This window comes from Vigna unguiculata, chromosome 6 (genome assembly GCF_037176805.1).
Source record: "Vigna unguiculata cultivar grain cowpea cultivar isolate G323 ecotype 2 chromosome 6, ASM3717680v1, whole genome shotgun sequence".
Taxonomy (NCBI): Eukaryota; Viridiplantae; Streptophyta; class Magnoliopsida; order Fabales; family Fabaceae; genus Vigna; species Vigna unguiculata.
The window spans coordinates 27,472,233-27,544,321 of record NC_140797.1 but is presented as its reverse complement, the minus strand read 5'-3'; the positions used below and the strand labels follow the sequence as shown (position 1 = coordinate 27,544,321).

The 72,089-nt window shown below is 34.8% G+C and overlaps 1 protein-coding gene, 1 long non-coding RNA gene, 3 other non-coding genes and 1 pseudogene across 7 annotated transcripts; 4 read left to right on the top strand and 2 right to left on the bottom strand.

Annotated features, from left to right (window-relative positions):
- The first annotated feature begins 25,240 nt into the window (after window positions 1–25,240).
- On the top strand, window positions 25,241–26,908 carry LOC114187679 (uncharacterized). 2 transcript variants are annotated; one of them, XR_014995462.1, is made up of 4 exons: window positions 25,241–25,433; window positions 25,605–25,796; window positions 25,950–26,154; window positions 26,449–26,908. It is a non-coding gene; the product is annotated as an uncharacterized LOC114187679 (long non-coding RNA). The 2 variants fall into 2 exon arrangements; XR_003605318.2 differs by having other exon boundaries at window positions 25,605–26,154.
- An 860-nt stretch (window positions 26,909–27,768) lies between these two features.
- Window positions 27,769–27,928, bottom strand: LOC114189349 (U1 spliceosomal RNA). Its single transcript, XR_003605652.2, has one exon. It is a non-coding gene; the product is annotated as a U1 spliceosomal RNA (small nuclear RNA).
- Window positions 27,929–38,246: 10,318 nt separating this feature from the next.
- Window positions 38,247–38,326, top strand: TRNAL-UAG (transfer RNA leucine (anticodon UAG)). Its single transcript has one exon. It is a non-coding gene; the product is annotated as a tRNA-Leu (tRNA).
- A 9,870-nt stretch (window positions 38,327–48,196) lies between these two features.
- Window positions 48,197–48,346, top strand: LOC114189373 (U1 spliceosomal RNA; annotated as a pseudogene).
- A 3,815-nt stretch (window positions 48,347–52,161) lies between these two features.
- Window positions 52,162–52,322, top strand: LOC114189363 (U1 spliceosomal RNA). Its single transcript, XR_003605666.1, has one exon. It is a non-coding gene; the product is annotated as a U1 spliceosomal RNA (small nuclear RNA).
- Window positions 52,323–58,054: 5,732 nt separating this feature from the next.
- Window positions 58,055–70,611, bottom strand: LOC114187383 (PH, RCC1 and FYVE domains-containing protein 1-like). 2 transcript variants are annotated; one of them, XM_028075627.2, is made up of 9 exons: window positions 69,949–70,608; window positions 66,952–67,038; window positions 64,941–65,030; window positions 64,185–64,265; window positions 63,593–63,787; window positions 61,359–63,497; window positions 60,003–60,149; window positions 58,830–59,245; window positions 58,055–58,498 (listed from the first exon to the last, which is right to left on the bottom strand). In XM_028075627.2, the coding sequence occupies exons 1-9, from the start codon at window positions 70,021–70,023 to the stop codon at window positions 58,363–58,365; spliced, it is 3,366 nt and encodes a 1,121-aa protein (XP_027931428.1). In that variant the 5' UTR covers window positions 70,024–70,608; the 3' UTR covers window positions 58,055–58,362. The 2 variants fall into 2 exon arrangements, 1 of the variants encoding a protein (XP_027931428.1); XR_003605244.2 differs by lacking the exon at window positions 58,055–58,498 and adding an exon at window positions 59,649–59,731 and having other exon boundaries at window positions 59,058–59,245; window positions 69,949–70,611.
- Between the last annotated feature and the right edge of the window lie 1,478 nt (window positions 70,612–72,089).

The following is a 72,089-nucleotide window of genomic DNA, read 5'->3' as shown; positions in this document are numbered from 1 at the left end:
ATATGACCAACATGCATATAGATTTAAAATCATTACTTCTTACGTGATTTAAAGATAAAAGACATAAATGAATGAAAACCTCAACAATAATAAAAAGAACAAAGAAATTAATTAATCTAACCTCAGAATCCAATTAAGAAATTACAATGGAATCAACCCAAGAAATTTAGAACTCCATGAATGCAAAATAAAGAGAGAAGAAAAGAGAGAGAGAGAGAAATTAGGTCCACTTAAGGGTTCCTCAATTCCGACGTGCCAAGCTTGTCAAGCTTGGTGTGATGGTTTCCGCTGATGTGTTGGTGCAGGTCTATTCCAGCGTCAATGGTTCGCGTTTCTAATGGTGGAGAATTAACATGCGCGAGATGGAAGATGATTCCATGGTGATTGTTCGAACAGATGGTGCGAATCTGGATCTGATATGGTTCAGAAACTTGGTGCTCAACTCCTTTCTTCTTCGACGACATAGTGAACGGCGGCGGCTGCCGGCATGGTGACGACTAGGGTTTGAGGAGAAATTAGGGTTTCTCATGGGAGAGATGAAGATGATGACGTGGCACCATTTGGTTGGCTGAATTTTGAGTGCTTGGATGCTGCCACATGTCATTCTCTAATTGGTTAGTTTAATAAGTGGAGGATTATGACATGTGTCATCATGGTTTATAAGTGGAAAGAGGGGTGAAAATAGACAAAGGCAGGGGTGTAGAAGTAGATTTTCTGTAGCCCATTTTGGAAGAGGGAAGTGTATAAGTAAAAACTGGGGTGCAGAAGTGATTTTTCTAGAACTTGCTGATTTTAGCCTTATTTAAAGGTGTTTTGTAATTTCAATCAATTTATTTTTCCACCTTTAAATAAGCTTAATCTTAACTTTAGCTGCATCAACAAACGTTAAAGTATCCAAATATAATTTATGCAGCTAAAAATCACTTTTTAAGACATTTTTATCACACAAGTTCAAACCGCCTAATTATCAGAATTATCAATTAAATCAATCTTTAAGCACATAAATTCAATTAAATACCTAGAATTAAACACCGAATGAGGGCAAAAATACGCACTCATCAGAAATATTTCGTAACTAACTTATCTACGAAAATCTTCATAGGTAAATTATCTACGAAGGTTTTCGTAGGTTAGTTACCTATGTAATATTTTGTAGGTAAACTTTGTAGGTAAGTTACCTATGAGTGCACATTTCATAGAAAAAGTTACCTACCAGCTGAATACCTACAAAATATGTTTCGTAAATAATTCATAGATAATATCAAATTACCTACGAAGATTGTCCATTACCTACGGATTCTAAGCGTATATAATAATCACATTTCTTATAGTGGAAGGAAGATTACATCAGTCGTGGGTTGAAAATAGCCCATTAGATGTGGAACACGTGGCAAGGGGTAGTTGAGAAGTCATGATGGCGCATAGAAAGTGGTGAGCAACAGTTACTGAAAGGACAACTTCGGAGTTTCCTCATCTCAAGAAGAGAAAACTAAAAAATTGGAGATTCATGTACCTTTCTAGATCCAACACGTCAACAATGTGCCGAGGTATTATGCAAGGATGTCTCCTAGGATTGACGCGCTCAAGGAAAGCTAGTTGATAGTTTAAGACCTACAAGGATGTCTCCCTAGGACTGACGTGCTCAAGGAAATCTAGTTGATAGTTCAAGACCTACAAGGATGTCTCCCTAAGACCGACGTGCTCAAGGAAACTAATTGATAGTTCAAGACCTATAAGGATGTCTCTCTAAGGCCGGTGCGCTTGAGAAGGATGTCGCTCTATGACTGACCTCCCTATAGGATGCTAAGATGTGGTAGAGAATGTTTGAGAATCTTGGATTATGTGAAATTAATTAGTTTCGAGGATATTTTAGTTGTTATTTTAGAAGACATTTTAGTTATTATTTTAGAGAATATTTTAGTTGTTATTTTAAGAGGATATTTTAGTTATTATTTATTGATTATCTTCTAGAGTGATTATTTTACAATATCTGATTATGTATATCTACAAAAATTGTACTAGACTTGCTTATAAATAAGAATGTTGCTCCCAAAATCAAGGATGGGAATGATTTTGGCCTAACTGAATCATTAGCTAAGGTTAAAATATTTCTTTCTATTTTGTCTTCGGTCTAGGGTTATTTCACACCTTTTTTACAAGAACAAAAAGTGTAATGAAATTGTAAAACAAAAAAAAAATTAAAGACATGGAATTCAAAACCACAATGAAATCCCTACTCTTCTATGATGATTTTTATATTGCTATGATAGCAATCAAAACAACAACTTCTTTTTTCTTTTCTTTTTTCAGCTAAACAATAATTAGATATGTATAAGTCATGAGAAGGAAAAATATGTACAAGAGGTGTTTGATGAAAAGTAAGTCACAGAGCTTTCTTATTTTTCATATTGATATATTAGAAATTTGTTCAATATATAGAATACAATATCCCATTGTATAAAGGAAAAACTAAAACTTAAGATATCATCATAATACATAATATTTGATGATGATAATAATAATAATAATAAAGAAAAATAAAATATGTTATATCTTAATAAATAGAATTGAAACTAGAAGATATATGAAATCTCTAAAAAATAGTCGTGTTGTTCGACCACATTGTACTGAGCACATACTCTTTCATAATTCTCGTCCCACCATTGTTGTGCTTTCTCGCTAAACAATTCCTGACTACATTTACCGTTGCAAGGTTAAACCCAAGTTATATATCATATGGGTAAAATTTGGAATGCAAAAACAATTATCTGAATCTGCTTGAAATTGGTACAAATTTCTAGAAAATATCACCGGAGTTGTAAGAAATAGAAAAATAAATCTAGAAAAGACTACATAGCATTATTAAATGTTATAATTCTAGAATTTTCATTCAAGAAAACTCACTTCACCTACTGACATGCCTATAAAAATGCAATTCACTCATACATTGTAACAAACCTCTACAATTTACAATATAAAGCTTGCTATATTTCACCTTACTAGAAATCCTTAACTTGTTCCCTTCCTATATTCTCTTTCTTTCTTTACTTAAATATTTTTCAACTAATTCAACCACATTATATTTTTCTTCTAAAAACCTATCAATCAGAGCTATGTTTGGTCATCTATTGCACATAGATAAACTTTTCAACTACTTCAAAAAAAAACCTATAATTTTATTCTACACCATTTCCAAAATATTTTCTCTACACATGGCCAGTTCCATTGTCATTTTTAGTGTGTCAAAATGATGACATTCTTTTGCTCTCAAGATTTATGGGACATTATAAAAGAGAGATTCATTATTCTAGAACTCTTACTATAGCTCACAAGAAGGAGTTGAAGGAAAACAAATAGAAGAAATTAAGTGCTTAATTTGCTCTTCAACAAGCAATTGATGACACAATCTTTCAAAATGCCACAAATGCAAAATAAGCTTCGAACACACCACAAGAGGAGTTTCAAGGTAGTGATGAGATATATAATGTTAAACTTCATAAGAGAAGAGTTTTAATTAATAACAACAAAAGAATATTAGACCATTAAAGACTACTATTCTAGAATAAAAGAAATAGGTAGTTAGCTAAGAGCCTATGGAGAAAATATTCTTGACAAAAAGATCGTTAAGAAAATTTTAATTTCTATTTCCCAGAAATATAATGCAACCGCAACCGCAATTGAAAAAAAAAAGAAGATTTGGCTACACTGTTAGTAACACAATTTATGGGCTATCTTGAAACTTATGAACAAAGATTTGAAAATTTATGGGCTACCCCGAAAATGCCTTCAATCAAAACAAAAATTGTTGTCTCAGAATAAAAAAATTTGAAGGAAATAAAATTAGAGGAGAAATTTCTAGAAATAAAGAAAATTCTAGAAGCTTATTTATGACCCGTCAAGGAAAATATCCTCCATGTTGCATTTTTCAAAAGACAAGTCACTTGGAAAACAATTGTCGGCACCTCAATGTCAATATTACAAGAAATTTGGACACATGGAGAAAATTTGTCGCAACAAAAATCAACAAGAAATTTTTTTTAAATAAGAAGATAAATAGCAAAATCTTTTTTATGCATGATACTCCAACAATCAAAAGGGAGATGATTCTTGAATAGTGGGTGCAGTAATCACATGATTAATGATCCAAGCATCTATAAAGAAATTAATAACTCTATCAGAGTTCAAGTATGATTGGGGAATGGCACAATGGTGGAGTCAAAAGGCAAAGGCACTATCATGGTGAAGACTAAGGAAGGAATGAGACTCATCAATGATGTCATACTAGTACCTAAGCTTAAAGAAAATCTCTTAAGCATTGGCTAACTGATGGAGAAAATCTACTACATACATGTTCCTAATCAAAGAAGGCACAAGCTTGAAGACAATTAAAACTATATGAAGAATGTTCTTGGGATATACTACACAGTCAAAAGGTTATCGAGTCTACAACCTACAAACAAAAATCTTATCATTAGTCGAGATGTTGAGGTTCATGAAAATGCTTCATGGAATTGGGAAGAAGAAAAAGTTGTTAAAAGTAACATTTTAGTTTGAGTGCAACAATCTTAAGAAAAAAAATCAAGAAAAGACTAAATATTTAGGTACACTTTCTACACCTCCATAACAACAACAACAACAACAAGATTCTTCACTACAGTCCACTCCAAGACTTCTAAGATCTTTGGTAGACATATACGAAACTTGCAATATAGTAATGATTAAACCTAATTGTTGTGAAATAGCATCAAAGCAAGATGTATGGGTTAAGGATATGGAATAAAAGATTAAAATAATTGAGAAGAATAACACTTAGGAGTTCGTAAATTGTCCTCATGGAAAAGACATTATTGGAGTGAAATGGATATATGAAAAAAAATGTTCAATCTTGATGGACCTATACAAAAGAACAAGGAAAGATTGATCGTTAAAGGCTACTCACAACAACAAAAAATCGACTACAATGAGACATTTTCTTTAATTGCTCGCTTAGATACAATTAGAGTTTTAATAGCTCTTATAACACAAAAAGGATGAACATGAATTGGATGTCAAATCAGTCTTTCTAAATTGAATGCTCGAAGAAGAGATTTATGTTGAACGACCACAAGGCTTCATCAACAAAGGAAATGATGAACGAGTTTAAAGAAGACATGGTGAAGACATTTGAGATGACCGACCTTGGCATGATAAACTATTTCCTCAGAGGTGAAGCAACAAAAAGAAGATATATTTATCTCTCAAAAGAAATATATTGAAGCTCTATTGAAAAAGTTCAAGATGTATGATTGTGTAAACGTGACACTACTCCATTGGTAGTAAATGAAAAGCTACACAAAGATGATGCAGCATAAGAAGCAGATGCATCACACTACATGAGTTTAATTGGAAGTCTCCTATATCTCAGCCACATGGCCAAACATTATGTATGCTACAACTCTGTCAAGATTCATGCAAAAGCCAAGTTAGATTCATTAGGAGTAGGAAATAGAATTTTAAGATATGTGCAAGGCACAAAGTAGTTTGGTTTATGATACAAAACTATGACTAACTCAAGAATGAGCGGCTACGCCAATATCGAGCATCAAAGAAGGAAGTAATTGTGGCACAATCAATAACAGAAGCAGAGTATGTAGTAGCTACTAAAACCACGAGTCAAACAATATGGTTACGAAGAATACTTGAAGAAATAGGTGAACCACAAGATGTACCGACTATTATCTATTGCAACAACAAATGACAATAGCAATAGCTAAAAATCCAATCCATTATCAAAGAACAAACACATAACCATTAAATATCACTTCATTTGAGATGAAGAGGCAACTCAACAAATTCAACTCTAGTATTGCACAATAGAAGATCAAGTTGCACACATATTTATGAAAGTGCTACCAAGAACAAAGTTTGAACAATTACAAACTATTTCTACTAGTAGTTCTATTTCTACAATGGTCCCATTAATTCCAACTAAATAGAGAATCTGATGGAAAAGAGGCATTGGAAAGTTCATTCCTAGCATTCCCCTGCTCAAAAAAATTCAAAAATATAATAGAGCATTCTATACTTGAAGCATAGTCTTTTAAGATATATTAGACCTACTAGGGAGGTCAGATAAATATGTACACCAGGTTCATCTTGCTCAATCCATTCAGTCTCATCGGAACCAAGAACATGTAACCTCATGGCCATATCCTTCAACTATTCAGTGCAAGAAACAAAAACATGTAAGATTAGCCAGACCAATTCTGATACATCCACACTATATACTCAAGAAATAACTAAAGAAAGCATCACTAGGGATAAAATGTATTTGAATAAGGTTTCTCTAGATATAGTTAGGTTATTTTGAAAAAACAAAAATAAATGTTACCAATCCTCTATCTGTGTACGTGAGAGCTTGTAGCTCTTGTAGGAATATAGTTTCTACCTGAGAAGTAAGTCACTTGATCACTTTCTCTACTGCTTTGCATTTGGCACTTTCTTCATTTGCAATTGCTTGAAGCTAGGCTTCCGTGTAAGGTTTTTCACCTGAAGGGGGACAAAACATTCATCAGCCTCACTACAAATGAATGAACACGAGATTTCATCAATCTGTTTATGGTGTTCCTTGATTCTTACCCATCCTTTACATTGGTTTCTGCATCTAGGAGGCAATTTTTCCAAAACATCTTCAACAATGTCCTTAAGTAATTCAGAGTCAGTCCTAGCATATGAAAAGGAAAACAAAGAATTACATCATGAAAACATAACTACACAACTATCATGAAAGGTGTTGCACCACAACAGTATGCTTAATCTAGAAAGGAATTAGGTAAACTTAATCCAACACAAAAATAATGTCCGACTAATTTGCACACTCTCAATTCATTTTGTTACCTATAATTTTGAAAGCTCCATCTAGCTAAGTTGGCTGCTTGAGTGAGAGCAGTTTTCCATTTTATGCAGTTGGGTTCTCCTTCATGTTTTACAAAGCTCTCCATAAACCTCCCAGTTTGGTTCCTGACATGGGATGGATCAGTGTTGTAGAACACTGGTATTACAATCTGTCCCAACTCTTTCTTGCAATCCATAATCTTTATGAGTTCATTCAAGCACCACTTTGAGGAAGCAAAATTCTCTGAAAACACAATAGATACACGAGAATCTTCAATGGCTTTCATCAGTGCTGTTGAGATTTCATCACCCTTTTCAATATCTTCATCTACATAGGTTTCCACTTTCTTTTGCACCAAAGCCTCATAAAGATGGGTGCTGAAGTTCCTGCGTGTGTCTTTATCTCGATAGTGTAAGACCCGTAGAATTTAATTAATTAAATAATTAGTTAATTAATAAATACGGGAGGGATAATAATTATGACATTAAATGATGAGTGGTATGACGTGGAAAAGTACTAGCTCAAATGGTTGAGAGTACTTAGTTGTGTGAGAGGACTTGGGTTCGAGTCCTATGTATGATACTTTTTGTGTTATTATTATTATTTCAATCTATGAAAGCATGTTCTGTTATGATATGATGCTTGAATTGTGATTTCTAGCATGAAATATGAATTGGCATAATGGTTTGATATTGATTTGGCAATTGCATGGTTATGGGTTCAAGGTGTGGAGAGCTCACATTTATTTTTATATTTTTGGGCATTTTTGGGTCTGATTTGAATATGAAAGGGTTGGGAAGAAGCCCTAATGGTAAGGCAGCCGAGAGGTGGCTGGAAGGGAACCATAATGGTGTGGTAAATGGTAATAAACCCCATTCAATAAGTAAATTTCGTTTTTAAAATATTAGCATAGTTTTAGGGCACCTTTAAAAGGTTCTAGAGAGGTAGAAAGAAGGGTTTTGCAATCTGAAAAATCTGACTTACATAGAGGGCACGGAGATTCTGGAAGCTTGTGAGGCTGAAAGGAGAGGCTGAAAGGAGAGGAACCAAGGAGGGCTAGTGAGCAAAGGAGAACTATTCAAGTTTCAAGGGTTAAAGCCTAAGAAGAGAACCAGGTTAGGGGAGCTTTCTACGTAAATTTTGATTGTTAGGTCTGAATTGTATGAAATACTATGTAATTTAAGCATGTACTGTGACTGGATCATGTTTTCGTTGAATTCTGGAAATTTTCCAGAAACCGCCTGGCGGGCTATACATAGCCGCCAGGCGGCTCATCCATTGTGTGCATTTCGCTGTGTTTTGAATTGCAGCGCCTGGCGGTGATTCCCTGTGCCGCCAGGCGACTCATAGTCTGGGCCATTCTGGGGGTTTTTGGGATGAACCGCCTGGCGGGATTGGTTATGATCGCCAGGCGGCGCGGGTGAACTACTCGTTTTAAGCTTTTCTTGAGTGTTTGGCGTGAATTGTTTGGGAGGAAATCAAGGGGTGAGTCTTATGAGTGGATCTGGCATGGAAGTGTTTTGGTTTCGAGTGAAATTGACATGGAACTTTAATGGAACAGTGACCAAGCAGTTAGGGTTGAATAATTGGGGTTTGATGTTGTGAGAGTGGTCAGTGATTGGAATGCTGGAATAATTTTAATAGGTGTGTGAGTGTAGGTAGTGAGGAAGACGATATATAAGGAAGATGGCGAGAGATATGATGGAGATAAATCGGGAATGAAAAGCAAGGGAGAGTGAGACTGCGAAGGTGTGGGAATTCTGGAATTTTTACCAGAATTCTGATGCACCGCCTGGCGGCACGAGACTAGCCGCCAGGCGCTAGCACAGTGACGTGGACGTTTGTGGTTATTCTGGCCTAGGAGGGTATTTTTAGGATAACTGGTGTTTGCTCTCTTGGTAAATTGGTGTGTAGAGATATCATTACGGTAACGATGATTTCCCTCTTGCTATACAAGCGAACTTGAGAAGTGTATAAATTGGTTGAGATAGTGGTAATAGGAAGCTTGGGGAGTATGTTAGGTCACGGGATAATCTAGTATTGTTAGGGTTTCAATAACCTGCGTGTCAGTATGGAATTGGGGAACATAAGGATGACACCTAGTGATGGGTGAGTTCCTTGACTTGAAATTATTTTAAAGAGAGTTGTAGTAGAGCGGGAGAGGGGTATAGTTTCGTCTAAGTGAATAGTACCATGCATTGAGTTAGGAGCATAATGGATTAAGGATGGGTGTGAGGGCAAGATGTGAAGGGAAACTGACCAAAACCAGTACTGCATAAGTACTGATACGGCGCCTGGCGACAGGATTAGGTCCGCCAGGCGGTAGAGAGGCAACAGTGGAGTTCTTGTGCAGGAGGCGCCTGGCGGCAAGGGGGTTCCGCCAGGCGATGGCGAAGAAATACGTGATCTCTGGATTAGCGTCCGCCTGGTGATGGAAACGATTCCGCCAGGCGGTAGTTGCAGAAATTGTGAATTATGGGGCGCTTGGCGCCTGGCGGTACGTGTCCCCCGCCAGGCGGTCTGGAAGCCATGGCGCCTAGCGGTACGTGTCCCCCGCTAGGCGATTTGGCTGCTGTAAGTCCTAGTTGTTGGATTTCGTAGGGTGTTCTACAAGGTTTCTGGTAGTGCTTCAGAGGTGAGGTTGCTGGAGTTCCTTGAGTTGTGGCTCGGAACGTATCCCTTGAGTTGTGGCTCGGGATAGGGGTTAAGCACGTGGTATTCCTTGAGTTGTGGCTCGGAATAGCATCTCTTGAGTTGTGGCTCGGGATGGCAGACGAACACGAGAAACCCTTGAGTTGTGGCTCGGGTTGGCGAGTGTGGCCGGTATGAGTGTGCTGGTTGTGGCCAGTACGGATGGGTCCAGATAGATTGCCCTCCTCAGTTGTTGGCTGATGAGTTTGGTAGTCTTGGGACGATACGGACTTTGTTCGTATGTGGGAACTCTACCTGGCGTTGCGGTGTATGATCCGTAGCATGTATTCCCGCACGTGCTCTATCGGTTGTGGCCGATAGGTATGGCAGCAAGTCACCTTGAAGTAACTAGCAGACGATGTAGAACACGAATAAACGTATTGGAGATTTAATTGAGGGAATAAAAATATAGGGCAATGTGGAAAGTTAATTTAAGTGATGTGATGTGTATGAATACTTATTTATATATATATATATATATGTTTATAGCTTTGTATATATATGTGTTTTATCTGCTAAGCTCACCCTATCTGCGTGTGTGTGGCGATGATCGTGTACGCGGTACACGGGAGCAGATGCTGGTGATGCAGGTGGCTCAGGTGCAGCTTAGGCGCGGAGGGGGGATTGTTTTTGGGAAACTTTTATTTGTATTACTTTGTGTTGGAAACATTTGTAAACCTGGATGGGTGATTTAACAACATTGTGGTTTTAATTATGTTATGGACGTTCTAGATTTTTTTATCCGTTCAATTAATAAAGCTTTAAATTTTCCCGCGTTTTTGGGAAAATGGGGTATTATTAAATGCGTTGTTTTAATTATTCTATTTATTTATTTATAAATTAGTAATATCCTGACGGGATGTTACAGATAGCTTATAAAAACATCATATTTTTTTGTACAAGAGTTAGAGGAAGAAGAAACAACACTCATAATTTTCTACTCAACCATCTTGCACTTGCAATGAGTATAACACTACAATTGAAGAGATAGCAAATGTTTTTATATTTCCCTTTGTTCTTGACACTTCTCTTCAACATGAGCATAGATAGAAGAGAAAACCAGAAGATACCAAATTAACCATATCCATTATTTCTATTCAGAGGTAAAATTGAAAACAGAGAGAATAACTAGACTCTTTTACAACAATTAAAGAACTAGAAAAATGAATGTAAATAAAATGTCCATGTGATGCAAATTTTTGAGAAGTATCGTAAAAGGGTTCCAAGTGGGGTCCATTGGTTCAACATTGCTTTGAGAAAGTGTTTCATGTCTCTTCACTTTTGACCAGCACAAGCTTGAGTATGCAATATTCCTGCTGCGAATAAAATTTAGGACTGTTTATACGAAGAGCTATTTATATCTAAATTATATATAAAATATACAAGATGATACATTTATTCTAACAAATAATATAGTAATATTTTATCTAAATTATTTATTTATTTATTTAATCACATTAAATATCTAATGTAATAATTAAATATTAACTTTTTTAACAAAAATTATACAACAATAAAAATTTTTCTTAATTCATTCATTCTACTCTAATAAACTCCTCTTAATTTTATTATAAAGCTCAAACTTGTTATTAACGCTGTGAAACGCCTTCTTAGTCGGTAAAATGTTTTGCATTGATAATACAAGGTAACATTAACAAATGAAATCAATTAATATTGATTTATTTCCTTATTATTCAATTTATGATAATCTTAGAATCATGAACAAATTGAACTAAAATTATAAAATACTTGTTTTTCATTATCTTTATCTCTTCCGTTTGCTTCGTACAAGAAATCCAACAATAATTGTGCTTTATGTAGAGTTGTACAACCGTCACAAAAAGACAGTAGTTGCACTAAAACAATGTGCATGAAAAGCAGTTCCTAACCATCAATAAAATTGTATTACATGCACTACACTATTTGTTTCTACACTTGGAGCATAAAAAATGTGCTTCTTGATGCAAATCTTGGTTTAATCACGAGGTTCACGACAACATTATCACTTATGGTGAAGTTCTCATCTCTTTGGTTGCAGAAAGAAGTTGTTCCCTCTCTCTTTCAGAGCCTCTGATTTCTTTACATTCCCATTCAACAATTTCTTTGCTACTACTATTAATCACCTTCAACCATGTTGTTGTTGTGTTGTGGCATAATATAGTGGAAACACACCCACCCTCTTTTATCATCCTTTCGGTGCCAAAAGTGCATTCATGTTCAAACACAAATGTTATGTCCCTAAGCAATTCAGGATCGGTCCTACCATATTAAAAGGGAAACAAAGGAAGACAATGATTCTTTACTTCACAAAACAGAATAGTTATACAACCATTGTAGTGTTCCTGTTTTTTGTCTTCAGAAATTCACACGTTTTCCTAGATAGTGTGATCCAAGTTTCATGTAACTATGCTTGTCGAACTTTTGACCATGCAAAAGGTTAGGGTATATGCTTTTTTTTATCCCGTTGGATATGTTTTTTCGTAAAAATCGATTCTTTTACAATATTAATCTCAACAAATTAAGGTATGAATTTAAAGTGGCAACTACAAAAACATCCCTATTGGAAAAGCATACAGCAAAATAAAATTGCCAACCAGATAAATTAACATCACAAGTACCTATTCAAGTAAGTATATTTTATAACTGTCACACTTTTATTTTGTACCACAACTTCCACATTTCTAACTACTCTTTCAAAGATGTGGGGCTTATATATCTTTGAAAACAGACGTCTCTGATAACTTAACCTCTGCCACCAAATACATTAACATAAGTTGCTTTCTAATCGGAATAATAAATATAGATAAAATTAACCTTGCACTTGGTAACATAGAATGATTATTCATTTAGGATACATCAGGTGCAAAGTGAAATCTTATCGTGGGATTACACACTTAAAAACTTCAATATTTGAAAGAGAAATCCCTCACTTTGTTGTAAAACAATTAATTACTTAACACAACACTATGTGAAATGAGAATATGAAACCAACATAGACAACAAACAAAGTGCAATGTCTTTCTTCTTTTTCCTGTATCCGAAGGTTAAATTTTTAATTAAATTCAGAATAACTAATTCAGATTTGGTTCAAAAAAATTAGATTTCCATGAGCTACATGAGATAAACAAAACACTTCTTCCACATTAAACTAGACTAATTTTGAAGAATAAGAAGTATTTCAAAGCTCAAAGCTAAATAATGAAAACACATAAATATAATACTTTAATATCTTCGTAACTTCTGGATTTGACATTTTCTTTAAAACTCATGATTGGCCCAAGGGTGTTCGGCCAGAGTGATTGGTCATGGTGTTCGGTCAAGGTGATCAGCCCAAGGATGTTCAACTAGGGTGATCAACCAAGGTGATGCCCCAAGTGTGTTCGGCCAAGGTGATCGGTCACGATGATTGGCCCAAAGGTGTTTGACAAGGGTGATCAGTAGGGTTATTTATGAGCGCAGCTTTGGCGTGTTTGCAAGCTCAAAATCTAAACCCATCCAATGCTTCTCACTATAGGCTTGTGGTCTGCCCACCTAACCCGTCCTGCTTTGCCACCCCTACGACAACATACACATGTTTACTAGTTAGACCAATGTAGTCTGTAGTGAGGATGTCATTAATTGGGGTTTGTTTAAGGAAGGTGTTTAGTCTATGGTAAGCAAGAGTTGTGAAGAGTCTTTCTTTTACTCTATGTTAATTGGTACAATTTATTTCTGGTTTGATTGGGTGGAGAACCAAAGACTTTATATAGGGCACGTACAAGTTTTAAACAAAATGTCAAGTCATGAGGTCCTATGGTCTAGTACAGAACGCAGCCCTTATATTTCAGTCTTGAGTTTTGTTTTGTCTGTGAAATGTGAAATTCATGTTTAGATGTTGTCCCAGTATTACAGTCTTAAGTTCTAGTGTAGTTTATTGTATGTATTACAGTCTTACATCATGTTTAGATGTTTTGTTTTGTTTTTTGTTTTTATTGTTACTTCTTAGTTGCTTATTGTTCCTGTAGTTGCCAATTATGACTTTTGACAGTATTTTCTAATTTAACTGTGCAAAATCTTTCTACAACGAACAAAAATGATGCCAGACAAATATTTTGACAATATCTAATTCTAAAATTTAGGATTGTTTATATGTAGGGTTATTTTATATCTAAATTATATAAAGAAATAGAAGATAATACATTAATTCTAACAAATAATGTACTAATATTTTATCTAAATTATTTTTATTTATTTAATCACATAAAATTATCTGATGTAACAATTAAATATTGATTTTTTTTTAACAAATATTATACAACAGTACAAATATTCAATCTACTATAATAAACTCCTTTTAATTTTATTATACAGCTCTAACTTGTTATTAGCGCTGAGAAACCCCTTCTTAAATAATAATTAATTTTACACAAGTATTACTTTTAATGTATGTAACAAAGTAGACGAGCTTCAACTTTTCCCTTCCAAGACATTCAATACATTTGTATTTTCTTCCTAAAATACTGTCTGGCATCAATTTCTTTCCCTTGTAGAAATTTTTTGCAATCCTCACTTCCAACATTATTGTAAGGTTTAATAAGTTTTGGACTTTAATAATTGAATAATTTTTACCAAATAAATTATAGAAACTAAATAAATACTATAAAAACACTTAATGTAAAGTCACAATAAAAGAAACATGAGAATTCCAAATACAAGAGCATACAACAATAAAAAATAAACATCATAAAAAATAGAATGGAAACATCATATAAAACCTTAACTTACACAAAGAAAACAGGACTGTGCAATTATGGGCTGCAATCAAACTTAAATTATACAACATAACAATACTAGAAGAGTTACACTTGAACAAGAACTATACAGACAAACAACTTACGACCGAAATGTAGGACGCGAGCGTAGGCCCCACTGTCCTAGATCATGGGCCTTCTTGATTATCCATTGATCTTGTCCACGTAAGTATGTTACATATTCATACACACTTTTGTTTTGTAGCACAACTTCCACACTACTCACTACTCTTTCACCCATGTGGAACTTGAAATATCTTTGAAAACAAACATCGATAACTTAATCACCTCTGCCACCAGTTACATTAACATACAATGCTTTCAGCTCAGAATAATAAATTATTTGAAAATATCAACTTATAATAGCAACATACAGAGAAAATTAACTACTATAATGGCTTGCACACAATGATTGTTAATTCAAGACACATCATCACCAAAGTGCAGTCCTATAGTAGGATTACAAACTCAAAAACTTAAATATCTAAAAGAAAAATGACTGAAGTTGTTGTCAATTAATCAATTAATATACCCATGTAGTGAAAACATGAAAGATATACCCATATAGTGTGTTGTGTGTTAAAGTTGTACATGTTAGTGTGTATAAATGTAATTTATTCTGTATTTAATAGATTATTCTATACTTTTAATACATAGCTTTTAGTGATTCTCAATTACTCCATGTAAATAGAAAATTTCCTATAATTCCTCCCCCTTTATTGAATATTAATGTACATATATTCTATAGTGCCTATTTAAGAAAAGGAGGCCGGAGAATCAAAGCAAGTTATTCTAAAATACACTCTTGAGTATTGGATTGGAGTATGTTTTCATATACCGTGATATTGTGACAATACAACCATCAACAGAAGACCGTATTTATGGTAAAAAAACTGTGCATGAAAGCAGTTCCTAACTATGATAATATTGTATTACATGCCCTATAGAATATTTGATTTTTCCACTTGGAGTATTGAAAATGTGGTGGTTGATGCAAGTTTTGGTTCAATCATGCGGTTCACAAGGTTATCACTTATGGTGAAGTTCTCATCTCTTTGGTTGTAGAGAGAAGTTGTTCCCCATCTTTCATTTTCATTATTAGAGCCTCCAACTCTGATTTCTCTACATTCCCATTCAATAATTTCTTTGCTATTGCTACTAATCAGCTTCAACCCTGTTGTTGTGGCATATTTGGAAACACCTCACACTCTTTTATCATCCTTTAGTGCCAAATTCATGTTTAGACACAAATGTTATGTTCTTGAAATCATCATACTCTTCATTTATTGTTGTCAAATTTTCTGATGTCATGATGCCAAAATAACGCATGATCTTAAATTCAATTTGTGAAAATTATCTTCTTGAAACTCGAACATGCCTCATCAATGGGTGTGTCCGTGTCTGACACGTATCGGACACCGACACTCGTATGACACTCGTACAACACGTATCAGTAAAATGTCCAATTTGAAAGACATTTTTTTTGTCTTTAAGATGATTTTGAAATGACTCCATACGATATTAATAACTACAAATTCAATGATTTTATAAAAAATCCATAAACTTGTAAATTTATCACATAAGTTTCTATTATGATTATAAAAATAAGGAAAAAGTATTATATGATCACTATTTTTCATTTTTTTATATTAGATAAATAAATTAGATTCATTTATATATTAGTTGACAATGTGTTAGTTGAAAGTTTGAAAATAATATGTATATACATGTCGTGTCCTATGTCCTACATTTTTCAATTTAGCCACCTTTATACCATCTAGATAGACATAAAATGAAACTTCATTGTCAAAAAGACATAATCCTATAGAAAGAATGATACAGTAAATGAAACCAAACAGGTTAGATTTTGGAAGGTAAGAAATACTTATTTCTAGTTGTAACAATGAGTCAATTTGCCTTCTGTCTTTCTTGCATTCCATAATCTTGATGAGTTCTCGCAACCACCACTTTGAGGAAGCATATTTTTCTAAGAAGACAACAATAGAAACATGAGAATCTTCAATGGTTTTGATGAGTGCTGGTGAGATTATTTCATCTCCCTTTTCAAGATGTTCATCAATGTAGTTTCAACTTTCTTTTTCATCAAAACTTCGTAACAATGGCTAGAGAAGTTCCTACGAGTGTTTTCACCTCAAAAGCTTAGAAAAATGTCATGTCTTTTAGATGAGTTAGAGGAAGAAGTAACATATATCATTCATTGCTCAACCATTACGCATTCCAATTATTGTTGCACCTCCAAACTGCAATAACTATAATGTAGAAAAGGTTTTATGTTTCAATGTCTTCTTCACACTTGCCCTTAACATTATTATTTGGGTGTCTAATATTAAAGAGTTCAAAACTAATATGATTATTGTTAGAAAATCTTTAATTAGTAGATTATTTTTACCAGATTTGTTTTATACAGTAGATTATTGCCTTTTATTTTGTGCGTTACACGTCATGTCTCGTCTTATTATTTTTCTAGTGTGCGTAAAGGTTTACTTCAACAAAATGGTATCAGAGCTCTTAAGCTCTGAGTGCCGAGTGAGAGAAAAAGAGAGAGTGAAACAGTGTGAAAAAAAAAGTGTGTGCTTGAGTGCCGAGTGAGAGAAAAAGAGAGAGTGAAACAGTGTGAAAAAAAAAGTGTGCGCTTGAGTGCTTTTTAAAAAGGAAGGGAGATAACAAAAGTCATTAATGGTATGATTGTACAACAATTGTCAAAGAAAACTAATTATTACAAATGAAGACTCTTTTGAGATCCCAAGACATATGGGATATAGTAGAGAGCGGGTACCAAGAACCTGCGGAGGACGCAAATCAGACGGTGGCCTAAATTACCACATTGAAAAAGACATGAGCGAAAGATAAATCAGCCTAGTACTTCTTGTACAATGCGCTATATAGAGGTATCAATTTGGCCCAGGCCATAGAGTTTAGCCCTAGCCCATGTGGGCTAGGGCCAAGAAAGCCAACATTGAAAAAAAAAACCGCATCAAAGAACCTAACAAGGCCAAAAACTCCACAAAAGCCCTGTGAGTCAACGCTAACCCATGGGCTTTCTTATTCAACATGAAAAATCTCTTATTTTCTAAAATATATTACTAAACTTTCTGGCGACCTAGACATGCCCGACGACCTAGATTGGCCAAGAAAACGCAACAACATGGATGGCTCGGGCGACCCGATGACCTAGACAGGCCCAACGACTAGAACGCGCCCAACGACCCAAACAAGCTGACGTGTCAGACAGACTCAACGACCCGGACGAGCTCAACGTCCCGAATGGGCCTAACAACTTAGACAAGCCCAATGACCCGAACGACTCCAACGACCCAGACGGGCCCAACGACTCGGATGATCTTGATGACCAGAATAGGCTCGACAATTCGGATGGGCCCAATGACTCAAACGATTTTGACAACCAAGACGAGCCTGATGACCAAGATGGTCCCAAAGATCGGGACGAGTCCGACGAGTCAAGCAGTCCCAACGACTCGGACAAGCCCGACGACCAGGACGAGCCTGAATACCAGGTTGGGCTCACTGACCAACACGTCAAGCCTTTCCGGGTCGTCATGCACATTTGGATCTTTCGAATAGTCTGGCTCGTTCGGTTCGTCAGCCTTGTCCAAGTTTTCAGGCTGGTTTAGGTCTTCGGGCCCATCCTAATCATCGACCTCGTCCTAGTCGTCAGACCAGTTTGGGTCTTTGGATCCATCCAGATCTTCGGGTCTGTTCGGGTTGTTAGGTCATTCAAGACGTCGGGCTACTCGGGTCGTCGAACCTGTCTGGATCGTCTGATTTGTCTAGGTCGTCAGGCTCGTCCAGGTCGTCAGGCTCGTCCAGGTCGTTAGGTTCGTCTAGTTCTTCGAACTTGTTCAGGTCCATCCGGCTCGTTGGGCCTGTCTTGGTCTTCGGACTTGTCCAGGTCACTCGACTTGATCTTTGACTCTAGCCTAATGTAGTATTTTTTGGGGAGCCTAACCCACCTTAGCCATGGTGCTAACCCACTAGAGAGGGGGCTTTGGGGGCTGGGGCTTTTGTTTGGCCCCTCATTTGGGGGCCTTCTAAAATGGGGCTTAATGAAGAGTTGTTCAGGGTTAGTCCATGGGCTACAAATTGATAATTCTAACGGTGGACGAGTCAGGCTTCGAGACATGACGTGCACCTTGATTTAGATGGAACTCGTAACACTCAGGGTTGAGTTCCTTGAGGTAGAGGACGAGGTAGCCAAAGACGAGGTGGACGTGACTAAGGTGATGTTGAAGATAACACGGATCAAACCAAGTTGCATAATTGACGTGGCCACGGTCAAGAAAGGGGCCGAGGAGGTCGGTCCAAGTCAAAAGTGAAATGCTTCATGTGTGGCAAGCACGACCACTATGCAAGAGAATGCAGATCGACAAGCTGTTACAACTATTGCAAGGTTGGTCATATAGTAAAGTTTTGTCGAACTGAAGAAATGGAGAAAAATCTTCTAACAAAGGAAGACGACGAGGAAGAGATAGGAATTTTAATGATGATTCAAAACTTGGATGCTGAACTCAGGAGTTGTAATTCGCCATAAACTCAGGAACTCAACCTCGCGCTCATGTTTAGTGCTATTAGGGAAAAGTTCTCCAGGAACCTCCTCCTGAAGCTGGTCCAAGTCACCTGCACATCCCGGGTTTGCATCTACTGCTTCATCCCCAGCCATCAATACTCTGCCTTGGTCACCAATTGGAAGGTGGCGAAGGTGAGCTTCTACGCCTCGGTGCACTCTATCACTCAAAATATTCTCTCGCACTCTCGCATCCATGTGTCTGCCTCGTCTGGGGTGGCTTTTCCAGTGAACTTAGCTAGTTTATGGCGCATGAAATTCTCCATCGTCACAGGCCTGACAGGTGGGATCATGGCTCTCGGTTGCACTACCACAGGCTGCATCGCATCCACCATCCTGTGGATCACGTTCGCAATCTCATCAGCACCTACAGTGTTCCTGCGTCTCCAGTTTGCCATTGCCTGTGCACGCGACATAGTTCAGCTGTTAACATTAAACACCTAAATTAAAACAAACATTATTAGTTGCAAACAAACAATCACACATCACACAATTTCACAACAATACGCGGTCAACTCACTCCCCAAGTTCCCCAAAAATACAAAACATTTGCTCTGATACCAAATGTAACATCCCTAAGGAATATTACTTAATTAAATAAATAAAGAAAGAAAGGAAAATAAAACATCACGATATCATTATTTCCAAATCCGGGAAACTTTAAAATATTTAAACATCGCGCCAAAAATCCAAAAGAAATTAAATCAAAATCATTACAAGTTCCAATGTTCCAATGAAAGTCATGAAAACAGAATAAAATCCCTAGCTCTAATCCCAGCTAGCCCTCACTCTGTCGCCTGAACATCCTCAGCATCACCTGTATCAACATCTGCTCCCGTGTAACGAATCACACAATCATCGCCATACATAAAACAGAAAGGGTGAGCTGAGAAAATAAAAATCACATATATATAATATGCAAGATAAATCATACACCCATCTTATTCAACCTACTCAGTTCCTAGCAGGGACCTTAACCACAAGGCTTTTCAGCCTTCAAATCACACAAATGGTTAGCCTTGGACTCGGGTATATGATGCTCAAACGAACCTACCCGCTCGTGGTCCTACCTCAACGAACCTCCCCGCTCGTAGTACTGCTCTACGAACCTCCCCGCTTGTAGTCCTGCTCTACGGACCTACCCGCCCGTAGTCCAACACATGTGATCCACCAGCCACGTACCTCCACGCACGCAGCATCTCTCAAGCATGAGAATGGAACATACGAACCTACCTCGCGTGGGAGAGTAACTGGATATGAACCTTCCCACTCATATCATCACATGTTCACCACCATCCATGAACCTACCCGTTCATGGCACAACATCTCCCGATCCAAGTATAGCATCATTGTTTAACACACAACACATAAACAAGTCAAAGTCTGCAGGATTTTCGTCCAACGCAGCCCCAAGTGCCGTCAGGCGAAACATGTCTAGGCGGTGCAGAGACCTCTTACACTAGTCCTATCGCCTTGCGCACACACCTGTGCCGCTAGGCTCTACACTTTCGTCCAACGCAGCCCCAAGTGCCGCCAGGCGAAACATGTCTAGGCGGTGCAGAGACCTCTTACACTAGTCCTATCGCCTTGCGCACACACCTGTGCCGCTAGGCTCTACACTAGTGGCCTACATACTGTCTGATTCATGTGCGTTTATTCTTCAACCTCGAATTGGTGTAATATTGTCACACTACACATGATGAACGTGAACACCAATGTCTGATGTGCCGCTTAGCAGTAGGGGATAAGTCGCTAGGGTTTTCATGCCTCAATTATTAAGTCAAGTTCACAACCAATTCAACAAATTCATATTTGTTATAATTCCTATAATTTTAGGATTATATTATCACGTCTCATATATATATATATATATATATATATATATATATATATATATATATATATATATATATATATATATATATATATATATATATATATATATATATATATATATATATATATATATGATCTGACATGTTTTTAATCTATTATTTTTCACAAAACAACACATAGATGTCATGTAAGACCCGTGAAAATTAATTAATTAAATATTTAATTAATTAATAAATGCGGGTAGAAAGCGCCTTTATGACATTAACTATTGTTTAATGTGACGTGGAAAAGTACTAGCTTAAGTGGTTGAGAGTACTTTGTTTGTGTGGGAGGACTTGGGTTCGAGTCTTATGTATGCTAATTATGTGTAAATGTTTTATTATTGATTTTAAAAGATATGTAAGAGTATGTGATTAGTATTGTAAACTTATGTGATTTGTGTGTATCATCAAATGTGAATTGGCATAGTGGTTATGCTTTGGCCTTATGAGTGGAAGGTTATGGGTTCAAACCTTGGTGGGCAAAGAATAAACTTTATTTTTGCTAACTAATAGTTGAGGTATGAATGTGAAGGGGTAAAGAAAAGCCTAGCAGAATGGGGTAGTCAAGGGGGTTGGAAAATTACCAAATAATTAACATTGAAGAGAAATTAAAACCCACAAAGTCCAAAACTCGTTTTATTTTTAAAAATCCTCTTTAAAGGCACCTATAAAAGCCAAAACTTAGGAAAAGGGAAGGGTTTGGGCATTGTGGTGGACTGTTATAGTGAGAAGCACGAATTGGAGAGTGTGAGAAGAGTTGTGAGTGTGCAAGGGCTGGACCAAGAGGGAAAGTGTGAATCAAGGATTTCCTAATCTCAATTTTTGATCACTAATTCCAAGTTAGGGGAGTTGTCTCTGTGTGTTGTATGTTAATTGATGGTTGTGTTATGATTCTGGATTATTGTTTCTTGATTAAATTCTGAATGGTGGCAATTTCGCATTCTATGTGCCATGATTATGAAATGGAGATATTTAGAATTTGGATGTTTGATTATGTATGTGGAATAGGTTGTGAGATGAGGGTTTTGGATAATTTTAGTCTTATATTCGCAATTGGTAGTATATTGGGTTGGAATGGATGATTCTGAATGGCATTTGTCATTATAATTACATTGGTATCGATTGAATGGTTGTGGTACAATTTTTGGGTATGATTTAACATGGTTTTGGGTAAAATGTGTGTGTGACAGTGAGGGAACTCTACAAGTCTCGCCCAAGCGAGTTTATCTCGTCTAGGCGAGAGTTGCAGAACCTCACATTTGGTTTGGGTCGCGCTGCTCACCCAGGCGACCTTGGTTTGGTGTTGAGCGACTTAGTCTCGCTCAGGCAAGGGACAGCTCGCCTAAGCGATGTCGCGAGGAAACTTGGACGCTTTTTGAGCGCGATATCTCGCCTAGGCGAGAAGTATTGGTGTTTTGAGCGACTCCGTCTCGCTCAGGCGAGAGACGGTGTGGTGTTTGGGCTTGAAGGACTAAGTCCATTAGGGGTTTGGGATGTGCTTGGAGGTTAGACACATGATGGGCATGGAACTGGTTGAGTTCCCGTCGGCTACTAATGGGCGAGGAGTCCTTAGTATGGTGATTGCATGTGTCGGGCGCACGATGGGTAAGGAACTGATATGTTCCCGTCGGCTACTATTGGGCGAGGAGTCCATAGTATGGTGATTGCGTGCGTGCCAAGGTCCAAGTATGAGACTTGGATGTTTTACTGCAGACGAGGAGTTTGTAGGGCAGGACTATGAGCGGGATAGGCTCATAAGGTTGGACCACGAATGAGTTAGTTTCGTGGGAGCACATGGAAGTCCCAAGACCTAGTTCATGCATATGACTCATGAAGGACTATGAGGTCATGGTTGGGTGATTTGGAAATTATGAGTTTTGTACTTATGTTGTTTTGGGTGGGGAAACATGTTTATTTCATATATTTGTTTATACTTTATTGTGCATAGCTCACCCTATATGTGTGTGTGTGGCGATGATCGGATACCTTGTTATCCGGGAGCAGACGATTTGACAGGTGAGCCAGGAGACGCTTAGACTCGGAACGTGGGCTAGCTTAGGATTTTTGCACATATATTTATTATTTTAGTTTTGAGATAATTATGTAACCATTTCGGGAGACATTGAATTTTAATTCCGTTTTATTACTATGGACTCCTGGTGTATCACAGTTATATTAAAGTTGTAAATTTCCCGTGTTTTGGGAAAATAGTTTTCTTAAATGCGGACTTTAATTTTAATTTGGAATTATTTATTAAATATTCGTAATATTCCTTAGGGATGTTACATTTCACGTAAACTGTCGCAACATGAATTTCATGTGATCAGAAACTTTTAGTCTATTAAATTTGCAAAAACAACACATAAATTTCACTTAAAATTGTCACTACACTCAAATTATGTGACCTGGTGCATTTTTAATCGATTGACTCTGAATTTTTATGTGTTGATTTCATTTATGCTGATGTGGATTTGCTCGAATTGCATTCAATTGATAGACCTAGCCAAATTACTCATCATATGACATTGATTGGACTATAGTAGCAACAATAACAACTAGTGCATCAACTAAAAACCAATTTTGCATATTGCATTGACCATAAAGCACTTTAATTACATGATTCCCAATGTGTATGCATTTGTTGTGAACTGTTTTGAGTTGATAGCATAAAAAATGCTTGGGAAACATCTTACTTTATGCTTTAATACTGATTCCAGAACATTTAATTGGTTATGATTCCCTGTACTACATTGAATCCACAATATTTGTGCAAATTAATTGACTGATTTTATTATCAACATGTTGATTCTATAAATACATGCAAAAACATTATGCATTTGCACTCATATCTGCTAGTAAGAGCCAAACCTAGATTTACCATGTCTCGTAGACAAAAAACAACCCCGTCAAATGAAGAAAACTCCATCCTACCTACTCTATCCTTTCCCGTTGCCTTGAATCATGGAAGGCTTGAAGTTTGGTTCGAAGGGCATGAAGATAGGATCCAAACCTTCTTGATTAAGATCACTAGGAAGCACATGATCATTCCTAAGGTGTTGTGTCTATCATGGTTGAGGGCAAAGAACTTTGGGACTATAGAACAACACTTCAAGTCTAAAATATTTAAGGCTTTTGTTGAACTTTTGGGCTAGATCTATCTGGACTTGGCGAAGGTCTTCTATGCCAACCCCAAGTTCAGCAATGGCATCCTCAAATCAAGGGTTAAAGGTGTTGACGTGCAGATCACTAGGAAAACATGGAAAGATGTTGCTTGCCTAAGGCAAATGGGTGTGCAAATTCACAAGGGTGAAATAACTATTATGGATGAATTCAATAAAGTCCAATATTTCAACTAATGTGTGCGAAATCAAAGTGATCAAACTCACAATTTTCATGTGGGAAGGGTTTGTTTGGAGGAAAGGTTGCTAGCCATGGTGTTGACTAAAATTATCATGCCTAGGGGGAGCAATCATTCAACCTTGAATGAAGGTGACTTGGTGGTGATGTATTGCATCCAAAATGGTGTGGTGGTTGATTGGATATACACCATCTATGGTCACATGTTTAAAGCAAAGAGACTCACTGATTTCAAGCTACCATATGTGGTTCTCATCTCCAAGTTCATTGAGCATTTTGGTGTTGATGTGGAAGGAAAGATTGAGGAGTCCATGGCCTGTTGAATCATGTTTCCACAATCAATATGCACAAGATGGGTTTCACAAAAATATGTAACACATGGCTGGTTGAAGGAGAAGAAGCTGCAAACATTGAAGTTGGAGCTAATGATCATGAGGCTGAAACTGGTGGAGCAAACCTAGGAGAAGATGATGTCTCTGATCCACAATCCATGGCCATTGAGATCTATCAACCTCCTAAGAATACTAGACCTGTATATTCCCAGTTTGAGAGGATGGTTCTAAACAAACTTCAAGACTTGAACATGTCACCAAATGCTCACCATGCATAGGTTAAAAATTATATTTGAAGGAGTTGATAGACAAAGATTATGGTAACTAATTTATATAAAAATTCAATTTAATTTATTTCAGTTTTTACTTTTTATCATTATTTATCTAAAAAGTTTTAACTCAATGAATAAACGATATTGCCGAGTGATTTGCTAAATAGTTGAATTTTGTGGTGAAGTGCATTTATTTATGGAATACTAGTAAAATTCTAACTAAAAGGATTATAACTTTAGAAATTTAATTACGAACTTTGAAAGTTTATTGACTTGTTTAAAACTTCTAAGTAGCTTTAGCATTAATGTGTTACAAATATAGATTGGTTGGAAGTATGCATGATAGTGTGATGAGAGAATAACGGGAAAAGTTTCGTTTTTGGATTGAATGGTGAGGTTGCCATGCTTAGAGGTTTTGGATTTAAGCTTGTTGAGATACGATTCTCATATTTCCACGTGCTGTGCATATCCTTTGTCAGACAGTGTTGATCAAATTGATGCACAAAGGGTGCTAGGATATGTTCTTTTCATGGATGGGAAAAAAACTAAGCTGCCTTATCCTTTGGAGAAGTTTCATGCTGAAGTGGTTGGCAGGAGCTTCCATGATGGACGTTTTATACAGATGATGAGAGAAAAGGTTGTTGCTCTGCAATTGTAGTCCTTAATATATTTTGATTGTTAATTTAATTATTAAAATTATTTACAAGGCAAGAAAATAAGCCTAAAAAATTACTAATTTTTAATTGAAATTATTGTTTGCAGTGTTCTTTTTTGCCTGATAATATTGTCTGGTTTGTTTACTGTTCAGTGTACGAATGGAGCAGGGCACTGTGACATCTCTTCTTGAACAGGATAACAAAACTGTTGTAGGGGCCCTGTACAGAACTAAAGGTGGTGAACAACTTAAAGCATATGCTCCCCTCACAGTTATTTGCGATGGTTGTTTCTCAAATCTGCGTCGGTCTCTTTGCCACCCCAAGGTTAAAATGTCTTCTAAATAGTTGAGTGACAATACTTTCCTTTTAGTGACACCATATATCGTGCTTATGATCAATTCAGACACAGTTTGTAGATGTTATGAAATCTGGAGGATTTGATTCATCAGTTTTGCACAAGTTTTGGCTCCCCTAATATGTTATTAGCCACTTGCCAGGTTGAAGTACCCTCCTCTTTCGTGGGTTTAGTTCTGGAGAATTGTCAACTCCCATGGGCATGTTATTCAAGTTGATCCTTCCCCTATCTTATTTTATCGTATCAGCAGCACTGAGGTTCGCTGCTTAGTTGATATACCAAGTCCAAAAGTCCCTCTTATTTGGAGCGGAATGGCCAATTATCTGAAGACTACAGTTGCTTCCCAGGTATCTGTTATGATACTGCATGTGCTTGACATGTGTGTAGTCCAGCTGTGATTTATCAATCATTACTTGTAGTATACAAGTAGCCAATTTTACTTGTTTCAAAGAAGCAAAAAAGTTTATTCCTACTTTATCTTCTTTGTATCTAGTGTAATTTACAGATTCCACCTGAGCTTCAGGATGCTTTCCTATCTGAAATTGATAAAGTTTATTCCATATTTACAGAATGGGGGTTTCTTCTGCAGTGTCCATAATCATTATCTTAGTACTGTATGTTAACAGTGATATATCTTTCAGTGTGCGTTTGGCATAATATTTCCAATCATCAAGGCTGAAGGAATAAGACAAATGTTTTTCCCCACATCCATAGCAGCTTTTTATAGAGCTCCTCCTCACAGGTGATGCATTGAGGATTAAGTAATACTCACACTCCTCTCTCTACTATGCATTTTCAACTTCAAATTAAGAGGAATTTTGATGGAGGCAAAGACATTTGTTATGCCACTTGGATGAGGAGTTTCGATGGGTTGTAGCATTTAATTCATCAATCCGCTTGGTTGTCATTGTACCAAAAGAAACAGAGGCATTGCCTTCAACCTGAAAATTGTGAGCATGTACCATAAATTCTATTATATTTTCCTTGAACCAAAGAAGGATACATACATTCTGGTTCTTAACTCAGAATTAGACAGAATCATTGCGTACTTGTAACCAAAAGGAAACAATACATACGTTGAAGAATAGTGTGGAAAGAAAATTATATTACTTGTGGTACATTCATATGCCTGTGCAATTGTACACTTTGGTGACCATTAAACTATTAAACAAAATCAATTCAAAAGTAAAATTTCTTTTTTCATTTTTTGCAATCGAAAGTAAAATGAGTTTTTTATAAAATGTTTGAGCATTAAAAGTAAACCAGTTATAAGAAAGTAACCATTAAGCAAAACATTAGTTCTTTTAATGTGTATTACTATTAATCTTATATATTTTCATTTTTCTAGTATCAATTTGAGTACTTACGTGTTGTCCCAAAACAAAACATAAACTAGAGTGGCCTCAACGGTTTAGATATCGAAACATAAACTAGAATAGCTTCTCCCTAAAATACTTGTCTGGCATAAATATTTTTCGTTGTAGAAAGATTTTGCACTACTTCTTAATATCCATTCTGATTGTAAGGTTTAATGTTTTTGGATTTTAATAATTGAACAAAATTTACATAATAAAATATAGAAACTATAAAAAAATAAAAAATAATAACTCAATGAGAATACTATAATAAATTAACCTTCAACCTTTAATATGAAGAGTTAAATTGGATAATCAGATAGGTACTATTAAATGACATAATTGGTGACTACATAAACATAAGAATCCCACTTAAAAGAGCATATAAGCAACCAAAAACAAAATAGGAAACAACATACACAGGTTGAACCAACACAAACGAAGATTTATACTGAACCAACACAAACATAGATTTATGCTAAAACAGAGAAGAACTTAAAGACCGTGGGAAAACGTGAACTACACAAACAACACAACACTTAAGATTATAGATAAACCTGAATAAACCTAAATTTCACAAACAAAACAAAACTTATGAACGAAATGTTGGGGTCGCGCGAACGCAGACCCCCTCTGCCACAAATTATGATGTAGGTTCTGCCACTTGGACATACCTTAGAATAGCACCCTTCCCAAGTGCAATGGAAGTCACTATCCTAGACCATGGGCCTTCTTGATCACCCATTGATCCCGTCCAGGTAAGTATGTCGCATAACCATTCACACTTTTCTTTTGTACCACAAGCTCCACACTTCTTACTACTCTTTCGGTGATGTGGGACTCAAATATCTTTGAAAACAAACCTCTCATTATTAACTTAATCACCTCTGCCACCAAATACATTTAACATACCTTACTTCCTGGTCAGGATAATAAACTATTTGAAAATACCAACTTGTAACAACAAAATATAGAGAAAATTAACCTTGCACTTGTACCATAGAATGATTAAATGATTCTTCATTTATGATACATCAGCTACAAAGTGCAATCTTATCGTGTGATTACAAACTTAAATATTTCAAAGAGAAATTACTAAATTTGTTGTAAAAGAATTAGTTACTTAACATGGCACTCTATGAAATGAGAATTTGAAACCAACATAGACAACAAACAAAGTGCATGTCTTTCTTCTTTTTCCTACTTTTGAAGGTTAATTTTTTAATTAAATTCATAATAACAATTTCAAATTTGATTAAAAAAAAGATTTTCATGTGCTACATGAGATAAAGAAAACATTTTTTCCACATTAAATGCAATCATTATGTATAAACTAGACTAATTTTGAAGAATAAGAACTATTTCAAAGCTAAAAGCTAAATAATGAAAACACATAAATATAAAACTTTTAAATCTTCATAACTTGTGGATTTCAACTCATGATTTGACATTTTGTTGCAAAACTTATAAGTGTCCTATATAAAATTTTTGGTATTTCACCAATCAAACCAAAGAGAACATGTACCGAGTATAACATATAGACACAAGAGCAAAAGGCTAAATAAACAATAAGAGAATAATATATCTATTGTAGATAATATAATGTGGGATTTTACACACTTATATACTCTCCACTTGTACCAACTTAACCATTTTCATATACATATGTTACTTTGCACGAGTATAAAGCTCCTTCGATTTTTATAAAGAATTACAATTACAACCAAAATACATCAAGAAATTGTTATTGCCAAAAAAGTAATGAATGCTGAGTTGGTGAGAAATAACAAGTGAATACTACGTTATTCATAAGATGTAGGAGGACACAAGGTTATAGAATTACACACTTGTATACTCTCCACCTGTACTAAGTTGACCATTTTCTTATACATATGTTACTTTGCACGAGTACAAAGCTCCTTTGATTTTTATAAATAATTACAATTACACCAAAATACATCAAGAAATTGTTATTGCTAAAAAAATAATGAATGTTGAGTTGGTGAGAAATAACAAGTGAATACTACATTATTCATAAGATGTAGGAGGAAACAAGGTATTTTGATGCTTTGTACTCTGCCATGGATAAATATTCTTAACAAGGGTAAGGGAAAAAACCGCATTTTCTTTTTCTTTTCTAACCACTTATTTCACATCAATTTATTTTATTTTAGACTGATGTCACAACAATAGATTTAGGTTTGTTCTAAGATGGTCCCTTTTAATTAAACTTGCAAAATTAATTTAGTTGTTAAAATATGTTTTTTCCAAAAATCAAACAAACAATTTTTATACATTTTATTAAAAAAAAATTTACGTGGATCTGACAAGGATTGAATTTGCTCCAACTTAGTCTTGTTCACATTAAGAAATAAGAGTTATGTAGTTCTTTATTAAAAAACAACTATTTTGTGGTTGTTGATATTTTTAAAATTTGAAGTCTTTTCTACTTTTTGAAATTTTAATATTTTTTTTATAATTCGCATTGTAATACCCTTTTCGAGTTGTCACGTGTAAATTTTTTTCTCCTTTCAAACCAACGAAAATACTTGTCCAAGTTCATTCAAATAAAACCTCACAAATACCAAAAACATCTATAAAGGTTACTGTTACAATTCTTTTAAACCACAAAAATAAAAGGAAAATTCAACATAAAAGAAATCCATTTTTTTTCAAAAGCTTTCAAAAACTCCCAAAGTTCTCCTGAGCACGTCTCCTCACACCTATGCATCTGCACCAACATCTATGACAACATTTGCTCCCGTATAACACTCACATTATACGATCATCGCACAAACACAACAATACAATGTAACTCACCTCATGATCACAAACGTTTTACATAAATTTAACCAAGTCATATTACCACCAAGTAATATCAATCAAATCATAATACCACCAAGTAATATTAATCTAGTATGTCATTCTCTTATATTTATCCACTATCACAATGGTCAAACGAAAGAACAACATGTTAAAAATCAAATGTCGCAATTTTAGCTCAATCAAATGGTTAACGAACCGAAAAACTCAATTTTACCAAAATTGTGCAGACTAGAAAAATACACACTTGCCAGAATATGGAAAACAACATTTTGGCATATTAAAATGAACATGTTTCAATACAACCAAGTCTCTAGAATACACAACAAAAAATTTGATCATCCCACCATCAAATTAATTGAGCATAGAATCATTCCCATATTCAAAAGTTTTAATTCTATGTGCTTATTCATTAAAATTGATACAGCCTTCAAAGTTCAAATAATAATGAGAAAAAAAAATACACTGCACATGTAATCCTCTTAACATTAGAATCACTTACCTCATATTCACTTAATGAGCATTCTCCTATTAAATCAAAATTATACTCAGCACTTAATATTAACAGTTTAGCACGTAATTATTTAACCTAAACAACAAAACTATATAAAAAAAACAACCCGAAAAGCAACCCGAAACCACTTCTTATACCCTTATAACATCATCTCATTGATCATATAAAAAAACATCAACAATTAACATATAGTCACAATTTAGTACCTAAAAATATATTTCCATTAGATATTCCACTCACAATTATTAACTCCAAACCCAAACTGACCATTAATCCAAAAACTCAAAATTTAATCTTGCATTATAATTTCTTGTATTTATCATGAATAGAAAAATTGAAAAATCCATAGAACCAATGTCACAACCATTGAGCATCCCTTGAGAATTGTTATCCAATAATACAACTCATCATTCACTAAAATTCCATTTCACAATCCCATTATCATTATTTTTCCCAAAACCCAACAATGCAAAACCACGTAACAAAATTTCCTTCCATTACACCTAACAATAGTCCCCAAAAAACGTGTTCATCACCACCACTTTAGAATATCAACATTTTGATCATCCAATAAGAGCAACAATAGAAAAGATACATTGCATCCACTGTAACATCTTGGTCGGATATACATTGCATCCACTGTAACATCTCAGTCGGATATACTAATTTAACTAATTAAAATAGGAAATAAGTATAAAATCACATTTACGATAATTCATTTTCCCAAAACGCAGGAAAGTTTAAAACATTTATTATACCGCAATAAACCAAAATCCACAAACTATAATTGTTGATTACAAATTCTGAGTCTGGTAAGCTAAAGGTTTACAAAAGTTTAAAATCCATAAAACAAGAAAACATCATAAAGGCTTTTCCCTAAGCTAGCCCCTCTCTGAATCTATGCTTCACCAGCAACACCAGCAACATCATCTGGTCCCGTGTAACACATTACACGATCATCGTCAAACACAAGCAAATAGGATGAGCTTAACAGAACAAAAGTACACTACACAATATAATAAATAATCATTCACTATTCCAAATACATCTAATACTCTCAAGTCTCACCACATAATACATCATTCCCTCAAAACCAACCAGTTTCCTTTCCTACGCCCCAACACCTCTTAGAAGAGAATTTCTCTCCTTACGCACCAACGCCTCGTGGAAAAACAAACAACAACCCTTACATGTTCACTAAAACTCGGTAAAAGCATTACTTTACTTAGGACTTACAAGCAACCACCTTTGCCTGCTCACCAAAACCCCGACAAGAGCACAACCCTTACATGTTCACATAAAAACCGAGCAATAGCACAACCCTTACCTGTTCACACTAAAACCCAGTAAGAGCTTTGCTTTTCCTAAGACTCACAAGCCACAATCCTTAATCCTTGACTTCAAAAACTTCTCCTAGATGCATCTTGATTCTACACCCTTTGATGATTATATTGATCGATCTTTGCTGCCACGAGTGTCTACTCACCCCTCCAACTAAAAACAACCACCTAATAGTCCACACGGAGGAATAAATTTGCCACGACCACGATTCGCGACACAAAGTGGAGTTCCCCAATACTAACCACAATCTGTATTTTTCCCATGACTACCAACTCGTCAGCTAACACTGAGGAGGGCAATCTTCTGGAACCCATCCTTACGAGCTATAATCTCGCACACTCCATTGGACTTCTAAAACTACCAGGCTACAACCTCGAGTGGCCACGTGTTACTCCAATACAAGTTGCACTCGTAACTGGGCCCCCAACAAAGCATCGTATTATGACCTCCATCTAAAGCTGTGTAGAATCCTCCTCACGATCCAACTCTCCACCCAAAACCATTTGGTGCATCACTCGCGTCGCTAGGCAAAAATTGGTCCTAGACCGCCCAGTGTTGTGTTTCTCCCAAACCTTACATGCGCCCACTATCGCCTAGCGGCTTACCCTGTGCCGCCAGGTGCCACACCAATATCGTCAATGCTACTGGTTCTTGGCACTCTAGAACAGGTTCTGATGAACCTACTCACCTCACACGCAATCCAGAACACCAACAACATGTTGATACATATACCAAAACTCAACGCACATTCCACAAGTCACAAGAATCAAGCAGATATATTTTTACATAAGGACTCATGCATTTATATCCTACCAATACTTGGTTTAATACGAATCATTCATGTTGTAAGGAACTAAAAATCTAAACCCAATATGAACCCAATTGATAACATAGTCATCAAGCGATCAAATTAATACTACTTATCTATAACAACTTTAGTATTGTTAAGAAAGTAGTCAACAAAATAAAAAGGGTAAAGTAACCCAAAGTCATCTTAAACTCCATTCAAACTCCATTCAACCAGATCATGCCATGTGGCAATCCTCACCTTTCAAATCTGTCCAACAACATGATGACACGTGTCATGATACTCCACTCACTAAATTGATCAATCAGAGAATGCCACTTCATCACCCTCTCTTCTCCACACAACCATAAACCCTAGCCTCCACCTTCACCATGTGTTTTGCTGCCACTGCACTCAATGTCATCAACCATTACCGACGTTGGTCACTTTGGAAGCACTATCACCACCATGAGACTTCCATCATAAACAAACCACAATAGATCTGAAAATGTGAACCAAACATCATACCACGCCTGCATCCGAATGCGAAACAACATGCATCAGATTGGCCAAGAAACATCTTCCCATTTTTTGTCGAAGCCAATGCGAGCCAGTGTGACGCACACCGTTGGCCACCATAAACACCACCTGCACGGAAAGCACAGCATCTCCACACCATTCTTGCAACCTTACGGACCAACAATCACCATTGTTGCAGCAACACCTCCACGCATCTGTATTTCGAACCTCCCCCTCCGCGTTCACGACACACCAGGTAGGTCGCAAGAACAGCAATTGCAGCAGCGGATGCATTATCTTTTCCATTGCAACAACCATGGATGCAGTTTCGTGAAACACCAGTTCAACACTCCAAAACGCAGATCCAATTTAAGAAACAACCACCAATATAACCGCCGTCGACCTCCATTGATGAACCTTCAGCAGTAACCACAACTCACAAAATTGCCTCTGCAGAAATTTCAACAGTCCGTGAGCCGGCCACCATCGAATCTGCAACAACAAGCAACACTACTCTCTACTCTACCATCGCCACCATGCATACCTTCGTCAGAGCAAAAAACGTGAAACCGGCACGAGCGCCTATACCAGGACGCGGAGACGAGATTGACACAGGGAAATCTTGCTGCAACAATTTGTGCAGTCCAAATTAGATATGGAAAACGTGAACCAAGCTTCACGCATCTGCACCAGCATTTCTGCATCGTTCCTCCAGTGCCTCCATGCATGAACAACAACAGCAATAATTCATGTTGCAGTAGAAACCCTAAGAGAGGAGAGAGAAAGCTTCATTTGAGGGAAAGAGAGGAATGCCACGTGTCAGCTTCTCAATGGACAGTCAAAGAGTCAAATCTGGTCAAACAGTCAACTATGGACAAATTCTGGTCAAAGTTCATCAAATAAGAGGGGTTTAACTGCAAATGTTGATATTTTTGGATGTCTCAGCAAATTTGAACTATCAAATCTCAAAATGGCTAACTTGGAAAATTAATACAAATATTAGTTGGTGATAATTTATCATATATATTTAAGCAATTAATTTATTTAATTATATTATATATTGATATTATCAACCAACTATATTTGTCAAATAATCTATATCTCTCCAAATATCTTTGAATATTTATCTTTATCTTTATTTAAAAAGATATTTGAGAGATTTTAGCAACAGAATAGCTCAGTCCAAGTCCTATATAAAGAGACCAAGGGGGAAGCAGAGAAAAAAAGCTCTGGACTTCGGAGTTTAGGAACCCTTAGGGGGGGCCTAATTTCGTTTCCTTTCTATTTTTTTCTCTCTATTCTTCTTCTATTTTTATTTTACTTTTGCATTCCATGGAAGGCTAAACTTCTTGGGTTGATTCCATTGTAATTTCTTAATTGGATTTTGAGGTTAGATCAATTAATTTGTTTGTTCTTTTGATTCTTGTTGAGATTTATTTTCATCTATGTCTTTTGGTTCTTAATTTAGTAAAAGTAATGATTTTTCTATTGTAGCAAGTTAGCACAGTGTTAAAATTAATCAAGAAGTTACTTTGGTTAATTAGCATTTTACTAGATATAAGAGGTAAAAGAATGGACATGATTAGGATTAGTAATATTTAATTGGGAAGTTACTTTGGTTAAATTTACTAAGATTAATCTACAAAGTTCTTGCTTTTGATTGAGAAGTTACTTTGGTTGAAAGTAAGGACGCCAACAAATTAATTGAGAAGTTACATTGATTAATTTGAAGTTTTCAACAAGAAATCAATAATAATAATCTTTAGGAAACCAATGATGAATTCTATTTTGAAAAAGAAGTGGAATCGACTTATTTTTCTTTACTATTATTTTTATCTTATTTTATCTTTTTATCTTTATCTCTCATATTTTTATTATTTTATTTGACTAACTCTTTTGTATAGTTTTATAAGAACATATTTGTTAAAAATTAATTTCGTGTTCATTGGGAGACAACTTAGGGTTACTTTACCCTTTATATTTTGTTGACTACTTTCTTAATAATACTGATGTTGTTATAGATAAGTAGTATTAATTTGATCACTCAACGACTGCGTTATCAGTTGGGTGCATATTGGGTTCAGATTTTTAGTTCCTTACAACATGAATGGTTCGTATTAAACCAAGTATTAGCAGGATATAAATGTATGAATCCTTGTGCAAAAATATATGTGCTTGATTCTTATGACTTGTGGAATGTGCATGGAGTTTTGGTATATGTATCAACATGTTATTGCTATTCTAGATTGCGTGTGAGGTGAGTAGGTTCATTAGAACCTGTTATGGAGTGCCAAGAACTAGTAGCATTGACGTTATTAGTGTGGCACCTGGCGGCACAGGGTAAGCTGCTAAGAAATTGTTGGTGCAGCTAAGCTTCTGAAGAAACACAACGCCAAGCGGTCTAGGACCAATTTTCGCCTAGCGACGCGAGTGATGCGCTAGGCGGTTTTGGTTGGAGAGTTGGATCACGAGGAGGATTCTACGCATCTTTAGATGGAGGTCTTGATGTGATGCTTTGTTGGGGTCCCAGTTACTAGTGCACCTTGTATTGGGGTAACACATGGCCACTTGAGGTTGTAGCTTGGTGGTTTTGGAAGTCCAATGGAGTGTGCAAGGTCGTGGCTCGTACGGATGGGTTCCAGAAGATGGTCCTCCTCAATGTTAGCTGCAAGTTGGTAGTCATGGGACAAATACAGATTGCGTTTCGTGTCGCGTATCATGGTCATGGCAAATTTATTCCCACGTGTGGACTATTAGGCGGTGATTTGTAGTCGGAGGGGCGAGTAGACACTCGTGGCAGCAAAGATCGATAAATGTAATCTTCAAAGGGTATAGAATCAAGATGCGTCTAGGGGAAGTTTTTGAAGTCGAGAATTAAGGATTGTGGCTTGTGAGTCTTAGGAAAAGCAACGCTCTTACCGGTTTTGGTGTGAATAGGTAAGGGTTGTGCTCTTGCCGGGTTTTGGTGAGCAGACAAGGGCGGTTGCTTGTAAGTCCTAAAGGAAAGTAATGCTCTTACCGGGTTTTGGTGAACAGGTAAGGGTTGTTGCTTGTTTTTCCACGACACGTTGGTGCGCAAGGGGAGAAATTCTCTTCCAAGAGGTGATGGGGCGTAGGAAAGGAAACTGGTTGGTTATGAGGGAATGGTGTATTATGTGGTGAGACTTAGGAGTATTAGATGTATTTGGAATAGTGAATGATTATTTATTATATTGTGTAGTGTACTTTTATTCTATTAAGTTCACCCTGTCTGCTTGTGTTTGGTGATGATCGTGTAATGTGTTACATGGGAGCAGATGATGTTACAGGTGTTGCTAGTGAAACATAGATTCAGAGAAGGGCTAGCTTGGGGAAAAGCCTTTATGATGTTTTCTTGTTTTATGGATTTTAAACATTTTGTAAACCTTTATCTTACCAGACTCAGAATTTGTAATTAACAATTATAGTTTGTGGATTTTGGTTTATTGCGGTATAATAAATGTTTTAAAATTTCCCGTGTTTTGGGAAAATGAATTATCATAAATGCAATTTTATACTTATTTCCTACTTTAAGTATTTAAATTAGTATATCTGACTGGGATGTTAGAGTGGATGCAATGTATGTTTTTTATTGTTGCTCTTATGGATGAACACGTTTTTTGGGGACTATTGTTGGGTGTAATGGAAGGAAATTTGGTTATGTGGTTTTGCACTGTTGGGTTTTGGGAAAATAATGATAATGCGATTGTGAAATGGAATTTTAGTGAATGATGAGTTGTATTATTGGATAACGATTCTCAAGGGACGCTCAATGGTTGTGACGTTGGTTCTATGGATTTTGCAATTTTTTTATTCATGATAAATACAGGAAATTATAATGCAAGATTAAATTTTGAGTTTTTGGATTAATTGTTAGTTTGGGTTTGGAGTTAATAATTGTGAGTGGAATATCCAATGGAAATATATTTTTAGGTACTAAATTGTGACTATATGTTAATTGTTGATGTTTTTTATATATGATCAATGGAATGATGTTATAAGGGTATAAGAAGTGGTTTCGGGTTACTATTCTCTATGGAAAAATTATATTTTTGTTGTTTCGGTTAAACAATTACATGTTGAATTGTTAATATTAAGTGGTGAGTATAATTTTGATTAATAGGAGAATGCTCATTAAGTGAATATAAGGTAAGTGAGTCGAATGTTAAGAGGATTACAGGTGCAATGTATTTTTTTTCTCATTATTATTTGAACTATAAAGGTTGTATCAATTTTAATGAATAAGCACATAGAATTGGAACTTTTGAATATGGGAAGTTTATGGTCAATTAATTTGATGGTGGGATGATCAAAATTTTTGTTGTGTATTCTAGAGACTTGGTTGTATTGAAACATGTTCATTTTAATATGCTAAAACATTGTTTTCTGTATTCTGGTGAGTGTGTATTTTTCTAGTCTACATAGTTTCGGTAAAATTGAGTTTTTTTGTTCGTTAACCATAAAATAATTCTTTTTTAATAAAGAACTATATAACTCTTATTTCTTATTGTGAACAAGACTAAGTTGGAGCAAATTCAATCCTTGTCAGATCCACATCAATATAAAAATATAAAAATTATTTGTTTGATTGTTGGAGAAAAAAATATTTTAACAACTAAATTAATTTTGCAAGTTTAATTAAAAGGGACCATCTTAGAACAAACCTATATCTATTGTCGGATACCACTTTTTATGTAGTTTTTTCATAGTCTTTCTTGATAAATTATGGTGACAACTCCATTCTTGTTTCCAAAAGATGTATTTCTCAGTGTCTTGTTGTGAACACGATGACAACACACGGGAGTTATGTTTGACTAAACACAACTTCAATTTGAGGAGTCATAAGTCATGCCACGCAAGTAGGACTCAGTCATGTACATAATTTTTTTCAAAACTTGCCAATTTGGATAATATCTCAATTAAATTGCACCATTGCGACAAACCTGTCCCATTTAATATCATGTGATCTAATTTATTCATAATCTCTTTATTTTCTTCCTTAATAAAGTAAGTGCAAATTATTTTGTTATGTTTAAAAGTAAATAAAATATAAATTTACAAGCCCAATTGTCAATATCAAAGGACAGTTTGGCCGAGTGGTCTAAGGCGCTAGATTTAGGCTCTAGTTCGAAAGGGCGTGGGTTCAAATCCCACAGTTGTCATGTTTTACTTTTCAGATTATTTATTCCTTCACCCTTGATTACCTTATATGGACAAACAACACCTTTGTTATATACCTTCTTATTAATTAGTTTTTACACCTCACTGAAGTTCCATGAGTACGAAATGATTTTCCAAAAAATTCCATTTTTTTTGACATGATTTTCAAAATGCGCAAAACTAACATCAGTCTAAAATAAATTGATGTGAAATAATTAATGTAAAAGAAAATGTATTTTTTTCCCTTATCTTTGTTAAGAATATTTATCCTTGGCAGAGTTTTTCATGAATAAGGATAATGCATGCATTTGACAAATCCAACAAAAATAATAATGTATACAACACATTGGAGACAACCCACAGGACTAGCATGAGAATGAATTCCACTTATTACTACATTAGTTTTAGTGTATCAAAATATTTTCCTAGGATCTAATTCATCTAAAGTTAGTAAAATGATATAAGCCATTTTAATCACTAATGAGAAATTTATGTATATGAATATGAATGTAGTATCAACTATTAACATTATTGATTTTACTCTCTAAGTTGAATGGATCATTTTAGAGGATCTAGATTCATTTTTCTACAAGTAGAAAGTAAGTAAAAGTTTTGAAGATACCACAATTCTTGTCACAAGAACTTTACGTCTATGAAACTAGTCACTACTAGTACCTTGGTTTTAGCCTCTCAAAAACCTATGATTTTCAAAAATATGTGAAACCATGCAAGCATCAAAATACCTTGTTATCTCCTACATCTTATGAATAATGTAGTATTCACTTGTTATTTCTCACCAACTCAGCATTCATTATTTTTTTGGCAATAACAATTTCTTGATGTATTTTGGTGTAATTGTAATTATTTATAAAAATCAAAGGAGCTTTGTACTTGTGCAAAGTAACATATGTATAAGAAAATGGTCAACTTAGTATAGGTGGAGAGTATACAAGTGTGTAATTATATAACCTTGTTTCCTCCTACATCTTATGAATAATGTAGTATTCACTTGTTATTTCTCACTAACTTAGCATTCATTATTTTTTAGGCAATAACAATTTCTTGATGTATTTTGGTTGTAATTGTAATTCTTTATAAAAATGGAAGGAGCTTTATACTCGTGCAAAGTAACATATGTATAAGAAAATGGTCAAGTTGGTACATGTGGAAAGTATACAAGTGTGTAAAGTCCCACATTGTTTAAGGTATATTAAGTAATGAAAATCAAGAGATATAAAAAAAGAAGTGTGTACGTAGGTCCAACATACTTACATGGACTAGGGTAGTCACTTTCATTGCACTCTTAAGGTATACTGCCTTAAGATCTTCTAAAATGGTAGATCCTACATCATAATTTGTGTTAGTGAAGTTTGCGAAGATCTTCTAAAATGGTAGATCCTACATCATAATTTGTGTTAGTGAAGTTTGCGATTTCGCAACTCTCTCATTGTAGCTCAACATTTTCTACAAAAGCAAAAGCAAGTAACATTACTATGCACTTTAATTTACATTATAATGTCTAGGGGTGGGCAAAAAATCTAATTTTCTTGATCCAATCCACTTTTGCTCCAATCCAATCCATTTATAATCCATTTTATTAAAAATTCAATCCATTTAAAATTCATTTAATGGATATGGATTTCAATCTAATCTACATTTTATATATTTTATGGATTGAATATCCATTTTATAAATCAAGATTTTTAAATATGGATAATCCAAAAAATTCAGTCCAAATTTTCAATTTAAATTTTTAGTTGGGTTAGACTAAAGGTTGAGATGCACTAGGCTAAATTCATACTCGGACGGGCCTTGCTCGACGACCTATACGAGTCGGGCAGGCTCGACGACCATAAGAGGTTGGGCGGGCCTAAAGATATGAACGAACTAGGCGGGCCCGACAAACCAAACGAGTTGATGACTCGAATGGGTCAGACGGGCCCGAAGAACCGAACAGGCTAGGCGGGTTCGATAACTTGAACAGGCCCGGCGTGCCCAATGACCTGAACGGCCCTGGCGGCCCCAATGACCCGGACGGGCCCGATAACCCGGATGGGCCCGATGATCTAGACGAACCTGACGACTCAGACGACCCAAACGGGCCCGATGACACAGACATGCCTGACATCCCGGACAGGCCCGATGACCCAGAGGAGCCTTACGACCCAGATGGGCACGACGACAAGAATGGGTTAGACGACCCAGATGGCCCAAAGATCCGGACAGACCTGACAACTCGGACGACCCAGACGGGCCTGACAACCCAAACGAGCCCGACGACCTAGACGAGTAGGACGACCCGGAAGGTCCTGATGACCTACACTGGCCTTACAACTCGGATGGCACGATGACAAGAACGGGCCCGACGACCCAGACGGGCCCTACGACCCGGAAGAGCTCGACGTCCTAGACGGATCGTATGACCCAGACAGTCCCAACGTCCCATTAATGTCGTCGGGCCCGTTCTTGTCGTCGGGTCTGTCCAGGTCGTAAGGCCCGTGTAGGTCGTCGGGCTCGTCCGGGTCGTCGGGCCCGTTCGGGTCGTCGAGCCTGTTCGGGTCGTTGGGCCCGTCTGGGTCGTCCGGATTGTCGTGCCCGTTTGGGTCGTGCTCGTTCGGGTCGTCGGGCCAAATTGACACCTCTATGGCCTTAATGACACAAGTTTTAAAAAATTCAATTTAAATTTCCTTTATAAAATATGGATTCTTGATTTTAAACTTAATCCAGATATTTGGATTGGATTTAAATCTTGATCCAAATATTTGGATCTGGAATTTAAAAAAATTCAAACTACTTTTGCTAAAAAAATGGATTTGTGTCAAAAATCTAATCCAATTATTTGGATCTAAAATGGATGTGGATTGGATCATTAGAAATCCAATCCATGCCCACCCCTATTAATGTCTAGATATTATCTATTATTTATTTCAAAAGAACTTTGGCCACAATGAATAGTGAAAATAAAATATGGCGTGTGAATTTTAAATAAATGTTCTATCTTCTAATCTATTAGAGTGAAATGGAAGTATGCATTGGAATAAATGTATAATTAATTTACTACTAAGTGATTATCTCTTAATAACATAGATTTTTATTCATTTATTACTGATTTTATATATAGATTTTTGTTGACCTCTCAGTTTGAGTTTATTTTATGCAAGTAATCAATATAGACAACATCATTAAAATTTAGGTTCAGGGTGAATAAAGATCCACTTAACTTTTTTAAGTTAGTTACCAAAATAGACCTATGAATTTCTTTAACGGTATATAGAAGAGCAAAAAGAACATTAATATATTTTTGGGATATATTCATTATTTTTAAATATCTAACTAATCATATCACTTTTTTTTTATCACATTATATTATCTACAATATCTATACATGTTCTGTCTGGTTTGATTGGTGGAATACCAAAAATTTTATATAGGACACTTATAAGTTTTGCAACAAAAGGTCAAATCATGAGTTGAAATCCACTAGTTATGAAGATTTAAAAGTTTTATATTTATGTGTTTTCATTATTTAGCTTTAAGCTTTGAAATAGTTCTTATTCTTCAAAATTAGTCTAGTTTATACATAATGATTGCATTTAACGTGGAAAAAGTGTTTTCTTTATCTCATGTAGCACATGGAAATCTTTTTTTTTAATCAAATCTGAAATTATTATATAATGACTTTAATTGAAAAATTAACCTTCAAAAGATGGAAAAAGAGGAAAGACATGCACTTTGTTTGTTGTTTATGTTGGTTCCAAATTCTCATTTCATAGAGTGCCATGTTAAGTAATTAATTATTGTCAATATCCAATTTCGTCTGGGTGAATAAATTTATTTTCAAAAAAAAATAAAAAATAAAAGTTTAGTTAATGGAAAATAAAAAAAATGTTAAACAAAATTTTCTTCAATTTTAGAAAAAAAAAGTAAAAAAAGAGAGATGAAAAAAAGAAAAAAAAAAGAAAAGAGAAAAAGAAGGAAGTGTCCAATTTGTTATTAATTATCACACTCCTTTTCATGAGCCCAACAACTCAAATATTTTATACCCTTTGTTTCTGTATTAGAAATTAGTTATATGATTGTAATAATTAGAAGCAATATCTATTCAAATGGTAAAAATCAATATTACTAATTGGGATTGATTTTCTTCTCTGATTTGTTGATGGTTAGAACCAATATTATTGATCTTAATTGATTTTGTGCTCTGATTTGCTGCGATTTGATTCCTATAATGTGTTGTTATCATGACCAACTCCTTCCTTATATTGTTCATTACAATTAAGATTAAGATTGCATTGATATTGCAAGGTGTGAGTAGGGATGTCAAAAAAATTCGTACCCGCGGGTATCCACGAATAAAACCCGCAACGGGTAGAAAACGGATATTAAAAATGGATACCCGCTACCTGCAGGTACGGATATTTTTGATACCCGCATGTTAACGGGGCGGGTACGGGTATCATAGTATCCGTACCCGTGGATACCCGTACCCGCTAAACTTTAATTAACCCTCACACACACACACACACACACACACACACACACATATATATATATATATATATATATATATATATATATATATATATATATATTAGTTGGCTTAATTTTTTTTAAGTTGCACATCTTGTCTTCTATCTTCATTCTTCAAACTTTAAGTATTGGTATGTTGTCTTCTTCTAAGTACATCCCTTGACATTCTTCTCTTTCCTTTATTTGAAATTGGGCATATACATGAAATCCTATATAGACAATGACGTTTATGGTATGCTTGTTGTCAAATGATGGAATCAAAATAAGAATACTTGACATGTGCCAATTGAGGTTTATTATTTGTTTATTTTGTTTATTTTTTAGGAATCAATTGGAGAAAATGGACTTTTTGATAAAAACACTAATTAAAAAATTTTCATTGTGTTGAAAGTCATTTTATAATTACTTTTATAATTATTTGGACTTGTATAGACTTTAGTTTATTTGAACTTTATTTAAAATTTATGACACAGATGTATTTTATTTCGTTTTATTTGAATTTATGATTAAATATTTATTTTTTAAATAATTTTGTAAATATATGCGGGTACCCGTGGATACCCGCGGATATGAAAAAAAGGCGGGTACCCGCATAACGGATACCCGACAGATATGGGTACGGGTACGGGGCGAATATTTATCCAGCGGGTAGGGTACGGGGGAGCTACTACTCGTACCCTACCCGCCCCGTTGACATCCCTAGGTGTGAGTATAAATACGCACTTTGTCATAAGAAAAAAGAAAAAAAAATTCTTTACACTTCTCTAATTCTTTCCTATCACCACTCCCACATACACACCTGCTTTTTTATCTCTCTTTAAAAAAACATATTGAAGGAGGTAGAAAAAAAGAAGAAGAAAACATTCTCTACACTCTCTCTTTCTCTCATTACCACCCACATAGACACCTCTCATCTTTATCTCTATTGAAAAAACAAACACAAAAATATTAGAAAAGGAAGCAAAAAAAAAGAGAAAAGATAAAAGGTGAGGAGATATTGAAAAATTTTTAAGGTACGTCACTCTCAATTCTTTCATCTTTTGATTTAGTTTTTTTTTTTCAATTTTCATTCTTATTTTTTAATCATAAACTTTTTTTCCGCTTTCTTTATTGTCTGCCCGATCGCTCGCGTCGCATGACATCCAATTTAGACTTTTGTTTTTTCTAAAAATATATACAGATGATCTAAAAATAAAAAATAATTTTCTTTGTTTACTCTTTTATATCAATTTGGTTGCTCACATCGCAATGACATCCATAACTACATTAAAATAACTTAAAAAAATATTAAAAGCTTTAGTAAGACTATTAAGCTAAATTTGGGTTGTCCTCTTTCAATTCATTCTTCATTAACTCCATCTTTGCTCCAACAATAGCCCCGCTCTATACCTAAACCTTAATAAACCTTAAAATAATCCATCTTTATCAATCCCAAACCCAAACTGAGGCAGTAACTTTGTCTGTTCCCATAATTTATTCTGAATTGGGGCATTTATTTACATCAAAGACTGTGATCACATTAGGGGAAACTTGTGAAGACCTCGTCATTTTTCAATCTCCTCAATTAGGAAAAGTCAAAAACGTTTTTGCACCCTAAGACCATCCTAGGCGCTCACACCAGCGGCAATTTTTTTTTTTTTTTTTTTTGAAGTCCCCATCATTTTCTTCATACCATCAATGACTGGGAAAGCCCAAACAAATTTTGTGCCCTGAGACCAATTCAAATTGGGGCAACTCCCTAGTTAATCTTCATCACCTCATCCAAGCCTTTTCAAGCCCTTGACAATTTCATGGATGTCATTCAAATAGTTTTAAAAAAAATGATTAAAAAAAGTGTTTGTTAGTAAACTGATTAGACCAAAGAAATGATTTGAAAAAGTAAAAAAAATATCAAAGTAGAATGATTCCATGAATTCGAAATAACCATGAAATGGGGAACAATTCAAATTTGTTTTAAAAAAAATGCAATAGAAAAATTCATACATAAGGTAATTCATACATCATACTAAGTCATGCATACATGTGTCATCCATCTTTTTGAATAAAATATTTTCCATCTTTTCAATCAAAATCCTCTTCATTCATATGAATTACCAATATACCTTAAGCCCAGTTTTCACACTGGCTCCTAAATCTAGTTTTATCTGGCCTCAGTTTTTTTTTAGCCTCTAAACCTAGTTTTCCTTGCTCTCAAATTAAAATAAAGGAAAAATGAAAAATGAAAAAAAAGGAAATTCCACTCATGCATCCACACATCCATGTATGCATCATCATATAGGTTCAAAAAGAAATCATAACATGTCATGCATCATCAAATCATCCCTCATACTTCACAAAATCATTGAAAATCATTTTCAAAAAAATAATAAAGAAATTTGAAAAAAAAAAGGTAGCAATGACAATTTTTTTGTGTAAGTATCACAAATGTTAAGCATTCACGCGGTGTTTATCGACACTTAAAAAGCAAAATCCAGGTTCTCCTTTTATACATCAAGGCCCTCTACGAGGCAATGGTCATCGATCTCCTTACATCAAGACCTTTTGCGAGATAATGGTCATTGATTTCTTATGTCACATCGAGGCCCTCTATGAGGCAATGATCATCGATCTCCTTACATCAAGGCCCTCTGTGAGGCAGTGGTCATCTATCTCCTTACATCAAGACCCTCTGTGAGGCAATGGTCATTGATTTCTTATGTCACATCGAGGCCCTATGTGAGGCAATGGTCATCGATCTCTTTACATCAAGAAACTCTACAAGGCAATGGTCATTGATTTCTTATGTCACATCGAGGCCCTCTGCAAGGAAATCGTCATCGATCTCCTTACATCAAGACCCTTTGCGAGGCAATGGTCATTGATTTCTTATGTCATATCGGGGCCGATGCAATGGTCATCGATCTCTTTACATCAAGACCCTCTACGAAGCAATGGTCATTGATTTCTTTTGTCAGATCGTGACCCTCTTCATGGTAACGGTCACCGAATCTTTTGAATAGACCCTCTTCACGGGAGTGGGCTAATTTGGTTTTTTTCAAAAAAGTAAAAAAAAAAAAGAAAAAGAATATGGTTTTTCGGATCGGGACCATCTACATGGTAATAGTCGCTAAATCTTAAGATATAGATTATTTCCTCGGGATTGGCCTATTTTTTTTTAAAGTAAAAAAATGTTGTGTCGAATTAGGACCCTCTACTTGGTAATGGTCACCTAGTTCTTTTCTTTCAGATACATACCATCTCCATTGGAATGATCAAGTCTGTCTTCAAATTTGTTTTCTTTTGAAACCCGGTCGAAATTAGTGTTTTTATCTTTACTTATCTTTTATTACGATAATATGAAAAAGTCAATTTTTCATATTATCTAGTAAAATCTAAGTAAAGAGGGGCAACTGTCAACATCCTATTTCGTCCGGGTGAATAAATTTATTTTCAAAAAAAATAAAAAATAAAAGTTTTTAGTTAATGGAAAATTAAAAAAATGTGAAACAAAATTTTCTTCAATTTTAGAAAAAAAAGTAAAAAAAGAGAGATGAAAAAAAGAAAAAAAGAAGGAAGTGTCCAATTTGTTATTAATTATCACACTCCTTTTCATGAGCCCAACAACTCAAATATTTTATACCCTTGGTTTCTGTATTAGAAATTAGTGATATGATTGTAATAATTAGAAGCAATATCTATTCAAATGGTAAAAGTCAATATTACTAATTGGGATTGATTTTGTTCTCTGATTTGTTGATGGTTAGAATCAATATTATTGATCTTAATTGATTTTGTGCTCTGATTTGCTGCGATTTGATTCCCATAATGTGTTGCTATCATGATCAACTCCTTCCTTATATTGTTCATTACAATTAAGATTGAGATTGCATTGATATTGCAAGGTGTGAGTATAAATACGCACTTTGTCATCAACACTCCCACATGCACACCTCCTTTTTATCTCTCTTTAAAAAAAAAACATATTGAATGAGATAGAAAAAAAGAAGAAGAAAACATTCTCTACGCACTTTCTTTTTCTCATTACCACCCACAAAGACACCTCTCATCTTTATCTCTATTGGAAAAACAAACACAAAAATATTACGAAAGGAAGCAAAAGAAAAAAAAAAGATAAAAGGTGAGGAGATATTGAAAATTTTTTAAGGTATGTCACTCTCAATTCTTTCATCTTTTGATTTAGTTTTTTTTTTTCAATTTTCATTCTTTTTTTTTAATCATAAATTTTTTTTCCGCTTTCTTTATTGTTTGCTCGACCGCTCGCGTCGAATGACATCCAATTTAGACTTTTGTTTTTTTCTAAAAATATATACAGATGATCTAAAAAAATAATTTTCTTTGTTTACTCTTTTATATCTATTTGGTTGCTCACGTCACAATGACATCCACAACTACATTAAAATAACTTTAAAAAAATATTAAAAATTTATAAATGATTAAAAAATAAAAAATAAAAGATTATAAAAAAAGAATTTATTTCAAGTGTGTATCTCGCTGCTCGCGTTGCGTGACACCAATTTTAAAATAATACTAAAATTTAAATAAAAAGGTTTTCAAAATTATAAAACAAATGAAATCATTTTTTAAATAATTTTTCAAATATTTTTTCATAAAGAACTACATAACCCTAATTCTCCATTCACATGGAGATACCTAGGAGCGAGGATTAATCCTCGTCGGGCCCAAAAAACAAAAAACATATTTTTGTTTCTTTTGTAAATTCATCTATTATTATTTTTGGTGAAAATAAATATTTTGAAAAATCACAAAACTTTTGCACATTTAATTAAATGTACCATCTTAGGACGGGCGTTGTGGGGTGCTAATACCTTCCCTACGCGTAACCGACTCTCGGACCCAAAATCTGATTTTTCGCATACCTTGTCTTATTTTTTTTTTTTGTAATTTTCCAGAATAAACTATGGTGGCGACTCCAAACTCTGTTCTTACAAATTTTTATTTTTGGTTCGTCGTCCCGTTGCGATTTCTGTTGCGACAATTGTTTTACAACAAATTCAATCATTTCACTTTGAAATATTTAAGTTTGTAATCCCACGATAAGATTGCACTTTGCAGCTGATGTATCATAAATGAAGAATCATTTAATCATTCTATGGTACAAGTTAAAGGTCAATTTTCTCTATATTTTGTTGTTACAAGTTGGTATTTTCAAATAGTTTATTATCCTGAGCAGGAAGTAAGTTATGTTAATGTATTTGGTGGCAGAGGTGATTAAGTTAATGAGAGGTTTGTTTTCAAAGATATTTGGAGTCCCACATCACTGAAAAAGTAGTGAGAAGTTTGGAGCTTGTGGTACAAAAGAAAAGTGTGAATGGTTATGCAACATACTTACCTGGACAGGATCAATGGGTGATCAAGAAAGCCCATGGTCTAGGACAGTCACTTCCATTGCACTTGGGAAGGGTGTTGCTCTAAGGTTTGCTCAAATGGCAGAGCCTACGTCATAATTTGTGGCAAAGGGGGTCTGCGACCTAGGTTTATTATAGTTTATCTATGATCTTAAGTGTTGTGTTGTTTGTGTAGTTCACGTTTTCCCACGGTCTTTTAGTTCTTCTCTGTTTTAGCATAAATCTCTGTTTGTGTTGGTTCAATCTGTGTATATTGTTTTTGGTTGCTTATATGCTTTTCTAAGTGGGATTCTTATATTTCTGTAGTTGCCAATTATGTCATTTGATAGTACTATCCGATTTAACTATTCATATTAAAGGTTAAAGGTTAATTTATTCTAGTATTCACATTGAGTTATTATTTTTTATTTTTTTATTGTTTTTATATTTTATTAGGTAAATTTTGTTCAATTATTAAAATCCAAAAACATTAAACCTTACAATCATACTGGATATGAGGAAGTGCAAAATCTTTCTAAAAAAAAAAACTATGCCAGACAAGTATTATATATATATATATATATATATATATATATATATATATATATATATATTAACTCATGTATAAATATGTGGCATAAAAAAATTCTTATCTTTTTAGTTATTTCTTGAAACACAAAGGTGGATGTGAAAGACATGTTAAATTTGTCATTATATCATAATTGTATTATTTATGATTTATTTATATAATCCTACAATTATGGTATATTAGAGGTGCAAATGTAGGAGATAACTATTTAAAATTGGATTTTTTCTAATAATGTAATAGAAAAGAAAAAAGTGAATTATGGAGTTGGTCTAATAATTAATAAATATTTTTTAGAATTTTAAAAATTTAAAAACACATTCCAAATAATTTTTGGCAGTTTTTAATTATGAAAATATCATATATTTTGTGGCGGTTTTTAACGGTAAAAATATGACATTTTATGTGTAGGTTTTTAACCGTACAAATATGATATATTTTTTTGTGGTTTTTTACCGTCAAAATATGATATATTTTTTTTTCAATTTTTAACCTTTAAAATTTGATATATTTTGTGGCAGTTTTTAACCGTTAAAATATAATAAAATATATTCAAATTAGACTATATTTTGTAACGATTTTTAACCATTGTTATTTTTTTTCTTTTTTGACAACAATACCCGTATAGTTAGAATATTTTTGTCACAAACTATTTTTGACTTTTGTAACTGTGATGAAAGTATCAAGCATAGTCGCTCACACTATGTTATACTCTAAATGGTGTCAATTATAAAAAAGATATTGAAATCTGAAAAAATAGAAAAGACTTCAAATTTGAAAAATATCAACAACTTTCTTATTGTTAATGCGATTATGTTGGAGCAAGGTCAATCATTGTTGGATCCACATAAATATTTTTTTAATAAAACATATAAAAATTGTGTGTTGATTTTTGGAGAAAAAAATATTTTAACAACTAAAGTGATTTTGCAAGTTTAATTAAAAGGGACCATCTTAGAACAAACCTAAATCTAATTTTGCATACCACTTACTATGTAGTTTTTTTGGTAGTTTTTCTTAAATTATGGTGACAACTCCATTCCTTTTTTAAAAGATGTCTTTCTCAATGTGTTGTCGTGAACATGGTGACAACATATGGGAATTGTGTTTGACTAAACACAACTTCACTTTGAGGAGTCATAAGTCTTGCCATGCAAGTAGGACTTAGTCATGTACATAATTTTTTCAACACTTGATAATATCTCATTTAAATTGCACCATTGTGACAAACTTGATCCATTTAATATCACATGATCTAATTTATTCATAATCTCTTCATTTTCTTCTTAATAAAGTAAGTGCAAATTATTTTATTATGTTTAAAAGTAAATAAAATATAAAATTTACCTAAAGTCATGATTATGAATTACATCTACCAATAATACAAAATGTAAAAAAAAATGTAAATAAAAAATAAAAATCTACTTAATTTTATCTTGTCTCTTAGTTTTGTATTGGAAAAAAAAAGCTAGTAGCTTCATTAATGGATGCATTACTTCTAAATAAAAGGGTAAGTAACATATGATTATCATAAGGACTGGAAATTATATTTGAGGTTCAATGGTGGCAATTTACCATCATTAAATACAAAAAAAAAAATCATTAGTCCATAATCTTTTTAGCCTTCTATGGGGCAACAAACAACACCTTTATTATATACCTTATTATTAATTAGTTTGTACACCTCACTGAAGTTCCATGAGTAGGAAACGATCTTCAAAACAATTCCATTTTTTCTAACATGATTTTCAAAATGCGCAAAACTAACATCTGTCTAAAATAAATGGTAAAATTACTCTTTTAGTCCTTGTATTTGTTAATTAGTGTCAAATTGGTCCTCCAATTTTTCGTTGTCTCAATTTTTTAGTCCTTGTTTTTGTAAAAATGATTCAATTTGGTCGTGGACGTTAATTTTGACCAAATGGTGTTAAAGTCAACATCACATGTCAATTTCTGGTTCTCTTTATTTTTTTGAATTTTTTGAATTTATTTTAGTGTTTACACGTATCACTTCACAGTTGTGTCACATGTAAAAATGATTCAATTTGGTCTATATATTTGTTTTTAGTTTCAATTTAGTTCTAATTTTTTTAAAAAATGAAGCAATATTGTCCCTCCTTAAATTGACACTCAATTTACTTTTGTATAAATCTTATGACGATATTCTTACTAAAATTGACATTTTTATTAAATATTTGTACAAATATTTTTAAACAAGCTTTGTTTTTTTAGTTTTATTATTAAACAAAGTTAAACCCCAAACTTAATTTCAACAATTAACAATTTTGTCATCATATATAAAAGCATCAAGTGTACCATATTATACAAACTTAGTGAAGATTAAAAATTAAATAACTTGTCACAGATAAGTTTAGGAACTAAATTTAAAGTTCAAAACAAAACTAAAGTTTAATGATTTGTATAGAATTTAAAGTTAATTTAAAATATTTCTAGAAATATTTAATAAAAACATTAATTTTAGTAAGAATATCACTATAAGATTTATAAAAAAGTAAATTGAGTGTCAATTTAAGGAGTGACAATATTGCTTCATTTAAAAAAAACGGGACTAAATTGAAACTAAAAACAAATATAGGGACCAAATTGAATCCTTTTGACACGTGCCTTAAGGTATAATGCCTTAAGGTCTTCCAAAATGGTAGAGCCTACATCATAATTTGTGGTAGTGGAGTTTGCGTTCGTGCAACTCCTTCATTGTAGCTCAACATTTTCTACAAAAGCTAAAGCAAGTGACATTACTATGCACTTTAATTTACATTGTTTATTATCTATTTCAAAAGAACTTTGGCCACAATGAATAGAGAAAATAAAAGATGGTGTGTGAATTTCAAATAAATGTTCAATCTTCTAATCTATTAAAGTAAAATAAAAGTATGCATTGGAATAAATGTATAATTAATTTACTACTAAATCATTGCCTTTTAATAACATTTGATTCATTTATTACTGATTTTATATATAGATTTTTGTTGACCTTTCAGTTTCGAGTTTATTGTATGTAAGTAATCAATATAGACAACATCATTAAAATTTAGGTTCAAGTTGAATAAATGTACACTTAACTTTTAAGTTAGTTACTGAAATAGTCATATGAATTTATTTAACGGTATATACAAGAGCAAAAAGAACATTAATATATTTTTGGGATATATTCATTATTTTTAAATATCTAACTAATGATATCACTTTTAATTTTTTTATCACATTATATTATCTACAATAGATATATTCTTCTCTTATTCTTTATTTAGCATTTTGGTCTTTTGTCTATATGTTATACTCGGTACATCACTGAAAGAGTAGGGAGAAGTGTGGAGCTTGTCGTACAAAAGAAAAGTGTGGATGATTATGCATCATACTTACCTAAACGGGATCAATGGGTGATCAAGAAGGCCCATTGTTTAGGTTAGTGACATTCATTGCACTTGGGAAGTGTGCTACTCTAAGGTCTGCCCAAGTGGTGGAGCCTACATCATAATTTGTGGCAAATGAGGCCTACGTTCGCATGGCCCTAACATTCCATTCATAAGTTTTGTTTTGTTTGTGAAATTTAGGTTTATTCAGATTTATCTATGATCTTAAGTGTTGTGTTGTTTGTGTAGTTCAGGTTTTCCCACGGTCTTTATGTTCTTCTTTGTTTTAGCATAAATCTTTGTTTGTGTTGGTTCAGTCTGTGTATATTGTTTTTTATTTTATTTTTGGTTGGTTATATGCTCTTCTAATTGGGATTCTTATGTTTCTATAGTTGCCAATTATGTCATTTGGTAGTACTATCCAATCTAACTATTTATATTTAAGGTTGAATGTTAATTTATTGTAGTATTCACATTGAGTTTTTATTTTTTTTTACTTTTTTACAGTTTTTATATTTTATTAGATAAATTTTGTTCATTTATTAAAATACAAAAACATTAAAACTTACAATAATATTGGATATGAGGATGTGCAAAATCTTTCTAGAATGAAAAAAAAATCTATGCCAGACAAGTATTTAGGGAGAAGGGTCTTGAATCTTGGAACGAAAAAGTTAAAGCTAGTATAGTTTATGTTTCCTTTTGGTAAACCTTTGAGGCTTTCGCACTGCCATAGTGTAATCTAAAGTTTATTAGAATTTTTATTTCTAATCATTTACTGATCTCTATTTTATTTTCAAATGCACAAACAACTTTTCAAAGGTAAAATTTCCTTGGATCACAACACGTTAATTATATTACTTTTGACTCTCTCATTCTATACACCCAAATCATAATGTTAAGGACAAGTGTGAAGAAAACATTGAAACATAAAACCTTTTCTACATTATAGTTATTACAGTTTGTAGGTTCAACACATGAAATGCACAATGGCTGAGCAACGAATGATAACTGATGTTGCGTCTTCCTCTAACTCGTCTAAAAGACAAAGATATGACGTTTTCTAAGATTTCAAGGTGAAGACACTCATAGGAACTTCTCTAGCCATCTTTATGAAGCTTTAATGCAAAAGAAAATTGTGTTGGATGACGCGGATACCTCAGAAGAACTAGAAAAAGTGATAACAAACTATGATTTATTAGGAGCAGGAAGTAGAGTCATTGTTCCAACTACAAATAAACAAGTACTTAGCCGAATTGATGAAGTATATAAGGTTGAGGATTTAAGATCTCATCTCCGTAAGACCCGAGAAAATTAAATAATTATTTAATATAAATGAGGGTAATGAAATATTTATGAAATTTAATGTGGGGAATTATGATAGGGAACAATACCAGCTCAAATGGTTGAAAGTACTTGGCTATTAGGAGAGGACTTGGGTTTGAGTCCTGTGGATGTCATTTGTGTGTTAATTTGATTGTTTCATTGTTTTAAATAGGCTTGACCATGGTGCGTAATAATATAATCCTAGTTGTATAAGAATTATCATTAAACATGAATTGATTGGTTGGTTGCCCATTTGCTTGGCAAGTGGGTGATTGTGTGTTTGAACCTTGACTTATGTGAAATAGGTTTCTTTTTGCCAAAACTCTTTTTGGTCATGAAGGGGAATGTTCAAAAACCCTAGCTGTCATAGGGAGCTGGAAAGGCTGAGAAGACCTCGTGTTAATGGCATTTGATGGCCATTGCCATTAACGCCTCATAATAATAATTTTCGGTTTTATTATTAATTAAAGTAAATTAGGGTGAAAAATGGGAGGGGAGGATAGGCCTTCACAACTAAAGGACTGAATTTGGCATTGAGAAAAGAGAGTTTGGGACACAAGTAGAGAAAGTATTAAGGGCTGGAATCAGTTTTGGAGAGGAAATAAGGGCTAAGGAAAAAATGGGCTAAGTGGAATTTTAGGCGTCACCAAGAAAGCAACGAATCTAAGTTAGGGGAGCTGAGTTTTTCATGCTTTAATCTATCGTTAATTTATTGGATGTTGTATGTATTGTTTGTGAATTTTTGGTCCTTGCCATTTTTTGAATTCTTTTTGTGTTTCTGGAAATTTTCAAAAATTGCCTCGCTGCCTTGAAGGTCTGTCAGGCGAGCCATGTGTATTACTGTCAATTTCTGGATTTCTGCCAGAATTCGCCTGGCAGCATGAACTAGCGGTCAGGCAACACAACTAGAGTAACCCAGTTTTTTAGGTTTTTGCATGAATCGCCTGATAGCGATGAATACCCGCCAAGCAACGCGAGCAAGATTTGCTCGTTTTTGGTGTTTTATGGCTTTTGGGTTATTCAAATTGGGGGAAAAGGGTTCTTAGCAACTGGATACATTGCGAACTGTCAAGAATTATTGAATTGTGTTGTGGTTCGAGGTATAGGTTGAATCATTGTGTGTATTATAAGTGCATTTTAGGGTTGTGGGAAAATAGGGAATTTTGATGTTCGGGGATTAATTACAGCATGAATTGCACTGAAAAGCTGGTGGATATAATGTGGGTTGAGTATTTGTACAATTGTAGGCATGATTAGCTGCTGGGTTATGAAACTTGACATGGGGAATTGAGGGTTGTCATAGGTGTAGAGAAATTTTGGGTTTTACCCAGAATTGTATGCACCACTTGGCGAACCTTGCTTGCCATCAGGCACCAGCGTAGGGAAAAGTGGCACTACGTGGTTAAGAGGTGCAGATGCAAGTTTGGGATCCTATTTGGGTACTATGTGCAACATTGACTGCAGAATGAGACTTAGGTTAGGGTGTGTCTTTTAGAGTTGCCTACGTTCAATGTATGATGGAATTACATGGCTAAGTGTTGAGGTTTGATGATGGGATTCCAGGAGTGTTGTAGGAAGGGTGATTGTAGTTGTTCAGTGAGGAAGACTTGATTGTGGTTGAGATATGTATTATTGGTTACTGGAATTGGAGTTCCTACATTTAGGTTTAAATTATGATTGGGTTTGAAGGTGGATATGGTTTCAAATGGGAATGGTATGAGTGCATTATAAATGCATAGGCATAAAAGCAATATGGATCACGTTTAAGTGTAGGATTTCAGACGATACCTAGAAATCCAAAGATTTCTAGAGCGTGTGGCGCATGGCGGTGAAAGGCTTCTGCCAAGTGATCTTCAACCAAACTTTGCCTAGCGGTGCTTAGGTAGGGGACAAGGGGTTGTTCCAATTGATTGGTGCGTGTTCTACAATGCTTTGGATGATACCTTAAGTGCAGAGCTTGTTGAGGCATTCCTTGAGTTGTGGCTCGAAAAAGATGATAAACACGTGGCGATCCCGAGTTGTGGCTTAGTGATATTGGAAAACCGGCATGAATATGCGAGTTGTGGCTCGTATGGATGGGCTCCACTTGATTAGGCAAATCATGGGTTGTGGCCAGTGAGGTTTTGAATCTTGTGTTGAGAATACGAATTGTGTTTCGTATTGGGAACTCCACCTGGCATTACGGATGGTGGTCCGTAACAGGATAGTCCCGCAATGTATCTATTCGAGTTGTAACTTGTAGAGGTGGAACCACGAGTTGTGACTTGTGGTACCAAGGATTATCTTAAGGTCATCATCTGAGGATGAAACTGGTAAGAGGATGAAACTTTCAAGGCTCAAAATTATTAGTGTTATAGTGGTAAGAGGATGAAACTTTTTATGGTTGGAAAGTGATCATGGTAGTAGTTTCTTCTTTCAAGAATTCTAGTGTTATCATGATAGATGAAAGTGTTAATTCAGCATAAGTAAATATTTGAGTTTTAAAGTAATCCTAAGAAGAAAATAAATGTATCAGATTGTGCAATCTAGAACGGGCACTAGTTGAAAATAGACATATTAGAACAATACATTAAATTGGTTGTAACAAAATTGATATAATAAAAAACATGATGAAAATTTTGTAAATACTGGAAAAAATTTTAGTTCGGTTGTTGTGCGAACTGATCTGATAAGTACTTATTAGTTTGGTTATATAGAGAACCGATATAATATGTACATATTAGATTAGTTAAATTGACAACCGATCTAATAGGGGTTCTTTTATTCAACCTACGAAACCTTTTTCACTTTTCGTGAACGCTTTCTTTCTCTCTTGCATTGTCTCCCTACTTCTCTCTCGTGTCGTCACCCTACACTAGAAAAGCTTCTCTCAACACCACTCACCACAATCGTCATTTGTTGTAGGCTCAAAGCAGTCCGTCGTCGTCGCCCCTAACACTGTAATGTAAGGATTGGAATAATAAAACAAAGTACTTCTACAAATTAGGATTCATTCATATACAAACTGAAATAACTCTTAGTAAACTATAATATTTAAAACCCAAGCTTTTCAAACATTACTTATCCATTGTTTCAAAACTTTTCAAACATGTAAAGTTGACTCGTCCCGTCCTGCTTTGAGCTTGTGTGGGGTGTAAGTTATGTGAACCAGATGTTAGTGGGCCAAAAGGCTCAAAATGTTGATTGGTCCTATGTTTTTACTAATGAGCTTGCAGGCCGCAGTGGCGAAACTTGGAAAAAAAATTTGGGGTTCCAAATTACATTATTTCAAATTCATTATATGTAACTCTGAGAAATTTAGATAGTTGTTTTTCGTAGTCTTTAATTTTTGGATTCTCATAAAATTTTTCAAGTTTAATTGATGTACATGCATCACAAGTCTTCTTGAAAAAAAAATTCAATGATTTTACTTTTTATCATAATTTTTCTTATATAAATTTACCTCCTCTCACCTATTTAGAAAAATATGAATTTGTCACCACCTAGCGGTATATAGTAGACAAATTTATCACATGAAATAGGAAAACATATGCTTCAAAAAAAAGATACAAAATAAACCAATTCACAAGAATAAATTAATTGATCTAAAATGTTCTTTAACTCATCAATTTTACTATGATGCAATTTTATTTTGAAAAGGAAGTGATATTGAAAGTAAAAATTTAGATAAAAAGGAGGAGATGAAAAAGAGATGAAAATACAAAATAAAGAAATGAAAAAAAAGGAGAAAGCATGTATGAGATTTTAAGAAAAAAACTTAAAAAATTAATATAAATAATATAATAATAAAAAAATAAATAATTTAAATATATATAAAAAATTAAATGAAAACAAAAGGGGAGTCATGGCTCCCTTGTGTCATTGAAAAAGTCCGCCACTGTCAGGCCAGACTGTCCGACCCGCCCTGCATTGGCACCTCTAATATCAATAATATCCCAATAAAATTATTCCACTATGATAAATTTTCCTACAGAAGAAATCTTAAAACATGTTTAATGTTGTTTGTTTATTTTCTAGTACAAAATATTTAATTCAAAATTTAAGAGATTAAATCAATATTCACATTTAAAACAAATCATATATTCTACAACAAAGAAATTATTCTAATTTTCAACATGAGTGATCTTTTGTTAGAGGGAGAAAGGAAAGAAGGAAAGATTAGACCGGAGGGAAGAGAGAACGAGAAGGAAAAGGGAGAAACGGAGGAAGGTTGGGTTGAGAGGGAGAATCGATGTTTAAGGTGTTATTATATTTTATTGCAAAATCAATCAATTGCTGATGATGAAAACTCTAAAAGTAGTTAATTATTTCATTTACAACAATTCCTCATTAATTTATATTAATATACCTATATCATAATCAAGTTTAAACAAAAAATATAAAATAAATTGTTTACAGCTGCTTAAGATGAAATCGCCATAAACCCATAATTCACATTTTTTTTAATAAGAAAACTCTCAAAGAGTAGCTATTAAGTAACCAATTTCGGATGTTATGACATGGCATACAATATTGGTAGTCAAATGAGAAGGAGTGGGAAAAGAGAGCATTTGGCAGTGGCTATATATATATCAACTACTTAAAGCCATCTATATCCCATGGCTGAAGGTATTATATAACTGGTGTAAGAAAAATTTATGAAATTTACATTGTAGCTACGTTAAACAAGAGCCAACAAGCTACTACGAATTTACATTTCTCACCCTCAACCCCCTGATAAGCTACATATACGGAAAAAAATGGAAAGTGTAATCAAATTAGAAAAGAAAAAAATTAAAGACGTGGAATTTCAAAACCACAATCAAATCCCTATCCTAATGATGCTTTATATTGGATCGCAGCCAGATGTATGTAATTAATGGCGTATTCTTGCTTTATCATGAATGAGGCAGGTCCTCACTCCCAACACCTATTGTCGATTTGTCAATCGTGCGCACGTTGTACTGCTCATATACTCTTCCACGATTCTCCGCCCACCATTGTTCTGCTTGTTTCTCACTAAACCGTTTCCGACTGCATTTACCATTGCAAGGTTAAACCCAGGTTATATATGATATGGCTAACATTTGAAATGCAAGAGTTATCTGAATAGTTAGGAAACTGTCTGTCAAAGCTTACACCCTATAACATGAGATGACAATTAATTACGCACATTCATGTAGTAGTTCTATTTCTACAGTGGTGAGACCCACATGAATTCCAACTACAAATAGAGAATGTGATGGAAAAGAGGCATTGAAAGTGCATTCCTAGCATTCCCCTACTCAACATTACCAAATTTGGAGGTAAAGTGTTTTGTATGTAGACCAAAAAATAAATGCAAATATTATAGAACATTCTATACCTGAAGCGAACTCTTTTAAGATCTATTACACCTCCTGGTAGGGAGGTGAGAGTAATATATACACCAGGTTCATCTTGCTTAACCCATTCAGTCTCATTATCCTTTGTTTTGCTCCCATTTCTACTACTTGCATCTAATTGACCATGTTTGTTGTGACCTGTGCTAGTAGCATCTGACTGACTGTGTTTAATGTGACCTGCAGTCCTGTTGATGATGGTGCTTGATCCATTTGAAAGTAACTGGTTATTGGATCCAGTTGAGTCTGATTCTGGGCTTGTTGCTTGAATATTCAATCGATCAAAGGAAGCATTGTTAAGGTCATTGGAACCAGGAATGGAGCCAAAGGAAGCAAGAGAGGGTGGTGATCTGACAGTCCTAGACACTCCTACAGGCAACCTCTCGGCCATATCCTTCAACTATTCAGTGCAAGAAACAAAGACATGTAAGATTAGCGAGACCAGTTGTGATACATCCAGTATATATACACACGGCATAAATTAAATTTGCAATTTAAAATCCACCAGTTTAGCTTTTAGCTGAATTGAGCCCAACTGTAAATTATTCGTGCTTTCCTGAGTTTTATTAGGATAATAAATTTTTGGTAAAGTTATGTAAAATCAACGCATAGCTTCTGTTGTGTGAGATTTTCCTCATTCTTGTAGTCGTTTAGGGATGTTTTCCAGAGGCTGGTCCTCTATTTAATATGTACACTACTTGGTCTCCGAGAAAGATTTATGTTTGAATGCAAATTTTCTCGATATTATTTATGATAAACAAAAGCCAGTCATAATTTATAGACCAAGGCTCATAACTACTTGCCTCGAATAAGGCTCTATTGCAGACAAGACAACAAATCACATTTATGGCGGCAATGGCTTATTTTTTCATCTACTAGCCTCATCCTGCTCAGTTAGACCAGGTCATCATAACAAAATAACTAAAGAAAGCATCACTATGGATAGAATGCACTTGAATAAGGTTTCTGTAGATATAGTTAGCACATTTTAAACGAAAAAACAAAAATAAATGTTACCAATCCTTTATCTGTGTGCAAATCCAATATGAAAATGAATATTTTTGGGTCCTCCGTATTTTGCTCTGTGAGTATGTGAGAGCTTGAAGCTGTTGTGACAATATAGTTGTTAAAAGTGGCTCGAGGGATAGAGTTTCTACCTGGGCAGTAAGTGACTTGATCACTTCCTTTGCTGCTTTGCATTTGGCAGTTTCTTCACTTGCAATTGCTATTGCTTCTTTTAACTGTTTAGTTGTTCTTTCCAACTCCACTTCTTGAAGCTGGGCTTTTCGAGTCAGGTTTTCCACCTGAATGGAGACAAAAATTCATCAGGCTCACTACAAATAAATGAATAGGAAATTTCATCTTCTTGTGGTTTGGAAAATAAATGAACAGAAGTAAACTCTTCTTCCAAATGAAAGTGACTTAAACATCTTCTGGGGTATAAATGAGATGGTTAACTCCCTACAGAGCTATTGCCAAATCCGAATGGAACAACAGAGAGAAAAATAGCCCTCCTGTCTTGCTCCTCCTATACAACTACCTCTCCACTATCAGTGCATCCCAACCAAAACAGAAACAGAACAGTCCAAATTATGGGCCTGTTTTTCAGAAACTTCTTCGTAGTTTCGTAAACACCTTTAGAAGAGAAAAATAAGGAAAATGAAACTAACTTCCCCATAATTTAAAATTAGTTTACGCTTAATTCATGTATAAGCTAATTTTAGCTTCTCCATAAGCTAATTGTTAACTCATTTTCCCTTCTTATTTTTCTGTTGTAAAATTTTTTAAGGAGAAGTTTCCTCCAGACAGGCCCTGTGTCCTGTCCTGGCCTAGTCTATTTAATTTTGTTCTTCCTATTTCATTTCTTCTACATCCAAGGTCCGTCGCCTTGGCCTAATACTGATGGACCTCTATCAGAGCCAAATAAAAGTTCAAGTTCAGCTCATTGACTAGAGAAAGTCAAATTTTCAATTTTCAACTCAGACTCGGCTCATGAGTTCATGAGCCCAACTTAATGAACTTATAGCCAACTGCATCTTGTACAGTTGATGAGATAGCTCAGCTATCACCACCCTCTCTGAAACAGTTGCATGCACATGATCTGATGTAATGATAATTAAAAATTAAACTTTACATGACTGTTACATCTGCATATAGACTCAGATTTTATATTTTCTGGCTCGTGAATTAACATCCAACTCAACCATTAGCAGATAATATAACACAGCAAATAATGTGGCTACTTCCAATTAAACATGCATTTAGCTAGAAACAATCAAAGGATTATAGCAATTGGTATAAACTCCTTTCTTGCTTATTTTTCTTTCTCCCCGTGGTAGCTGGAGTCATTTATTCAGACACAATCCACATTAAAATAACAAATATCATGAAAAAGAAAGACCTAGTTTGAATACAACAGAGACTAAATGACATGTGAGGTTTCTTACATTAAGATTCTACTAAAATAATATTTAAGGGAATACTATCACCAACGAAAGCATAAGATAAAATACCTGCGATCTTAATTTAATAACCTCCTGACTGAGGTTATCATTGGTTCTCTTAGCATCATCCACAACTATCTTTGGGGATGAAAGTCCCCCTACTGTTGGGGTTGGAGTAGTTGAACGAGGTGGACTAGGTCGCCTAGATATTGGCGATGTTGCCCGGGAAACAATCCTAGATCCAGGAACAGAAGCTGAAAAAAACTTCTTCGATGATCCAAAAACAGGATTAAAAGATTTTGAAATATTCATTGCTCCCCACTGTGAACCACCATTTGGAGCAGGTGAGACTCGGCTACTGTTAAATTCCAATTTTTTGTTTTTCTTCGAAGATCTGCTGTCCACTTGTTTCAAGGATTCTATTGAAGAAAACCTGGCAAGTTGATTATGAGATCTGGAATCCAATTTGTCATCCTTACCAATAAACTCAAGTGACCCCTGATTAACACTTCCTCTTCTGCTCATAGAGGACTGAGATGAAGAATCAGTTTCGGTTGTTTTCCTTATTTTATTAAAACAATTATCACAGACACGATAAGGTTTGTTGGGGTTTGGTGCCATTGAAGCTTTGACAGATTTCTTACTACTGCATGAATGACAAAAAACAAGTCCACAGTTATAACAATTGTGGCGTTTTCTTTTGAAATTGAATGGCAGGCGGCAGCCCGAACACATAGACTGGTCAACACCACATACCCACTTATGCAGGCATATGGCTGCGGTGAAATTTGTACCACAAGCAATACTTTTTACTTGCTTGTCTTTCAGAGCTTCTACTAGTGTTGGGGTGCTTCTGTCGTTAGTATCCCCATGGCCTAAACGACCATTAGCACCTTTCCCCCACGTGAAAACCTCAGTCCTTGAAGTTAGAACTGCTACATGATATGCACCACAAGCTATCTCTTCCACAAAACTCTTTGACAGCTTTCCTTCTACACGGGTTGGTAGCTTCCCATCCGCTTGAGTATTTCCTAACTGGCCATAGACACAACTGCCCATTGTATAGACATGGCCTGATCGAGAAAGTACAACAGTCATACTATGACCACATGACACTTGACAAAAATTAGGTTCAACAAGAGCCACAACACAGGTTGGAACAAGTTTTGATTCCTTGTCACCATGCCCAAGTCGACCTTTGTCTCCATCACCCCATGTAAACAGCTTCCCTGAAGAGCAGTTGCTGGAACTTGAATTTCCAACCATGACCTCCACAACAGCAGCAGTATGCCAAACACCACAGGCAGCCTGAACAGTACGAAGACCCTTCAAGGACTCTATTTCTCTAGGCAAGGAAACACTTTTTCTGTCTCCATGACCCAGAACACCAAATGTCCCATCACCAAAAGTAAATAATTGCCCAGCAGAGGTTACAACAGCAGTGTGCCATGGACCACAAGAAATAGATGAAACATGTATTCCCTCCAAAGGGCCATTTACCCTTTTTGGGACCCAGTGGCTCACCTGATTTCCATGCCCTAGAAGACCATAATTGTAAGTGCCATCACCCCATGTATAAAGATCACCAGAGAGTGTCACAGCACATGTATGATACTCCCCACAAGCTACAAGTTCAATATTTGTATTACTTAGAGATTCAATAAGCTTTGGATGGGGAACATCCGAATCAACTCCATGCCCAAGCCTTCCTCCTGATTCTTCCCCCCAGGAAAAAATTTCACCTTGTTTGGTAACTAAGGCCGCATGTCTCCCACCACAGGCAATATTCTGTACATCAAGAACTACAGCGGATTCCAACGCTTTGGGCAACAAAGAATCTGTTTTCGCACCAAAATCACTCCCAACTTGGTGAGACCCACCACCTAGTACAGCATCACCTGTGCCTTCCCCCCAAATGAAAACATCCCCCAAGGCATCGCCGTCATCATGACCAGAACCTTGGCTAGATGAGCTAACTGCACTTGATAGACTAACTCTAAACGCATCCATAGGCATTGTCTTCATTTGACCATGCATGCTATCTGATCCTCCTGATGACACGGAGTGGAGTGAACCACTCACAGAATCTGGAGGGAAGAAACCCATTGGAGGAATAGGATAATAAATCACATCAGAAAATGCCTTATCCAAACCATTCTTTGGGGGGCTTTCATATGGGCTATGAAGGCGAAGATGATCCCCACTGTCCTGAAAGTGGAAAATGAAACAATCCTCTTAACAAACATTGTAACTGAAATGAAATCAAACAGGGAGAAAATAAAGGAAACATAATATAGTAATACCTTTGGCAAGCTTTCATTACTACCAAATGGAGAATTCAAGGGAGAACTTCTTCTAGTGTATGTTCGAGGACTATTAGTTTCAGATGGAATACCATCACTTCTTGACTCAGGTTTCCACTTCCGGTGATGACTGCGTGAAATTAATGCTTTCAATCCACTGAACCAAACCTCAGCTTCATCTTTATCCTTACAAATCTAGAAGAAAAGCATTGATCAAAAAATTACACAAAGTTTTAGAAACAAAATACCCCACTAATACTCATAAATTATATTCATGCAATCAAGCAGCAGACGAAGCACAACCCCTAAAATGACCCATAATATAGCTTGGGAAAAGTTCTTATTTATTTTGTGATATTTGATTAACCAACATAAGTTTAACTAAATAAATAATTTATCCAAGCTTAATCATGAATCTACCACACATTTCTGCCACCGCCCACCGCCCATTTTACAAATTTGTGGTTGACAGTAGGTAGATATTGATTAAATTAATTGATACCAAGTTAATCAAATACCTTATTACCAAGCTGCATCTATGGATCAAATTTCAAGAAGAGGGGGAAGGGGAGATGAATATAGAAATTTATACCAAGTCTAGCGATCTATCATTGTAAATGAGAGAAAACGACTGGTATTCCTTCTCAGGCCGTGGATATCTTTGAAAGATTGGCTGAAAAAATAGGGTCATGTTTAATCAGTCATAACAGAGATAGACAAGAGAACCTTATCACTTCTGATGAATTCAGTGCAGATGCTCATACTAAAGAATAAACTCTGAATATATTTATGATTATTGAAGAAACCCATGATCATGCTCATCAATACAACATGACTGTGTAGTGTATTCTACGTAAATGACAAATTATTAAAAAAGACAGCACAAAAATACATCAGCATGTATATAAATTCCTGGAAAGAAACATCATAATAGTTGCTGAAAGAAACTACGTAAATGATATCATTAGGACAGAAAGTCCACAACCCCAATAAATTAACCATCAGTAGCCAGTAAATCATAATAAATCGGAAGCTTCCCCTAAAGGGAAACAAGATCCAAAAATTTCCATAAACAGGTATGTAATGGAAAAGATTAAGAATAACAAGAGACCTAGCTTGCAAGTTTCTTAGTAGAAGATGGATAGTGAATGACATCTCATATATATATTGGCCATGAACAAATTGTGAGATAACAATACTACATACATAAAATGCAAGCTTTATTAATTATATGAATATTGCAACTACCTTACAACAATTATTTATAAAAATAAGAAACGACATTGTTGGCAAAATCTAAAGCAGCAAAACAATATCAATGATTTCCTTATCATTGTGAAATACTTACTGTGCGTTGTCCAGATATAATCCTAGAAACATTAGTTAGTTTAAGGCGCTTCTCTTCCTTCCCTGAGAACCATATCAAAAGAGATTCATCCTGAAAGCAACAGACAAGTCAAATACTTTTTTCAACTTTTGGAAACCTAACAATAATTGGAGGGAAAAAAAATGCATAAGATGGAAACTGTCAAAAATCAACAATCCCCAAAACTTTAGCTGTCGTGTGTACACACATGAATAATTTATATAATAAAACATCAAAGGTAATTTTAGGATAGATAAACAATTTTTCATATCGTATCACAGATAGATATTTCCTACTTTCCTTTTCTTAAAAGAAAAAATATATAAACAATCAATGTGATATTTACCTATCCTAAAATTATCTTCACTATTTACTACAATTTCATATCTCTCCAATACACCCCATCCAAAACACTTTCAACTAAAAGCATGTAGGATGTACGAACCCAATCTACACCTTGTGCTAAAAGCCTAAAACTTGGCTTCTATATAGAAGAATGAGGGTGGTGAGAATCAAACTCCAAACCACATGGTTGCAGAAGCTGAAACATGTTGGGAAGTCCCATATTGCTTGCCCCAATTATTTGAGTGTGGCTTACATATCTGTTGAACAACTTTGTTTGACTCCAACTGATTTTAAGATAAAATCTGACATAATATCATAGTCTATAGCTCATCTTGGTAATTAATTACCTATTCTAGAAGTCTCAGTTCTCACAAGCCCACCTATTCTATTCTGAAATTCAACATTCAGAGGAATAGGAGTTCAAGGATTGAAATCCTGACCACTTGGTCACGGACTCTATAAACTATATGATACCATGTAAGTCATCATGACTCTATTATCTCAATTGTTTGGTAGAACCATGTGAATGGTTTGACTTATCTAAAATAAACAAATAACATATTGAAGGTAATGCAAAATCAACAATAAGCAATATTATAGCGATAACAAAACAAGCATGATACTAGGAGAAATGAAACGTCAGCAAGTAGATTCTATAAATGTCACCCATAATCACCGCATGTACCATGTTAGAGTTATACTTTTTCTCTTTGTAATATCTCGATTTTCTTTTTGAGTTATGTAGTTACATCTAACATCTGTTGGTTATTTGCTGTTTGTTGGTTACAACTGAACAGTGTTGCAGTGTTCCCCTGCCCTTACAAACATATATTCTGTGACAGAGGTTCACTGTCTTTGAAATTTTCATTCTAAGCAACAAATTATTTCAATATAGCAGATCTTATTATAGTCAATAAGGCAATAGTATACTTAACTCCAAGTTTAATACATACAGCCTTTGGTAAGGTAAAGCTTCCATTTTTTAATATTTGCATAAAGAGCGTCTAACCAGATCCAATCAGTCTCATGGCTGGGAGAAGTTCTTCCTCATTTTCGACTATGAAAACTATTTTGATGAAGACTACATTTCTGGTAAACTAATCAAGGTTCCCCAGAGTTTAGTAAAAGCATTATCATATTTTTAACATTGTCAAATAGTTGCTCAAAACTTTGTAATCAAGCATAACAACCGTGATTTCCAAAAATTTCACAATAATGCTGAATACCGTTTGGAAACCTAATATCTATGCTGATCTAACTGTAGTTAAGTCATCAATAGTTCTTTCTGTAATTATTTGAAACTTTGAGCATGCACTTCTGAAATCTCCTTTCGCACAATTATAATTTATTCTATGAATGAATACATTTTTAGCCCTCTTCAAAAGATTACTAACAGTGTTCATCTGTGAAATTCAAGATCATATTTCTCCTTAGTTCTGCCTTCTCAAGAAAATTTGTTATAACTAGCTGTAGAGTAAAATAATAAAAATACATTACTAAAAGAAAAGAACAGACTGAGGCTCTAAGTTTCTCTCTGAAAATAATACAAGGACAAAGTATTGGCAAACATATATCTTCAGGAAAAAAGAGAGACATACACTTTCAAACTATTAATCTATATATACAGAAAAACAAGCAGAAAACTCACATTGGAAAGTCGAAAAGGACAAAACTTGGGCTTCCCTCTTCTTCCATACTTGAGCAAGTAAGCCCCCTTTTTTAAAGCAGTAATAGCCTGTAGTTAAGACCATAAAGAACCTCAGTCAGTATAGTCAGCACATTAGGCAAGCACAAAATGTCCTGCCTGAATATCAAATTCCACAACACATAATAATAAACTGAATGCACATCAACTTACATGAAAATTTTGAAAACTTCTTAAAATATGTTATAACAGCGAGATGAGATCATTATCCAACACCCCTTACTAGTTAGACATTCTCTAAAAAGTTTAGTCACCAAAATGGAGCAGCTAGAATGTTTTTAAAATATCTTTGGCAACAACGAACGCATTAGTTTTGAAGAGATTTTTCATTCTTATCCTGATTTGTCGATTAGTACCTTCTCCACAAGCATACAGCAAAGTTTCAAGAAGATGAACTTGCTCTCACTCTTAACTACAACAACCTCAATATCACACGATCAATATTAAAAGAGCAATAGATCTTTTAGTAATTTTCAAAATCAACTTTATCCACTACAGTATGAGCTCATCAAAACATAAATAATAGAGATAGTCAGATACAATGACCAAAGTCTTTTACCACTACACAGGTTTTCAACTACATAAATCAAATGATGCCATTTTGCTGTGTACAAAACAAATTATTCAACAATTCTACATCCTTCTTTAATCATTTCCTTTAGAATCAATCTTTCTTGGCCTATCCGTGCTTCTAGTATTTAGGTTATCCTCCATCTAATGAACACTTTCGATAGGAACCTCTATTAGTCCTCTTCTCACATGTTCAAACCATCCTAGACAGAACTCAACCAACTTTTCCTCAATAGATGCCCCACCAACTTTCTCTCCAATTCTTAGCATAAATAATTAAAAAACTTGGAATTTAGAATCTGTTTACTGGCTGAGTGCTCTATCTCACCTTGTGAATAATGAATATATACAAACAAAATTACCTACTTTTAGTTTATTCAATATGGAAAGGTAGCATTGTCCTATTTATCCGTATGACAAACCCCTTTTTTGGTTAAATAGCCAAAGAGGTAAAAAAACTGATACATGGCCTGAAGATGAATAATTTTAATGCCAGGATGGTTGCTATAAGAAAATACCAGAGATGTGTCCTTTGCTGTCCTGTAGACACCCCAAATTACCCAAATGATTGTCTACCATGTCCCCCGCATGTATTTTTCTCTTTTTCTCTTTTTCTCTAACCTTTTCCCTTACCCTCCTTTCCATTTGAGCAATGTTGATACAACCAAAATCCCTCTACTGCCCTTTACTCACGTAAGTCACATGATCAAGCATATGAATGCATAACAATGAAGGACACTAAATTATAATCCTAAACTTTTTACTTTTTATACCTTATAAAAATGAACAAACAGTTTGAATCCTAACAACAGCTGCAACAAAAAATTTTGAACATTTGTAAAATCAAACCAAAACGAATATCCGAACAGGTATAAAATTTATATCATTAAATTAAAAATTAAATAAACAATTTTTTTGGTACCAAGGTCATTTCTTTCTTGTTCTGTAGAAGCAAACTATGACGTGCAAAAGATGTAATTCAAGATATCAAAGACTCAGCCCATTTTATTTTTTCTCAATATGCGTTATATGTATAATTAGGGCAAGTTAGTTTTATATGCTAATAAGGGCAGCCTAGTGGACGAGATTCCCACTTAGTGGTGGTATTTCACAAAGGTAGACGTACATCACCTTAATTGTTGGTAAACAAGTTCTAGCTAGTTTTTCATCTTTACTAGATTGACACAAAATTAACCCAGCAAGATAAACCATTTATAACAAAAAGTATATTCTCCCTTTTTCTCAATTTAACATTTTATATAACCAAATAAAAATACTGATCCAGAAGAAGCTCTTGCACTTCCATGAGAAACAGAGGTTGAAGGAAGAATTGCTTCGAAAGCAGAACTAGCTCGTTGTGAGACATAATGATCAATCATGGTAAAGCAAATATTTCCTAATATTCTGTGAATTGTGAAGGGTAGGATAGTGTCACAACAACTTTGTTTAAGTGTGCTCAATATTTGATGTGGAGAAACTCTAAAATTAGTTCACTGGTATACTTGGTTCATGAGAGACCAGATTTGGTTGAGCCATTTGAGTTTAAGTTAGGGTAAAATATAAATTTATCACTGAGTAGTAAACCAGCTGGTATGGAAGATATTTGGAGCTGTAATAGGGCACTGCCAAAAGTTTTTGGGGGTGAGGGAGCTCCAACTCACTCCTTTCCAGCACAATTGCAGCTGCCTTGAACAATAAAAGTCCTCAAGCTATAAGTGAAATGCTCCTTTCGAACTAACAAGTAACCACAATGTTCAAGTGTTAAGATCTACAAAGCATCAGATATCAGATTCCACACATGTTCATTCATTTTCCCAAATAAAAGAAGATTGCAAGCATGCACCACATAGCACACCACCCTCTTTTACCAACCATTACTAATAAATGCAAATCTCACCCAACATTTCTACTTAGTGACCCGAATGTCGGTTTTTTTATTTTACCCCTCTCCTCTCCTACCAACAGTTGCAGAGATAAATAAGCAAAATTACAAAGAATTTCAATTTAATGGTGTATGTATATTCAGTGCAGAATCAAACCTATTACGCCATAAGGGTCAAAGGAAACCCAAAAATACAGACTTCAGCTGATGGCACACCCTACCAGGCAGTTCAAACAAATTAATGAACCAACCATACTTGACTTCAAGTACAGTACAAAGTTGTCATCATCTTCATGATTTAACGTTTATTTACTACATTTAAAAACCTATTTGAATATGTATAAATAGCTCAAAATTAAAATCCTTCTAATAGTTATATAATTTTAAACAGAAAATAACCAATTAAAACCGTATTGAATAGTTAATAGCAATAAATAAACGTTTAACAGTTCAATTTGAATACAGTAGTCACGAACTAACCAATTTACCTGTTCAATGTCTCTTTCCACGGGACCAGTTCTATTAAGATCCGAAGTCGTCGTCATCGTATCAGTCCGTGACATCACTCAAAACACAAAATTCACCGCTCAGAAGAAACTACTCCCCAAGCTCAACACTAAACTCACACTAACTCACCCGTTCTCGTGCCCGAACCCTTCCATTCACCCAACAACCCTCCCAAACCCTCACTAAACCCCGAATTCTCACGCGCCAACGCCTCCAACTCCTCACCCGCGCTCAACTTCGAAACCTCCACCATCATAATCGACCTCCAATTCGCACAATTACTACAACGTCGTTACCGGAAGCATCACAACATCTGGAACTCCAGTGGATAATCACTTCGCAACTCCGGCGATCTCCGGCAACGATCGGCAGCGGATGAAGCTTCTAGGTCAAAGAGAAAGTACACGATCGAGCAACGAACGGAGCACTGCGATGATTCCGGCGTTTAAGCTCAGCCGAAAAAGCGTCAGAAAATCGGAATGACAGAATCTTAAAGGAAGCTGTGATCTGATTGTGAAGTCGGAGTAGAGAGAGAAAGCGAGTGCTAGAGAGAGAATCTGAAGATTGGAAAAAAGAAAGCATAAAAATTTTTCAGTGTGGTGTGGTGGCTCTGTAGCTGATAGTGGGAAAAGGAAGTGAAAAAATAAAGAAAGCAAAAGAAAATGGGCGAAAGGGAAAGGAAATAATAAAAGTGAAGGGTCGAAGAAAATTGACCAGGGTTATTGGGTTAATTTTCGAGTTTGCCCCTGCGCTTTTCCGTTTTTTTCGGAGATTCTCGCGAGAAAATGGACAGTGAGTGGGGAGAAAAAGGTGGAATTGACTGTTAATTAAATTGTGAAAGAAATTGGTGAGGGTCTTCTTGAGTCAAAGCATGGTGTGTATTATTCAATACTAGTATTCTTCTTCTTTCTATTATTTTTTTTTTTCAATTTTTCTTATAACTTAGATATACTTATTTTGTCCTTTTGTTTTAGTATTCTTCTTCTTTCTTTTATTATATTTTTTTTTTCAATTTTTCTTATAACTTAGATATATTATTTTGTCATTTTGTTTTATATTGAAAGATGTTTCATAAATGGAAAATAAATAATGTTGTTTAAACTAATTTGCAATATCAGGAATGATATGTAATAAGAATCGTTTCAGTGGAATGTCCACTCAAACAATTTTCAAGTTTTCTGTTTCTCTTTAATTGATGGTTTTGTTCGTCAACCAATTGGTAGGTACCTATTAAAGGTGTACTCTGATGCTAAAGTCAATACAGATCGATTGGTGAAAGTAATAAATGATATAATTAATGTGGAATAAAAGTTTTAATAACCATACTTTAACATATATTTATAGTTTTTTTCCATGAACTTGTGATTACGGTCAGCCTAATCAAGGGCTCAATCCTCCTTAATCATGATTATTAACTTGTTTATGTTAATTAAATGACTAATTGACTTTCAGATGTGTCGTTTGGCCGATAATGATTGTTACATAATTAGAAATTGTACAAGTAATACAATGGACAAGTCCATATATCGTTTCCCATAAAGACTAATGTAATTTAAAATAATTGGTTGTTTACTAATAAAGGAGAAGCGTAACAAAACATTTTTGTGTATAAAAATAAAAAATAAAGAAATAACAAAAATTCACGCAATGGAAACAATGAACTTGATCTAAAAAATTATATGGTAAAGGTTTTACTAGGATTGAGTTTCTGAGAAGTCATCGTTGACAATTTCACTGATTGAGGTCTTGATGCCCTACCACCCATGCATCTACTCAAATTGGTGGTAAAGACGTGCCAAGGGTGTGAAGAATATTTTGAGGGTATGATGGAGGATTTTCTAAAGCATAAGTTTGAAGGGTAAATATGGAGAAGAAGAACTGAAGAATAAGAGTGGGTCTATGATAGCGAAAGGGATTAGAAATCTGGTATTCGAGGTACCAGGCCTCCAGGAAGAAAAGAGAATTTTAGCGTATAATATTCTTATTCCGCAAAAGGTTCATTACACTATTTTTATTGCATGCATAATGGTTTCCGTATATCACGGTAACCATGTAACAAAAAGATTCCTATTTCATAAAGGACAAAATAACAATTTAAAAGAACTCATAGCACTCTCACTCT

What these genes read in the sequence shown, in the direction of transcription:
- LOC114187383 (XM_028075627.2), bottom strand. Translation starts at nt 70,023, where the DNA reads ATGTCACGGACTGATACGATGACGACGACTTCGGATCTTAATAGAACT. An exon ending in GTAATGAAAGCTTGCCAAAG is followed by an intron (nt 63,498 to 63,592) that starts GTATTACTATAT and finishes TTCCACTTTCAG; the next exon opens with GACAGTGGGGATCATCTTCG. An exon ending in TTATTAAATTAAGATCGCAG is followed by an intron (nt 60,150 to 61,358) that starts GTATTTTATCTT and finishes GTCTCCATTCAG; the next exon opens with GTGGAAAACCTGACTCGAAA.